This window comes from Enhydra lutris, unplaced genomic scaffold, assembly GCF_002288905.1.
Source record: "Enhydra lutris kenyoni isolate GAN:26980312 unplaced genomic scaffold, ASM228890v2 scaffoldscaffold6, whole genome shotgun sequence".
Lineage (NCBI taxonomy): Eukaryota > Metazoa > Chordata > Mammalia > Carnivora > Mustelidae > Enhydra > Enhydra lutris.
The window spans coordinates 620,399-681,346 of NW_019154090.1; the positions used below are offsets into that span (position 1 = coordinate 620,399).

At 63.3% G+C, this 60,948-nt stretch overlaps 1 protein-coding gene across 11 annotated transcripts; it reads left to right on the top strand.

Annotated features, from left to right (window-relative positions):
- Positions 1 to 9,824: 9,824 nt before the first annotated feature.
- Positions 9,825 to 60,544, top strand: LOC111141924 (potassium voltage-gated channel subfamily Q member 2). 11 transcript variants are annotated; one of them, XM_022494783.1, is made up of 17 exons: positions 9,825 to 10,163; positions 25,229 to 25,319; positions 26,095 to 26,221; positions 26,574 to 26,749; positions 27,455 to 27,580; positions 30,915 to 31,025; positions 31,709 to 31,804; positions 34,987 to 35,081; positions 36,360 to 36,389; positions 39,658 to 39,726; positions 42,627 to 42,656; positions 46,489 to 46,542; positions 49,909 to 50,132; positions 50,726 to 50,834; positions 51,142 to 51,273; positions 56,026 to 56,149; positions 56,568 to 60,544. In XM_022494783.1, the coding sequence occupies exons 1-17, from the start codon at positions 9,868 to 9,870 to the stop codon at positions 57,258 to 57,260; spliced, it is 2,583 nt and encodes an 860-aa protein (XP_022350491.1). In that variant the 5' UTR covers positions 9,825 to 9,867; the 3' UTR covers positions 57,261 to 60,544. The 11 variants fall into 11 exon arrangements, with proteins under 11 accessions (XP_022350491.1, XP_022350489.1, XP_022350494.1 ...); XM_022494781.1 differs by lacking the exon at positions 46,489 to 46,542 and adding an exon at positions 53,356 to 53,463; XM_022494786.1 differs by lacking the exon at positions 46,489 to 46,542.
- Positions 60,545 to 60,948: the final 404 nt, after the last annotated feature.

The following is a 60,948-nucleotide window of genomic DNA, read 5'->3' on the forward strand; positions in this document are numbered from 1 at the left end:
GTCTGCTGTGGTAACTCTGGGTCCGTCTGGGAGTCCCGGTCGCTCAGACACCTCAGGCAGGGCTAGAGCTGAGTGTCCTGCCCAGCAGAGGTCTGTGTTTGCCTCCTGCTCCCCCACCCCGTGCTGGTCCCCCCCAGAGCGGGTGCATTTCTGGGACTGGGTCACGGATGCTTCCAGGTTCGCAGACTCCTGGGAGGGTGTGGAGACAGAGGTGGGAGCCCTTCCTCCTTCCCGCCAGGGTCTGAGGCAGGTGAGGGTGCTGGCTGTGGCCCAGTGTGGGGTTTCTGGGGAGGGTCTCAGCACTTTGGGCCCGTTCTGGGGCCAGGTGATGAAGGCCCGAAAGTTCCACACGCCCGGATCTGGAGCCTGGTACGTTCGGGGCCTCGTGGCACTCCTGGTGTCAGGCTCAGAGAGGGGCCCACGGGAAGGCCAGGGGACCTGGGCCTCAGCCTGGTGGGGGTGCAGCACCTCTGGGCACCCACGCGGGGCAGCACACTTCCCCAGGCATTCGCACCTGCCTCCAGCAGCTGGGGGGCTCCCCGCTGCCTCCAGCACTCTCCAGTGGCAGGGTGGGGAGGCCTGCACTCAGAGGGCGGGGCTTCTGAGGGCCACATCTCCGGCAGGGGAGGTGTGTGGGGGGTTGGGGACCAGCACAGCCTCCTCTATGACACCCCTGGCCTTGGGTTTGTACAATGTCATCACACGTCGCGGGGCCTTTGGAAAACCCTGCAGACCCAAGAGAGCAGTCATGACAGAGACAAGGCCTTCGTGTTATTGTGCAAACAGTTTTGACTTCTAGAGCCTGCTAGAAGGTTCTTAGGACCTGAGGTGCTTGGACTGAACTTTGAGAGCTGCTGATCTCAGCAGCCCTGCAGGCAGCAAAGCACAAGGACGGAGCTGGTGGTTCACTGAGTCGCAGCAAGTACGGGCGCACAGGTGCGGCCGCCGCCTCCCCTCCTCCCCCCGCACTATCCAGTGCTCACTGGGGCTGGGCTTATGGCCTGCAGGGGTGAGACGGAGGTGCAAGCTTGGAGCGCAGGGGAAGGGGGGCATTCCTTTGGTCTGGTGGGCCCTTTCCCACGGCAGGCTGAGCTGAGTAGGGGACACCAGAGTGGCAGCTTGGGGAGCCCCGTGGGCAGCTGGATGGGCCCGTGGAGGGGGACACGGTGGGGGGTACCACAGCTTGACCATACTCGACAACCTTAGGGCTGGGGGCCCAAATTGGGACACAGACTGGCACTCACGAAGGGTTCACATGTCTGGGCTATGGAGGGGGACGTGGAGGCCCAGAGAGGTGCCCTGGCTGCCCCGGGCTGTCTGGGTCCTGGGCTCAGTGTGGCAGTACCTGAGGCTAGGCTGTGGGGCCGTGTGCTACCACTCTGCTGGGCTCTGGATAATTATTATTAGTATTATTTTTTTTAAGATTTTATTTATTGACAGACAGAGATCACAAGGAGGCAGAGAGGCAGGCAGAGAGAGGAGGAAGCAGGCTCCCCGCTGAGCAGAGAGCCCAATGCGGGGCTCGATCCCAGAGCCCTGGGATCATGACCTGAGCTGAAGGCAGAGGCTCTAACCCACTGAGCCACCCAGGCACCCCTGGATAATTATTTTTCAAAATTTTATTTATTGATTTGTCAGAGAGAGAGAGAAAACACAAGCGGGGTCAGGGGCAGAAGGAGAAGGAGAGGGAGACTCCCCCTGAGCAGGGAGCCTGATGCAGGACTCGATTCCAGAACCCCGGGATCTGAGCCAAAGGCAGACACTTCATCTACGGAGCCCCACAGGCGGCCCTGGGCTGTGCACAATTTAAAGCAGGAGCCACCAGGACCCAACTGGCAGCTTCACTCTTTGGGTGCCTCTGAAAAATTCACGAGTTGTTGAGCCTGTGGGGTCCTGCTGAACAGGCCAGATCAGGTCTGTCTCTTGTCCTTGTCTGCCCGGGGCTCCTTGCGCCCTCCCCTCAAAGCAGACATCATCTTCTCTCCCTCCCCCAGGGTCCAGCGTGGCCCTGCCAAGGACAATTCTGTGTCTGAACAGTAGTTTCGGACCCCAGCAATGGGGTTTTGGGATTTTTCACGAGGGAGTGACTGTCCTTGTGGGTAACTGTGGGTATGTCTCCGAGTGGGACCATGGGTATGCCAGATCAGATCTGTACATCTCTGGTGTGCACCCAGTGCACGCCTGTGTGGGGCTCCTGGGGTGTGGGGAGAACTCGGGAGGGGCATCCCTGAGCTCTGAGAACTGAGCTCTGAGCTCTGCCGTGACTGCAGGCATGGGTGTATGTGTACACAAGTGGCTGTAGGTGTGCGTGTATGTGCCCAAGTGTGTGCGTCCATTTGGATGCGTGTTTGTGTGTGCGCGAGAGAGCACACGATTATGTGTGCTCAACTGTGTGCACACATACACCACCCCGCGTCTCAGCCTTGTGTGCCCTGCCGGCTGGCTGTCTAGTGCCAGAGCTGAGCCCCCGAGAAGCAGCTGAGAGAGGCCGGACTCAGGCCACGCCGGGCCCTTGCCCGGTCCCGTGGCCTCGCAGGCAGAAGCTCGCTGGGCAGCTGGGCTGTTGGGGTGCGCTCTCTAGGTCGCTCCCAGCTCCGCGGGCGTGAGTCAGGGCAGGATGGAGCATGGTGTCGGTAGGAGATACGGGGTGCCGGCTCCTTCCCTGGCTTCGCTCCCTGTGTCTCACTGTGGGGGTCATCTGGGGAGGAGGTAGAAGGGGGTGGGGGGCTTGAGTCAAGAACAGCTCCGACGCGGGCTCGGAATGGGGTCGGCTGAGGTGACTGTCAACCTCATCACCCAGGGTCCGGGCCTGGACTGTGGGCTGAGTGGGGGCCCAAGGCAAGGTTGGGGGAGGTGAGAGAGCACCCAGGTTGTGCTTATCCCGTGTCCACCTCGGGCAGAGCGGGTGGGCCTGGAGAAGTCAGTGGGCGGGGGGGCAAATTCGTCCCTGGGCTGCCTCCCTGAATATTCCCGGTGAAGTGGGTGCTGGCAGCGCGGTGGGAAGGGAGCGTTGCTCCTGCATGCTCATGGGAAGGGCCCGGGGGGCTGCGGGCTGGGCTTGTGCCAGCCCCGTGTGCCTGATGGGCCTGCTGGGACGCCTGGCCCAGCACCCGGGGGGCTGGTCACCGCCAGCTGCTGTTTGAAGTTACAGCAGTCAAGCAGGCTGGGGTCACTGGGCTACTGGGATCATCGGTTTGGAAAGCAGAGGGCAACGCTCAACCGAACGCTGAGCCAGAGGGCACACAGAGGGAGGGAAGAGATGGAGAAGAGGGCGGTGCCCCTGAATCCCACGGTGGGGAGTGGTCAAATTTCCCCTTTCACCTCCTGGTCTGTGAGCAAAGCTGGTGCCCTCCCAAGTGAGCGGGGCTTAGACCTCAGCTCTGCGCACCTTCAGGGCTGAGATCTGGTTGAATGGCTCTCGGGGAGGGGTGCTCCTGGGATGCCGGCTGCCTTTGCTCTATGTGTGTCCCAACACCCAGGCCTTCATTTTGGGTGAGGAAGCAGTGCATATTGGAAATGGAACACAACTCAGAGCCGGCCCTGGAACGGATTCATTTATTTTTACTTTAATGCTTATATAATGCTGGGCATTGTCTAACTGCTTTACAAACCTCAACTTGCTGTGCTGTCGTGACGACCCTGTGATGTATGTACTATTATTATCCCCCATTACAGACTAAGAAACCGTGGTACAGAGAGGTTCAGCAACCGCCCAAAGCCACGTGTGTGTGTTAAGCCTGTAAACCGTGAGACGTAGCAAAGACGCCAGTTCTGTGATGGGGTAAACGTAGCGTTTTGTCGGCTAGAACATGACAACGTGGAAGGTGCTGGGCTGCTGTGCTGAGCTCTGATGAGGAGCTGATGGCAGGCCTGACCAGCTGCCCTTTGGCGATCGCGGACCTTCACCCAGATACTTGCCTGCGCAAAGCCCTTCGGCATGGGGGAAAGTCGCCCTCCTTCCCGATATCCCAGGTTCCCGTCTCCTTTCTCACGACAATTCTCATCCTTTGGCTTGGGTGTTATTAGGAGCTTCGGGGAGAAAAATCCACGTATGTGCGCTATTTCACACTAAGGTGTGGATGGCTAACTTGCCAGAAATATTTGCATTTTACAAGAAGACTTTGTCAGCCTAAATCTTGGTGTGCCAACCTCAGCACCACTGCCACATGGGGATAGAGAACCCTCTGCTGGGGGGTGGGAGGGCTTTCCTGTACACTGCAGCGGCTCTCCACCCACTAAATCTAACAGCTGCTCCTGTCATGGCAACCAGACAGCTCCAGGCATTACCTGCTGTCGCCCCTAGGTGGGAGCACCTGGCCCACATGGAGCCCTCTCTGTTGGGGGGACGACAGAAAGGGAGGTGGTCGGCATGTCCGAGCTGGGGGGGTGGACAGAGTCTTCTTTTCTACAGCAACCTGTGCAGGGGCTCTGCAGGACGCGAAGGAGGAGGGCTCAGTGGCAGCCTGGGATTCCCACGGCTCCTTCCTGACCTCCCCTGGACACTGCTCCAAGCTGGATGTTGCTGGGGACGTTTTGCAGGTCCACTCAGGTCAGTATCCCAGAAGCCCCACGAGGTGGGGGCCTCTACCCTCCGCTTGACCCGTGAGAAACCCAGGGCTCTGCTCAAGGTCTCAGAGCTCAGAGGAGATCGTGGGTCACCTCCTCCTGCAGCAGCCACACCCTGCCTTCAGTGATGCAATGGGCAGGAGCCTGGTGTTCGCTGGCGGCGTGGTTCCTCAGGAGCCATCCTGGCAGGGCCGTCGGGCTGGCGAAGCCTCCGGCTCTGTCTGGGCTGACGATAGCTTGGGTCTGCCGACCAGAGCGTCCAGGCTTCCTGTTGTGTCCCCTTAGCTCAGCATGTGGTGACCTTGTCCTGGAAGAGGGGGTGGGTGGGGGCACAGACAGCCCACGAGCCCTGCCCCAGGTTGGGCACCTCTGTCCAAAGCCTACTGGACATCTGGCCGAGCAAGCATGGCCTTCCAATGAGCCATGGGCGGGCAGCCAGGACCCAGATGCTGACAGCCTATATATGGGCAGGCAGCTGGCCGCTGTGCTGGCCACGAGCCAGTCACCATGGCACTGAGCTCCAGCTGCCCATGTCCTCCCATGGACTAGCACTGCAATCCCTGAGCCGCCCAGGCCCCAGGCCAGTCGTTGAGGGCACATCCTGGCTGGAGGCTCCTAGTGATGTCGAGCCCTAGAACCAAGTGACTGTTGGAATGTTGGAATGTTGAAGAGCAACTCTCTGGGCTGGGTGGGGGGTGTGAGTGCACGAGGGTGTGTGTGCACAGGGCTGGGGGTGTGAGGCACAAGGGTGTGAGTGTGTGCGCGGGACTGAGGGTGTGTGCACTGCCTGTCCAGTGGAGGGGTGAGCAAGAGGCAAGCAAATAAGCAACAGTTTCAGACTCGATGAGGACTGAGAAGGACTCAGGTGTCCCCTTCAGGGAAGACCCATAAGCCGGGCCTCCCTGAGAAGATGTACAGAGGCCTCCGTGTGCAGAGGAAACAGAGCTCCTGGCACAGGAAGCAGTACATACGGACAATCCTTTCCTGGCTTGAGGGTCACTGAGGCTGTGGTGTGCCTGGGGTGGGGTGGGAAAGGGAGAGGAGGGGAGCGGTGGGGGGATGGGGGCAGAGCAGTGGTATGTGCAGGTGGGGTGGTCTGAGAGCTGCAGGGGTGGATTACAGAGGTGAAGAGAGCACTGGGTTATGGTCAAAGGGCCACAGGAGCATTGATGGGTCCAGACCCTTGGAGGGACCTGGTTCAGACCCGCCATCACATGCGTGAGTGAGGGCCCATCTGTCCCTCAGATTTTATCTGCCGCAGAACAGGGACCATTGGTCATAGTTTTTTCATTTGCCCAGAGGTGTGGAAAGGGGTGTCGGGGGTGCTTTCTCTGTGGACCAGAACTGACAAAATGCACAACCTCCCAAACACCATCCCTGTGTGTTCCTGGAGGCCGGGCTGGGGCGGGGTGGGGGGGGTGCAGTGGGGGTGGGGCCATGGTGGCAGAGGCCGAGCAGGGGCTTCCTCGAAGGCCCAGAATCTACCCGTTGGTTTCCGCCCTTCTGGATGTGTCCAGGACCGCCGTCGTTCCGCAGCCCACCTCCACCTCATGGACAACCTCGGACTCCTAGTGCCAAAGAATTATCACGGCTGCAAAACACCAACCAGCTCCCTCAAGTGATTAGTCGCTTTGCCAGGGGCTGGGGAAGCTTGCTGCAAACTCCGATCCTTGAAAAAAACCTATAAATTAAATTTTTATTGACTTTAGTATAACACGTTTTTAAAAAAATCAATGCTTTCATATTCAATCTCTTCCTTGCTGCCCTGCCCCCCCCCCCCCCCCCCCCGGGAGCTGGATAAATTCAGCCCTTCCTCCTCCTAATATCAGAAAATTCCCTGGAGGGAGGGCTGGGACTTTCTGTCTGGGTAGGCACTTCCTGTTGTCCAAATTACAAAATCAAGACGACGACAGCCCTGACCCAGGTTAGGGGATTGAGAGCCTGTCTCCTCATTTCCCCAAATGAAGTCTTGTTTCATGGGCTGGTGGAGTGTCCCCTCTGGCCTCTCGGGGTCCTCTGTTTTCCTGAGGCCAGCATGAATGAAGAAGGAGCTCGCTCCTTTTCTGCTGCGAGGAGGTGGGTGCTGGTGAAACAGGAAGCTTTGCTTTTCAGTGTCTGCCCCCGGGGTCCCCATGGTCACTGGCCCAGAGAACTCGAGTGTGGCTGAAAACCTGGATGTAAATATCTTCTATGTGACCACGAGATGGGCTCCACGAGCAGGTGTCAGAGCTGCCCCTACCCTCCCCCGGAATGGCCCGTGCAGCATCACTGCTGGTGTCCCCTGGCCAGGACGAGCAACCTTCGGAAGCCTGTTTCTTCTGGACTCACTTCCCCTGTGCCCTGACGTCTTCTCTGTGGGACACACCGTCCTATGTTGTCTGTGAGACTAGAGTCATGACCTCCCCAGGGCTGCCTCCCAGGAAAGGCCAAGCCCATTCACAGCCTGGTACCTCTGGGGAAGAGGAAATAGTCCAGATGTGTTGCAAATTTGGTTTCCACAGCCAGCAGCTGTGATGTCGTGTGCTGGGTTCTGGGGAACACAACAGCAGGCAGGACACATGCAAAGGCAGGGCGGTGGGGTCCCAGCCCTGTGTGGTGGGTTCCCTGATGGGAAGGGAACACGGAAGAGCACTTTGGGGGCAAGAGGGGTCTGTGAGACCTTGGAGTCGGCCTCGCGTGAGACAACAACAGTGGCCACGCTGTTTTCTCAGCTCAATAGTTCAATCGCGGCTGCTTAGTGCAGCCAATGATGTGGGGGCGGGAGGAGAAACCAGAAGGGGAGGCCAGGAGCGGCCTGCTGCTCCGGAGGCTCTGGGGAGAGTGGCCGGTGCTGGAGGTGCTGAAAGGACAGTGCCCACCCTGGTGGGCCAGCCTCCTGTCCAGGGGAAAGGGTCTCCCCAGACTGGAGCTGGGTGCTGTGTCCATCTGGACTTTTCCACTCCTCTTTTCTGGATTCTGCAGTCTTGGCAAAGATGGCTTGAGCCTGAAAGCTCTCCCATCTATTTTTAAATAAATGAACTTCCTGTCTCTTGCATGGAATTCACACCAACTAAGCATTTACCCCCACAACCCTGGTTCCCTGGGTTGTGGGGTAAAGGGCTTTGTTGACCAGGTTGCTGACAACTGGACAATGGTGTGCATGGCACAAAACTGAAAACATGCATGTTCGGTGAGCCATCTCATTAAAAGGACATCCTAAACCAAGGATTTTCAAGCCTTGATATGGGATTCATCTGCCAGAACCTCTGGGAAATGTGTCAGACCTTCCTGGGGTCTCTGCTTGAGACAAGAGAACAGAGGGCTTGGGGGAGGCAAAGGTGTGCCTGCATCCCTAGCAGGCTCCCCTCCAGCTTGGCCAGCAGTGCTCCCGCTGAAGGGGCCTCCCCCGGAAGGCTCTGAAGGCAACTAGTCTTTCCTTAAGGTCTCAGAATGCCAGAGAGCCTGGATGGTGGTCCCATTTCAACACTCATGTGTTTGCAAAAATGATACCTGGGAATTGCTCCTTCCTCCTCTGTGAACCAACCTCACCCATGGGCCCACTTCACTGTCACATCAAGCCCTGAGAAGGGCTCCCCCAGGAGGGGACATGCCCCGCTTAGGTGGCACCCCATAGTCTGGGGCTTTTAACAGGATGAGAGCACACAAGGGTTGCTCAGAGGCTAGTGGAGAGAGCCAGCATGGGCAGCCTCTCTCTTTTTGTGATGGAAGTGGTCATGCCCCCCGCTGTGAACTGAGGAGGTGGGCTCCCCCTTCATCAGCCTGGGCTCAGCGGGAGTGGGCACACTCGAGGGAACTGCAGCCACCTTAGGGCACACTGGCTGAATGCTGGTGCTTGTAGCTAATGACCAGGCAGAGGCAGGGTGGTGGAAGTCAGGAGTGTGGCCCCTGGGCCGTACCTGTGTGCACAGGTGTATGTGGGGCATAAGCGGCACTCCATCCTCAACATTCTAGATGATGACTTACAAATTAGACCATTCTGTCTGGAAAAGGCCACATGGCCTCTAACTTTGGAACTAAAAAAGGGCAAACAGCACAGCTGATCCAGCACCATGGACAGGGCTGCTTTATGCGCCAAGTTCCTGGGGAGAACAGTGTCGGCTGCAAACTGGGCCGATCTCAGTGGACCCCACAGTCCTAGGCAAACGTGGGAAGAGGCTGGATGTGGTCAGGAGAGGCACCTGCAGCCAGCACCGTCCAAGGGAGGCTGCAGAGGAGGCTTCAGCGAGTGGGGGCAGGGTGAGGAGTGTCCATGTGGAGTGCGCAGGGGCCTCTCTGTGACTGAGGAAAGAGTCCTTTGGCTTCCCAGAAGAAGGTTCCAGAATGACACCCCCCACCACACACACACAACCATGGTTCCCTGGCTAGGGGAGGCGACCTCTGCCTACTCCCCCTCAAGAGGACACCCTGCCATCTGTGTCCAGAACCTGCCCTCCTTTGTTCTAGACTATTGGACCAGTGTCCACTCTGGGCTCAGGTCTCTGTCTTGCCCTGGGGGCCATCCTCCCAGGTCCTTTCTGGGGTCTGCAGAAGGAAGTCCAGGCCCCTTGGGGTGAGTCTCTCAGGTCTCACCTCTCTGACCACCTCTGCCCCTCCCCCTGCTTCAGGGGCCTCTGTTCCTCCCTTCTGGGACTCCTCCAAGGTCCAGTTCAGGCCCTCTCTTAGGAAGTCTCCCCAGATGCCTCCCTCTACACGCAGGGACCTGGGTCTAAGGGGTCCTCATTACTGGCCCACTTAGAGGCCAAGCACATAAGGTCCCAGTGGGCTGGGCCTTAGCAGAGGTTCTACTAAGGGCCGGTGCCCATTCCTACGTCCTGCTCCTAGGTGTCCAGTCCAGAGGTTCAGCTGGTAGGAATCCAGCTGGGGCCAGGCGCTGGCAGAGCTTGGGGATCCAAGGGAGAGCTGGGGGCTGCTCAGGCGCTGCCCTTGTCTTAGCAGGGGATAGCCAGGGGGCCGGATTCCCTGGTCAGGGCACGCGGGGCTGCGGGAAGGGGGGCCCGGAGGGCCCGGGTGGCAAGAGGCCCGGAGCAGCCCGTCCTCTTCATCTGCTCTCTCCTGCGTTCCCTCTCCTCCCCGACGCCGGCGCGGCGTCGCAGGGGTTAATGGAGGCGGGGCGAGGCGGCGGGCGGAGCCAGGTGGCCGCAGCGTCCCCGCGCGCGGCCCGGGCCGGCAGGAGCGCGGAGCCGCCGCCGCTGCCGCCTCGGCCATGCGGCTCCCGGGCCGGGGGCCTGGGCTCGGGCCCGCGCCGCCCCTTGCGCGTCTCCCCCGCTGAGCCAGCGCCCGGCCGGGGCGCCGCCCGGCACCATGGTGCAGAAGTCGCGCAACGGCGGCGTGTACCCCGGCCCGAGCGGGGAGAAGAAGCTCAAGGTGGGCTTCGTGGGCTTGGACCCCGGCGCGCCCGACTCCACCCGGGACGGCGCGCTGCTCATCGCCGGCTCCGAGGCTCCCAAGCGCGGCAGCATCCTGAGCAAGCCGCGCGCCGGAGGCGCGGGCGCCGGGAAGCCCCCGAAGCGCAACGCCTTCTACCGCAAGCTGCAGAATTTCCTGTACAACGTGCTGGAGCGGCCGCGCGGCTGGGCGTTCATCTACCACGCCTACGTGTGAGTGCGGCGGCCGGCGGGGGCGCGGGGCGCGGGGGCGCGGGGCGCGCGGCGGGCCGGGCGGGGGGTGCTGTGCGTCCGAGCGCCCGCGTCGCTCACGCCCGCGCCCGGGTCTGAGTCCGGGGAACCGCGTTCCTTGGCCACAGCGAAGGGCGGAGATGCTAGTGCGGATCGGAAGGAGTTCTGGGGTCCGGGCGTCCCGGCCGGGGTGGGGGCGCCGTCCCCCCACCAGCAGCGGCCTGCTTGGGTTGCATCAGCCCCTCCCCCGCAGCTTGGGGGATGTGCGGCGCCCCAGCCTCTCCTCCTCCTCGGCCCGAGGCCCCTCCCCACGGCCGCTGCGCCGAACAAAGGGCCAGCCGGGAGGGAGGGTGGCGCTGTCAGTCCTGCCACTGTCTCTGGACTCCTCGAGGCCCCCTCTGGTCTGGGCGACCCCCCTACTTCCGCCCCAGGAAGGGAGCAAGGGGTGGGGGCAGGGCCTGGCTTACCAGGCCTCAACCCCCAAGCCGCTCACTCTCCACCAAGGGTGAGCTTCTGGGTTGCAGGAATGGGGGTAGGGGCTGTCCTAATATTACACCCCCACACCCCCAGCCCAGGGCTGGGGGTTGTTGACTGTCTTGACCGCGGTGCCTGCATTCATCTTTGGCCCATAGTGCATCCCTCACTCTCGCCTCCACCCAGCTCAGCCCCGACCCCTCTGTGCTGCTGCGAGATGGAGGAGCAGGGAGATGCCCATTCTGGGCTCTGGTTGGACGCCCAAGGGGGGGTTCTGTCCTGAGCCCTCCAGGCCTGGCCCTATGCAGGGAACTCCTGGCTCCCTGGGCAGGGGCAGAGGCCTCAGGCCCACACTGTGTGCACATGAGCGTTCGTGGGTGGCATGTTTGGGCAGGAGTTGCTGTGTGTGGCCTGTGCCATTGGCGTGCAGTCTCTGAGCGGGCAGGCACTGTCCCTCCCACCCCAGCTAGACTGGGGCCAGAACTCGGCCATTTTGTATGAAAGAGGCATTTTGGGATGGGAGTGAGGAACGGATTCTGGGAAACCATCTCCAACCATGTGCTCCCCTGGGACGACAGGGTGTGTGCCCACGGACCTGTGTGTGTGTGTGCTCTGGACTGACCCTCCACGGGTCCATGGGCTAGGGGAGAAGACCCGGGGGGAAAATGCTTGGCTGCTGGTGGGATGGTATCCTGGGGGAAGACCCCAGCCCTGGCAGGTGCCAGCGCTGAGTCACCGTGGGAGGCAGGGGCTTCCCTGGCGCTGTGAGCATCCTCCCCACCCCCTCCCCAGTAGGGCGACTTGTGCCTTTCCCATGTAGGCATGCTCAGGCGTGCTGTTCATCCTTGGAAGAGCCCTGCATCGCCTCACCAGTGGCCCTCCTGTCACCACCTCCCTTCCTGCCTGCTGGGATGGGGTCTGGGCAGCCAGGTCCCCCCCACCCTCACCTCCGGTATGAGGTCAGAGCCCACCCCACAGCCCAGCAACCAGACACCCCTCTCTGACCTGTGGTGTGGCTGCTGGAAGGTTTGCTTGCCTTGGCCCCACAAGTCCCTGGCCGACAGGACAACCTAGGGTCCCCTGTGTGTGGTCCTGTCTTCAGCCCCGAGTGGCTTCTTCTGCCTGGGCCCGAAGTGGCCATCCCCTCTGTGCCCCCTCGGAGCTGCAGCCTCCAGCCCGGGACGCTGTGGGAGAGAAGCCGGGTCAGGCTGCTGCTCCCGTGCGTGTGTGCATGTGCGTGTGTGTCCGTCCGTGTGTCCGTGAGCCAGGACAGGCAGGCCTGTAGCATGTGGGGGCCCTCCTCCCTGCTCGGCCCTTCCCTGGCTTCCCCACCGAGGTCACAGGATGCCTTGAGCTCCCTTTGCCCCCAGCTCACTGGCAGGGGGACCTTTTCTGGGGAGTGGGGGGGGGCGGAGGGGGGCAGACATGGTGGAAGCGGCCGGGTCAGGCACTGAAGTCTAGTCCGGAATCTGCAGGCCTCAGTCTTCGCTCAGGACAGTGGGCGCCTGCTTCTTGCCCCCAGGGGTTGTGGAGATGGGCTGCGTGGGGCAGCTGCTGTCCCAGGGCTGGCTGTGGACTGTCCCTGAACGGCTGCCACTGTTGTTCATCGCCCATCCCCCCGGGCCCCAGGCGTGGAATTCTCCACTGTCCCCAGGCCCAGCCCCACCCCAAATCAGGACGCCCTCACCGCCCTGTTGTTGGTCTCCTGCCCGAGGCTGCGGCCACCCTGGGATCCCCTTGCCCAGCATGGACTGGCCCGTGTGTGGGCATCATTCGTTGGACTCATTAATTAGATAAAGTTCAAGGCCCCCTTCCCTGCCTGGTGCTGAGCTGGGCCTGAGGAAGCCAATGGAGGGCAGGGACCCAGCCTTCACCATCTGTCCTGGCTGAAGGGGGTCCCCAGGGCTGGGGCAACTCTGAGCCCTCCTGGGCCACCGTTCTACAGCTTTTGCCACCAAAGCCTGGCTTCTGGAAGCTGGAGGTGGGCCAGCCCCTCTGGGTGCCCAAGGCTGCCCTGTGGTTCCGCGTTCCCCGCCGACCCTGTGTGGGAAGCACTTTCTCTGAGGACCTGCCTCTGGGAGCGGAGCCGCAGAGCCACATCGGCCGTCACTCCTTCCTGGTGTGAGCTTCTGGAGAGAGCAGCCTTCCCTGAGGAAGGAGGGATCCCACGCCGGGAAGTGTGGACCTGCCTGGGTGGGAGACAGCTTGGACCTGCCCCTCCCAGCTCTGAGTTCCCTGAAGGGTCCCTTCCTCTGCCTGGGTGGGAAGACCCTGCCCCGTGGGACGGTTCACCCCGATTTGGGTGGGCAGCCCAAGCCGCACATGGGCCCTGGGGGCGATCGCTGGGGCCCCAGGTGGGAGGACTCGCACACGTTGTCAGCACTGGATGGGGCCCTGCCCTGAGGAGCTGGGCCGTGTCGGGTGGGGAAGGGTCCGACTCGGCAGACCCTGCTCCCTCCTGCCTGCCCCCGACACTTCAGGCCAGAGTCTCAGGCTTGAGGATCTGTGTGCCCTGAGAGTGGGGGCATCTGTGTGTAGGGGATTTTCTGGGTCTAAGCTCTGGAGTTTTCATGAGTTTCTCAGAGGAAACGTGAGCCACAGGAAAGGCCTAGGCCTCCCTGTTGGGGATGTGGTCCGGGCAGGTCCATGGGGGATCCCTGGATCGGGTGTGACTCCATGCTTGAGGGGAGCTGGGGGCAGTTCCTGCTTCTAGGGTCTCCCCTCCGCGGGGTTTCTCTGTGGCTAAATGTGGGAGTGGAAACGTGCCCGCTGCTCAGATGCTGGTGGGGAAACTGAGGCCAGGCAGGGTTGAGTGAGCTCCGGCACTGTCCTGCTCCAGCTGAAAGGGGTCTCCGCCTTGGAGAGGAGAGTGCTGATCACATGACCTTTCCGACATCGGAAAGCCACTTGGAGTTGTTGGTATGAAACTGTGTTTAAAACAGGCCGAGGAGGGCTGAGCACGGAGGCCGGGCTGAGCGTGGAGGCTGGGTCACCAGGCAGCTCACTCTTTGTGATTCCTTCCACTCGGGCGGAGCCACCAAGCCCTCCCAGTCCTTACATGGCCCCGGCCTCAGGGCTTTCTGTGCTGGGGCTGCTGGGCCCGGTGTGATCTGCTGTCAGCCAGTTGTGGTCCAGGGTCCCAGGGCCTGCTGCCATCCCCTGCACGGCCTTGGCTAACCCAAGTGGGATCACACTCTTGGCCTGCACAGGCTGCCCGCTGTCCCCTCTCACTTGTCTGTCGCCGGTGGGCCACCTGGGGTCGGGGGGGCAGGTGGAGCCCCTGCCCCCAGCCTTGGCCCCGGGTGTCGGCCTCTCTGCTCCTTGGCCCCGAGTGTCGGCCTCTCTGCTCCTTGGCCCCGAGTGTCGGCCTCTGCTCCTTGGTCTGACCGCATTTGAGGGTCGAGGGCGGCTCGGGGAGGTGGCCGGGGTCCCTCTTCTGCTGACGGAGCATTTTGTTCCCAGAAGGAGACGGAGGTCTGCGTGGTTCTGTTCTCTGCCTTCAAGTCGCAGAGCTCCGTCCTCGGGGAGGGAGTGTCCACCGAGAGCTGGAGAATCTTACAGAAATTTCCCTAAAGGTGGGAACGCCAGGAGGGTCGTGCTTTCCGGAGGGGCCATCCTCAGTGGCCTGGAGACCTCAGGCTCCTTGCAGGACTCCCCACCCTCACCAAGTAGTTTCAGCTGAGATCGGACCGTGACAGCACAGTTGCGTCTAAGCACGGTGTCCTCTGTGTCAGCGAGTCCCCCATGCGCCTGTGTCCACAGCCCGATGGGGTGGACAGGAAGCTCGGTCTTCCCGGGGCAGAGCAGAAAGAATCTCGGATTTATCAGTCATCCGTACAAGCCAAAAATTCCAACTCTGGGGACTCGGGGGAAGTGGACTAGTGATGTGGGCACCGCTGTGCGTCGGGGACCCTCGGACCCCAGGTGCCCAGCCTGTGGTGGGAGGTCCAGCTCCGGTTCTGACAAGACATAAGCCCCAGAGTGTCTTCGAGGAAGCAGATTCCGTCCAGACGTGGTGGAGGGTTTCACGAGGGCGTTTCACAGGTCGTTCAGTTTATATGACTCGCAGGTCTTGGCTGTGCCTCTGTGCGCGGCTGTCACTCAGCGGGCGTCTTCGGTCCCTGCTAGTGAGAGCCACGGGGCAAGCCTCAAGAGTGGGCTCCCTAACTGTCCCATGGAAGGAATGGGGCCTGGGGGACTGAGCTCCTTGGGACATTTTATGGAAGACACCAGCAGGGTCTTGGGTGTGGGGAGGGCAGGTCCCTCAGGGGAGAACTTCTGTACAGGACTGGGGGTCACACAGCATGGTTCTGTGGCCTCTGAGTGTCCACGGGGCCTTGGATAGGGCGGGCGGGGCCGGGGCCAAGGCCTGGGGTTCAGGCCCTGTCCTGTTCAAAGGCTCAGGATGCTGTGTGGGCCCTGGGCTGCAGGCTGCTGCCGTTGAAAAGCCGAGGCTTTGAGGTGCGTTGGTGCCCGACCTCTGGCTATTGGAGATTGCCGGCTGCCCTGCACGTGTCTCCGTTAAATATTCTCGGGTACAAATTTAGGATCACTCCTGGACGGACATGGCTGGGTACATGTGTTAGGCCACCTGGCCTCAATTTCCACTTCCTGTCAGGCGCGTCACTTACGTGGCTTGCTAGTCGTGGCACGACGCTGTCCGGCGGAGATGGTTCAGGGGGTGTGTTGGGTGAGGGACCATGAGTGGTGGAGACCCCTGGCTCTGGGCCAGCCTGACTGGGCTCCTGTCTCCACTGACGGCCCCAGACCCTGGACTCCAAGTTTCCTCGTCTGTAGCGTGGGCTGATAACTGTGTTCACTTTCCGTGAGTCGTCGACCAGAAGCTCGGTGTGTGTGACGCTCCCAGAGCTCCTGGCTGATACTCTTGTCTCTGTAGCCGTGGCTCAGCCAAGTGAAAATCCGTGTCTGGCACGGAGGCTGGACAACCAGGCGGACGGAGGTTGGCCTGTCCCGAACGGCTCCCGTGGCCTCCCGCCCCTCAGCCCAGCCGTGGAAGCCCGCAGTCCCGTCGGCCGGTGCTTGGGCCTGGATCAAGAGGTTTGTGGCTGCTGATAATGAGGCCGCACTTTAAGACGCAAGGTCCCTCTGGCACTTCGGACGCTGGTCTGTGTGTTTGTCCTGGGGGATTGGCCATTCTCCTGAAGGAATTTGCTGCTCTGCGGCTGCCTGGGTCTCCGGACACGCCTTCCTGCCCGCAGCAGACGGCACACGTTCCCCACACCCTGAGCCTCCAAACACGGAGGCAAGAACGTGCCCAGCTTGCGGGCTGGTTGTACTAATGGGGTTCCCAAGGCCGCTGGCCTCTGCCTGGGTGTCCTGACCAGCCCCTGCTGTCCTCGGCCAAGTCATGTGGGGACCACAGTCAACGCAGATCCCTCGACGGAGCCCACCCCTGGCTGCACTGTCCGCAGAGTGTGGGAGCCACTGCCGGGCTCAGCTGCTCTCCCTGCAAGCCTGGAGCTCCCACAGCTCCAGCTGCCTCTTAGAACGGCGCCTCCTTGGTGGCCGTGCCCCAGCCATCACGGGAGGAGGAAGTGCGTCGTTTGCTATGGCTGCGTGGCACCTGTCCGCCCACCCAGAGAGGCTGGAGCAGCCCAGCGGAATCTGGGGTGGGATGAAGAGAGTCGTGCAGACCTGAGGTCGTCCCTAGAGATTGGCATCTTCTGGGCTGGGGGGAGGGTTTGGAACCAAGCCCTTGCTCTGGAAATGACTCAGTTTTGCGCCTTGCCCCCTGGGCCCCACACTCTGGAGGGGTGATGCATCTCTCAGTGCCCGCTGAGCCAGTGCTCAGACCATTCCTCAGTGCCCTTCCCCCACTGCGGGTGGTATAGCAGTGGCCCCGACACGAACATGCTGTCCTCGATGACTTCCTGTGGAGGAGTGAGCATGTAGGAGAGGGCCAGGGGCAGACTCGACCTTCCCTAAAGCCTGCCTCTTCCTCATGCGAATTTAAAACGCTGTGGCGAGGGGCGCCTGGGTAGCTCTGTCGGCTCTTGGTCTCAACTCGGGTCTTGATCTCGGCCATGAGTTCAGGCTGCACGTTGGACTCCACGCATGTGAAGAAAGAAGTCACGACCGGAGTCGGAGGGGAGGCGATGCAGGGCTGGTCAGCAAACGGACTGGTCTGGAGTTGGGAGGAGGGGGGCTAGGGCTTCTGTTGTTTGAAGCTGGTCTAGATGATGCTTTTAATTCATCCGGGCCGGGGCTGATGCGCCTGGGACGGCAGGGCCCCTGGATGGGGAGCACTCTGGCTGAGCTGGGACCTGCCTTCCAAAGGTTCTGTCAGACCCAAAGCCTCCCAGGGGCAACTGGACGGTCAATGTTTCCAGAAGAATAAGGTGCTTCCTTTTTTTTTTTTTTTTTTTTTTTTTTTAAGATTTCATTTATTTATTAGAGAGAGACAGAGCAAGAGAGGGAACACAAACTGGGGGAGTGGGAGAGGGAGAAGCAGGCTTCCCAGGACCCTGGGATCATGACCTGAGCTGAAGGCAGATGCTTAATGACTGAGCCACCCAGGCGCCCTGAATAAGGTGCTTCTAGCATGATTAGCTCTGAGTATGTTTGCATGGCAGTGTGCTGGGCTGGGTCCTTGTGGGGAGCCCGTGGGGACGAGGCTGGGAGCACATGGTGGGACCAAGGGCCCGGCTCGGTCACCAGCAGGCGCTGTCTGTGGGTCTGAGTGCTGACTGAGGAACCACTTGTCAGTCCTGCTGTGCACCTGGCCTCACCCTGTCCTGGTGGAGGGAGGGGAAGGTGGCACTTGGGGTGGGGAGGCAGGACCCCATGTGGAGTTGAAGCCAATGTTTTCTCCTTCCTCCTGGGCCCTGGTTAGGGTGGGTCATGGGGGTGGTCATGTCTTGGGAAGGAGGTCTTCTAACCCTTCCTTGAGTCTCAGACAATGAGCATGGATGGGGATAGGATTGTTCTCAGGTTTTTCCCACACCTGCTGTCCGTTGGCCCCCTGATGCTGAGGTCAGGATTCCTGGGGAGCAGTCCTGGGCACGAGGCCACTCGGTGACAAGTGGGGCAGCTGGGATTCAGGCCGAGCTGGTACTGGGCTATGGGGCCTGTGGCTTCTCTAGCAACCCCCACATGTGGTCAGGGGACTCCTGCTCTTGCGGGGGAACCTGCCCTTGGAGGGCTCCGGCTCCTCCCCACATCCCACTGCTTAGCCTCTGGGCTTGGCCGAGGGGAGGAAATGCTGGGGGGGACAGGGCCCTGCCTTTTCCGGCCACTCTGTGCAGAGGCCATGAGGGTTGGGGCCACGGCAGCTGCTTTGGGGGACGTGGGGGTGGGGGAGGGTGTGTTCCAGGCCAGGCCAGAGTCTGACCATGCCTGCGTGACGTGCTCCAGGGAGGGCTGTGTCATCAGGCTCTGCCCATCACCCGGCTTGAATAAAATTAGGTTTCTAATCCTTTGGATTTCTTGGAGTAATTTTGTCACTGTGCAGGAAGTCCCAATGGGAGCCATTGGGCACAGTGTCCCCGGATATCCGTCAGTCACCCGTGATGGTGGCGGGCTGGCGGCTCGTGGCGAAGCTGGCCACGAGGCATCCTCCTCGATGGCTCCCGGGCGTGTGCAGAGCGCCGCTTCCCACCCCCCCCCCCCCCCCCCCCCCCCCCCCCCCCCCCCCCGTTCCTGGCTGGTTTTCTTTTTTTTCCTTTCATGGAACTCGAGAGCTTAGAACGCCCGAGTTTGCTTTTCCATTCAGGCTTGGAAAAAATATTTGAAGGGTTCACAGGAGGAAAAGACCAGTTTCTCCTGGGACCCAAGGCTGGGGGAGGTGGTGAAGGGCTTCAGGAAGCACAGAGAGAGAAGCTGGGTCAGCAGAAGCAGGTGCGGGAGTGGAAGGAGCAGCCTCTGAGCTACGGGCCTGGGTTTTCCAAGTATGTTCACCACAGAAGCAGAGCTTCAGTGAGCCTCCTACGGGGGTGGGGGGAGGGCAGGGCCTGACCTGGCCGTTTCTTGTGCGCAGAAGGGCAGAGCAGGGAAGTGGGAGCCTTTGGGAGCTCGGGCTCTGGGAGGTCCCAGGAAGGGGAGGTGGGAGAGGGCGTTGGCCATGGTTCTGAACGTGAGCCCGCAGGCTGGGCTCCTCAAGGACCCCAAGGCCGAGCAGCTGGCTGGCGCTGGGGAAGGGGCTGGGCGACCCCTCCCCTGGACCGCTGGCCTCCGTCTCCAGCTGCTGGTGGTCCGCGGTGCTTTCCCCCTTTAGTGTTCTCGCTGGCACATCCAAGACGGTCCTCTCTGACATGTGTGGTTTAATGAGCTGAAAGCCAGTTAGCATGGCATGGCCCGGAATCAGGGTCTTCCTTGTGGGCGGCCCAGGGTGAGCTTCAGAAAGCAGCTCTTGGGTGTGGTGTGTTATCTTCTCTGCTGACAGAAATGAGACGCACCCATTGTAGGACGTTGGGAAGATGCTGACAAACGCAGGAAGGACGTTTGTCTCCCTGATTTATTTTCAAGCGTCTGTGCCCATCTAGGCATTTTTTAAACAAGGTAGGGTGCAGACTTCTATCATCCTTTCCTGTGTTAACGATGTACTGTGGCATTTTCCTGTGTTTGGCGAGTGTGGGGCTTTGTCTCTGAGAAGAGTTAGTGGGGTGGGGGTGTGTGACAAGGCACCTGTCCCTGACTCCTCTCACTTTGTGCCCTTGGTGGCTTGAGACCTGGGAGGAGACAGTGGCTGTGGGCTCTGACCTGGAGAGTGGACCCCAAGCACATGCCTTGTGGCCACCCGGGTGGAGGGAGACCAGGACTGGCCAAGGAGGGGTTGTGATAAAAATAGGTCCTGCCTGTGGGTGAGCCCTCTGTCCCTGGAGGCGTGGGAGTGGAGTCCAAGAAAACGCTCCCTAGGCATGTTTTTAGGGGACCATATGGCAGAGCTATGAGCCCGGGAGCATGGGGGGTGGGCCAGCCCAGCAGCCAGGGGGACGGTCTTCAGGGAGGGTCTGGGGGAGACTGATGGGGCTGCAGCCTAGCTGTCCCATCAACTTCTGGGTGGGCAGCCGGGTAGGGGGGGCCTGAGCCCCTGAGTGTTCCTGGGCTCGTTTCCTGGGATGTGGTCCCCCGACCCCTTTGTTGAGCACCTTTCCCCCAAAGCTGATGTCTCCTCAGCAGATGACAGGTCCTGCTAATTGTGTCCGGTCCCCAGAGCTCACAGCACAGTCGTGTTGCTTCCAGGGAAACCCCCCCCCCTCCGCTCCTGTACCAGGCTTCCCTGGGATTGTGTGGACGGACTGTCCTTCCCAGTCCTCTGCTGTTCCTTGTGGGCCAGGGCCTCCTGTTCCATGAGGTCCGTTGGCCCCGTCGTGGGTTCACATGCGGCCGGGCTCCTCAGAGAGTGCCATGCCGCTCCTGGTCTCAGGACCCCCACGCTCTGCCTTTGGAAGCCGCTGAGTCACTCTGGGACACAGGCCTGCTGTCGATGGGCCCCTGCTCGAGCCCTGGCTCCTGTCCTTTCCAGCGGTGTTCGGACACTGCACGCTTTGCACCGTGAGCCTTGTCTGGGTGGGGTTGTGAGCCACTCTCCAGCCGGTCCGACCTCAGGAAGGCTGTGTTGGCCATCATGGGTCAGGAAGCCTGCCCCACCCCCGTGTGTGGGTTCTGGCTGTGTAGTCAGGGGCCAGCTGAGCTGAGCAGGGGAGGTGCTCTTGGAGGGTACTAGCATAGCAGGGCTGGGCAGCCTGTCAGAAACCCACGGATGAGGAGGAGGCGGCCCCATGATGGATGTGCAAGCAGAAAAGAGATTCAGGCCATAAGAACGGTGTATGCAAAGGCCCTGGGGTCAGGAAGCTGGCTTGGGAAGGCTGAGAAATCTGCAGGAGGGTGAGGCGTACTTCCTATGGTCTCGGTGGCGGGTTGGGTGTCCCTGTGAACATGGGGCTTCTGATAGATGAATGGCTAGGGAGAGATGCAGGGATCCTGACCAGCATAGCTCTCAGTCCTGAGAGAGTCCATGGCCAAGGCCTTGTAGGGACTGGCCATCCTGGGGGGGGTCACTGGCCAGTGGGGGGCATCAGGGGGTCTCCTGAGAGACCTTCCTGCCCTGGGTGTTATGAGAGGAAGGGGCATTGGTGTTACAGGCCTGGCTGTGGGATGGCCCTGGGGGCCGGGCGTGGGAGGGGCTGGAATGGGGTGGGGCAGGTCAAGGCTGCTCACGGGGCCTCGAGTGCCGAGCCAGAGGCTGGACCTTCCATGGGGCTGGGGCTTTCTGGGTTGTGGCTCGTCAGGCACGGGCCTCGTATCGATCACTCGTTGAGTGCGAGGCACCGTCCGAGAGCTCACCTGTCACCTCCCCATGGGCTTCGGCTCAGGTCGGGGGCTGGACTGACTGGCCTGGGGGCTCTGGGGGGAGGCCGCACCCACGGGGGAGCCTTGGCTCCAGAAGAGTGTCTCGGGACCGTGGCCTTCTCCTCCCTCCAGCCCCAGCGGGATCCCAGTGATTGTTCACGTCTGGTTCATGCCTGGAGCGGCCATCAGCAGTCCGGGCTCTCCATCACTCCTGGAGATTGGAAGTGGCAGTGGGTCCGGGAGGCAGAGCAGTTTATTAGGGGCGAAATTAGATTCTAGGTCCTAATGGACAAGGCGGGCAAGAGTCTCCCGGGGGCCGGGTGGCAAGTCTGGACAGGAGGTCCCGCTGTGGCCTTGTGCGGGCTGATGCTCGCTCCGCCTGGTCCTGCGGGGCTTCTGGGCCACCAGCCCCCAGGGAGGCACAGATGCACCGTGGCGAGGGGGAGAGGGTCCTCAGGCCCTGAGTGACCACCGTGAGCGGCTCCAGAGCCTCCGTTTTCACGCCTGTAACATGGGCGAGAGCACGTCCTGCCTTCAGTCGTGGCCGGCACATGGTCGCCTCGCTGTGCATGCTAGCCTGAGGGGGGAGGCTTGACGTCAGAGACCCTTCCCCACCTTCGGAGAGCAGCCACCCAGGGCTGGGGGGTGGTGCTGCGCTCAAGCCTTCTCCCGTCCTTGCCGGGTACCGTCAACGTCTGTTTCGTTACGTACGGAAACCAGACTGGAAGCCTCGGCGGTCTCCTGCCTCAGTCTTGGGGGGCAGCGACGGCGTCCAGTGAGGGCCTGGCCTCTGCGCTGGCCCCTCCCTGTTGACCCCAGGAATGATGTCGCAGGGGCTCTGTCCTGTTTTTCCAGAAAGTATGTATTCCGTGCTATCAGATGGAGTGAGGTGTGGGCGGGGGAGATGAAGCAGAGGAGTGTCTCCCTGGGGGTGGGGGCTGCCCCCCCCCGCGTGCGGGGGCAGGCAGAACTTACCGGTGCTCATACGTGCGCACGCCTGCCCGGTGCCCCCCACAACCGGCAGGCGTGGCTACAGGCTGACCACCACGGGGGGCTCGTTGGTGGACCTGAGCCCCTCCACCGCTTTCTGTCCCCGTCCCTTCTGTCAGCACCGGCCTGCTCTGGGCCCGCCCCGCACCAGCGCCCCGTATGTCAGAATCCCAGCAGTCAGGCCCCTGCCGGCCTCTCCGCTCCCCGCTCAGGCTGTGGCTCAAGTCCCTTCTGACTCCGGCTGAGGTCTCTCCTGCCGCAGGGTGAGCACCGCCCGCTCGCTGCGGGCCTGGGCGGGGTGGCTGGCCCCAGGTGGCAGACGACGAGGGGTTGTCCCCAGCTGCTGCTTCTCCGGGTGGCCCCTTTCCTCATGTTGGGGTGAGCTCTGTCTGAGGTCCTTCTCACCCCCCCTCCCCACCCCCGTGCCTCCCATCCTGCCCCCTCCCCCCCAGTCTGGGGCTGGAGACCGGCTGCTTGAGATACTTGTCTCCTTGGCAACCGGGGGATTTCACCATGAGACGCGATCTCAGGCTGTGGCTGCAGGAGGAGAACCACCGGGTCCTGGCACCGGGGATGCCTCCCGCCTCCCTCCTGTCTTCCGCGGCAGCCTGGACAGTTCCCAGGCTGGAGGGCTGAGAAGGGCTGCACAGAGCGCCTACGGGAGGGGCTCCAGCCGCGGGGCCGCAGAGCTGTACCCCGTCCTCACCAGGAGGAAGCGGACCAGCCATCCTGGGCCGGCAGAGCAAAGATGTCTGTCTGAACTTCTCCTCATGAGCCGTGTGGGTCCTCCGGGGCCTGGAGGAGCGGGCACTCTGAGCACACGGTGTGCTCTGAAGGGACCCACGGGGGTGCTGGTGGTGGTCCCTGGGCTCCTTTCCCCACATGTCTCTCGAGGACCGGGAGTGGGCAGAAGGGTCCCTTCTTGCCACAGCCATCAGGAGAAGAGACTGAGGGAAAGGCCATGGGAGGGAAGGCAAGAACAGGCCCCCTTCAGATCCCTGAGCGTCGGCCGGCAGCTCCAGATCTGCCCAGGTCTGCGAGGGGACCCCACCTGCCCTGCAGGAGGATGGCACCTGTGTCCACGCTAGCCCCTCCCCCAGGATCCCAGGGCTGGACCCACTCAGGTGTCTGCATCGCCAAGGACACTGTGCTCGGGTCCTCGAGCAGCTTCCTGAGCTCAGTTCCCCCATGCAAGGGTGGGTGCGAGTGTGGACGACGGCAGGGGGCTGGCGGGGTCCCTGGTCCCCAAGGCGCCTGCAGACAGGAAGGTGCCTGGAAATAAATGTATCCTCTGTTGTTCAGCTTACGTGCATTGGGGGTGGGGGAGGTGATCGCCGTTGGAGGCCTCCTCTCTGGAACGGGGGACCCCGTCCTTGGCCTGGAGAGGTGGCTCGGCCAGCGGGTGGTCGCTCTCCCTGGGGCTCTGCTTGTCCTTGCTGCGGCCTTACGCACTGCCTGCCTCCCCCAGCCCCCTCACGGGTGGGCCGGGCCCACCTCTTCCCAAGCGCGCACCCCGGTGCCTGCGGGGGCCGTCCGTTCTAGAACCTCCGGTGCAGGGCAGCCGCTGCTCAGAGTTGGCTCCGCTCCCCTGGCTGAGAGGGACCTTCCCAGAGTCCACGCTTCCCTGAGGGTGACTCTGCAGCTCCCCATCACGGCCTGCTGGGAAGGCGGCCTGTCCACGGAACATGGCCAGGCCGTTCTGGAACGTTCCAGGGTGCCAGTCAGAGCTGCCCACAGGAAGCTGGGCGCACAAGCCCTGGTCGCCTTGGGACCGGGGCTTTCTCTCCTTCACTTCAGGGGAACGTTTTCTAACAGCGTGGGTCTGTGCGTAGAGGCCGCCCGCTCACACATGGGTGATGGTGGCGTCAGGCTCCCCCTGCCCCATTTTCCCATCTGGTCAGACGTGCCCTCTGCTGGGTCCCAGAACCCGCCGTCTTCTCCATCTCTGGGCCACCCCACGTGCTCTTCCCTTCTCCCCTCTTGGCCCCGCCCATTCCTCTTCACCTTTGTGGACACCTCCTCAGGGAGGCCTGCCAGATTGCATATCTCCCTGGGCTCCCTGCACCTCTGCACCGAGCCAAACCGAGTTGGGTGCCCTTCCTGCCGTGGGTGATATGTTCAGCCCCTGCCATCAACCAGGCCTCCAGGGTCCTGACCCAGAACCTGGCAACCTCCACGTCCCCTGTCCCGGGCAGGTCCTCCCTGCACGGTTGCGACCCCCCCCACTGACTGACTTGGGAGAAGACACCAGCAGGCAGAGGGTTACAAATACATACCTACAGCACATGAGCTATCTGGACGTTTTCTCCAGGGCCCAGTTAATTGAATAAATTGTCTAATGAAAGGAAATTAATTGTGGTTTTGAAATGTGACTGTTTATTCGCTTGTGTCTTATCTGGCTGGCGGGCGCTGGCCTTGCCTTCTCTATCTGCGGGGCGTGCGCCGGGAGCCCCTCCCCAGCCACACTCCCAGGGAGGGTCTTTGGGGTGCATGAGGCAGGGCTGCCCAAGGTGCCCCAGGACAGGGCTGAGGCTCAGAGCTGCTGGGGCAGCCCAGTTAGTGCGCCAGCAGGACACGGGCGGACCCAGCGGGGGCGGGCTGGGTTAGCGTCCAAGCGGCTGGGCTCAGGTCGGACTGCGTAGGGCCCTCCTCCTGCCACCTGGGAGCCTGGTGGTCTTGATTCCTGGGGCGTCCAGGGTGGCGATGACACCCGGGAGGGGCGTGGTGTGTGGACCCCTGTCTGGCTCCCCACACCATGTGCTTTGTGCCCCGGCCCCTGGCCTCAGGCACTCTGCTCCCTCAGACCCCAGGCTCACACTGTCCCCTTCAGCTGGACACCCTGGCTGCTGTGTTGGACGGGGCCTTGGCCTCTGCGTTAGCCGCACGGTGTCTCCCGGCACCACTTACTGGGAACTGCGGGTCCTCTCTGCCCCTGCCATGCACAGCCAGGACCCAGATCTGGCGGCCAAGGCCCTGAGCGGGTGTTCATGAAGGACCGTGCTAACTGGAAGACGGGCGTGTTCTGTTTGTGAGCCTAGAAAGGGACAAGCATATGCAAGGCAGGGGACCCAGACTGACTGAGGGACGTCCACGGGGCAGCCAGTGTCCCTCTCAGCATTCTGGGGACCTTCCCACAGCCCAGGGCTGTTGACGCGGGAGTGTGGCAGGCGTGGTGGTACGCAGTCCCTGGGGGGCGTTGCAGGCGTGGGTGCGGGGCTCTGACCCCCGTGCCCTGTCTGTGCCACCGCTGACCGCCCTTGCCTCGGCCCCAGGTTCCTGCTGGTCTTCTCCTGCCTCGTGCTGTCGGTCTTCTCCACCATCAAGGAGTACGAGAAGAGCTCGGAGGGAGCACTCTACATCTTGGTGAGCCTTTGGCGGGACGTCCAGCTGCGGAGGGGTGGTCGGCGCTCTGTCCCCCAGCCCCTTGTCTCTGATCCCTCCAGACCTGCTCTGTATGAGCCTGGCCCCTTCCCAGAGCCCCCCCCCCCCCGCAATGTTCCCTGATCTCTGGTCTCCAGCCTGGTGGACGTAGGCCCGTCCAGCCTCCCCTCTGCATTAGTGAGCGACCTTGCAGTGCCCACCGCCCCCGGGGTCATAGTGCCCCCACCTGCTTCTCCCCTAACAGACGGTCCACCCTGCTGCCCCTCCCTGTGTCCCCACGGCCTCTGACAGCCCACCCCACCCCGTTCCCACGTGCTCGCTAGAGCCTGAGGGCCCAGGTGCCCCCTTCCCGGGATGGTGGGGAGTTCCCCACGATGGGGGCGCAGGGCGGGGGCACTGGGGGCTGAGGAGCTGACAGCCCCTGACAGGCAGGGGCGGGCACCATGGCAACCGTAGTGTAATGTCTTTGTTGCTGCTGGTGATGGAAGGAGGCTGATCAAGGTCCAGAGTGAACCTCAGAGGAGCCTGCCCTCCCCCACCCACCCTTGGCTCTGGCCTGGGGGCCACCGGCCTCAGGGAGGCCACGCCCCCTTGCAGTTACCTGGGACCCTTCCTCAGCTTTGCTTTCCCTGCTCCCCCCCGTCACCCCCACTAACACCGACTCACACTGGACGGGAGCTTCCCACACTAACACCGGCCGGCTCGGTCCCAGCCCTGACCCCGGCCTGGGCGTGGCTCAGCCTGGCCTCTCCTGCAGGAAATCGTGACCATCGTGGTTTTCGGTGTGGAGTACTTTGTGCGGATCTGGGCGGCGGGCTGCTGCTGCCGGTACCGCGGCTGGAGGGGGCGGCTCAAGTTCGCCCGGAAGCCCTTCTGTGTGATAGGTGAGACCGGCGGGGTGCAGGTGGGCTGCCAGCCCCAAGACAGACGGGGGTGTGTGCTGGCCCCGAGGCAGGCCGAGACTGCTGACTGGCCGCTTCCAGGAGTGGCTCCCACCTGCCTCTTGGTGCCCGCGCCATGGCGAACGCGGTGGAGAGGCAGGAGGAAGGCAGAGCCGTGGGGACAGCTGCTGCCCAGGGCAGGGCCAGGCAGGGTGGACCGTCATGCGGCCCCCTTCCTGGCCCTTTGCATGTGGCTCCTGTCCATCTGTCCATCATCCTGGGGGCCCCCTCGCCTGCTGCCGGAACTGGCGGTGCAGGGGGCCAGCCCTGCCTCGAGCCCCGCCGTCTCCCGCAGACATCATGGTGCTCATCGCCTCCATCGCTGTGCTGGCCGCTGGGTCCCAGGGCAACGTGTTCGCCACGTCGGCGCTCCGCAGCCTGCGCTTCCTGCAGATCCTGCGCATGATCCGCATGGACCGGCGTGGCGGCACCTGGAAGCTGCTGGGCTCCGTGGTCTACGCCCACAGCAAGGTGAGCCACGCCCCCACACCCTGCTGCAGAGGCCCTGGGGTCCCAGCACACAGGACCCATCCCATCCCCTTCCCGGGCATCTTCCCATGGGTTGTGCTGTCCCGGGAGGTTCTGTCCGGGGCGGCTGGTCCGTGGCGCGCTGTGTGGGGGGGGCATGGGGCCGGTACTACCCAGGCACGGGACCCCGGAGGCAGGGGGTCAACGTGGCTGTGTCAGGAGCCTGCAGCCCCACCCCCCAGGAGGAGCCCGGCAGCCCTTCCTGTCTGAGCCCGGAGCTGGGGGGTTGGTGGGCAGGCCAGGGCCGGGGTCGGTCCCTGGACATGCTGAGGTGCTGAGGACCCCCCGGCTGGTCCAGGAGCCTCCTCCATGCTCAGGGTGGTCATCCCAGGGCTGCAGCCTGAATGAATGCCTCAGACTGCTGGGGGAGTGCCCCAAGCCTGGGGGACGGGGCATGCTGGCCTGTGCATGGGAGGCACCCAGGTCCAGGGACCACCCAGCCCTGGGACTGTGAAACTGGACGCCCTGCTCCCCAGCCCCGTGCCCAGGGCCAGGGCCACACGGCCCAGCAAATGCTGGGGGCTCTGTGGGTCACGGAGCCCATAGCATGCCTGCCCAGGGTGGGGGACCCTCAATGCTGCTAGGGTTGGGCCAGGCCAGACACTGCCTGCTGGGGCTGGGCAGCCGTGATGTGGACCCTTCTTCCAGGAGCTGGTGACGGCTTGGTACATCGGTTTTCTGTGCCTCATCCTGGCCTCCTTCCTGGTTTACTTGGCGGAGAAGGGGGAGAACGATCACTTTGACACTTACGCTGATGCCCTGTGGTGGGGCCTGGTGAGTCCTGGCTGCTGGGTTCCTCATCCTTCCCTGGAGGTGCCCCCGCCCCCTGCCCCCACTCCAGGAGACAGGAGGACTCTCGGCAGGAGGTGCTCCTCTGGGGCCACCTGCTGGCCAGTCAAAAGAAGGGTGCCCAGACTGGGCGGCAGGGCGTGTGCGTGGCTGGCGTGCAGGTGGACGGAGGCCACCGCCGTCTCCCGAAGACATCATGGTGTTCATCGCCTCCATCGCTGTGCTGGCCGCCGGGGAGCCTGTGCCCAGCTCTGGCCAGTCACTGACCTTCCTGTTTTCTCGGCCCTCGGTGTGTGAGAACTCTCAGCTGGAGGAGAGGAGGGGGCAGTAGGGACAGGAGACTTTGAAAAGGGGACACTGGGGCCTGTGGCTCTCCTGGGCTCCACCTTCCAGGCTGCCCCATCCAGGGGAGGTCCGGAGCCCTTGGCGCGGCCACCCGACTCCCAGATCCCTGGAGGGTCCTCTCCTGTCATCTGCTTCTTCCTGGGCCACCCTGGGTGGGGACGGCCCCGTGTCTGTGCCTTGTGGGGATAAGGCCGTGCCCTGTGGGCTTCATCCCCATTAGCTGGATGGAACTCGGCCTGGCCCTCACCCCGGCCCATGTCCACAGAGGTCCCTGGCAGGGCGCAGGAGGGCCCCTCCTTCGCGGGGCTCTTCCCGAGGGAGCGGAGTGCTTGGCCTGGGGGCGCGTGGAGGGTCGCATGGGTCCGCTGTCTCCCAGGACTCCAGACCCCCTTCCACAGATGCTGGTTGTGTGGCCTCTAGCGGATAATTCAGATCTAATGGGGAGAAGGAATGTGCAGCTTTTCCTCACATTTAAGTGAGAATGCAATTCATCTGTAATTCTTTTATTGATCGCCGGGAGGCCTGGAGTCTGTGTCCTCTGATCCAGCCATGTGGGAAGCACGGGCCCTGGGCCAGTGGCTGGTGACGCAGCACATCTTGCCCCCAGGCCCCATTCTTGGACCCGTCTTCCCATCTCTGAGAACCGGAACTCTTATTTAAGGGTTTTACCGAAGCCGTGTCTGCATACGTGCCCTCGTGACGCTCGGATAGCGTGCAGGTGCGGCGGTGAGTGTGCCCGCCCTCCCGACCCGGGGGCAGAGGCGGCAACTCCTGCGGCCTTTCTCGGGGGTTTACCTCCAGATTCCAAGTAACATGCTTACACTGCTCTTGCCCGATGGAAGCTTCATACCTTAGTGACCCACTTGGAGGACCTTAGCTGTCCTCATCATTCTAGGGAGAGGTCCTATCTCTATCTGAGAGCCACCTTCCTTCTGCTCTTCAGGCCTGCAGGGCTGGGGGTCCCTGGCTAGCGTCCCCGCACCTGCGTGCCTCCCAAGCCCACCCCGCCGCTCCCCTCGAGTCTCCCCTCACTCTGGAGGAGCAGGCCGGTGGCTCTGAGACCTCGTGTCTATGGGTGTCCCACTGCCACACACCCAGCTGCTGGGAGCCACTGAGGGCGGTGCCTCTCCCTCTGGGCACTTTGGGGCCCGTCTCCCGCGTGCTTCCGATGGGCCGCGGCGGGGGGTCCTCCTGCGCACCCATTTTCATCACCTGGACCCCGAGCCGGCCTGCCCACCTGTCTGGGCCGACGCTACCTGCACGGACCTCAGGACCTTGGGGTGTGTCTGTCTGGTTCTTCTCAGTCTCCTCGTGTGTTTGTCCGGCTCCTAGGAGACGAGCCCTGCCGTTCGTCTCAGCCGGCTTCCTGTGAACTTCATTTTCAAAACGACTTTGTTTTATGGATAAGATTTCTTGTCTCTGTGAGAGGATCTTGATGTCTTTGAGGTCTTCTGTCCCCTGGAGGGCTTTCTGCAACGCTTGGGTTCACCCGTACTATTGCCCTTTTCATGGAGCCTGTCCCCCTGCCTGCCCCTGCCCCTCCGGCCTGGCCCCCTCTGGTCTGTCCCTCTGCTGGCCTGTCCCCCTGCTGGCCGTCCCCCTTCAGTCTATCCCCCGGCTTGCCCGTCCCCCTGTCTGCCCATCCCCTGCCGGCCATCCCCCTCCGGCTCATCCACGGGCTGGTCTGTCCCTCACTCCTGCCCTGGAGTGGAGGAGGGGCTCACCGTGGCTGGGGTCCAGAGGCATCTCCTTTCTGCTGGGGTCTCTCACCCAGACTCCCGTCCTGTCTCCTGGCCCCGAGCCCCATCCTCTGGGTCCTGCTCCCGCCCTTGTGTCTCCTCTCCACAACCTCAGCGGTTGCCCAGTAGAATTTTGGGGGGAAATGGTGGTTTGAAGTGCCTTTTGTCTTTAAAATATGCATATTTATACTGAAAACCTTGGTAATCCCGCACTTAGTGAAGTTTTGACCAGGGAGGTTTTAAAGGTGAGGAGTGGGTCCCCTTATGGCCCTTGCCCACTCCTGGCTGCCCTTTCTCACTACCGGTCCACTACTTTCCAGAACTTTCTACACAGGCCTGAATGGGGATGATGTCCCTCTTCTCACTGTATGTACGCAGGCCCAGAAGTCCCTGCCCGGGGGACCATGATTCATCCAGTGCTGTTTTCCAGACTCCACGGTGGGCTTTAGGTGGGCTCCGTGCCCCGGAGTCCGGGGGACAGCCCCAGGGGCTGCTGGTGGGTGCTGAGGGATGCCCCATCAGCAGAACTGGTGGGGGCCACCTGGATCTCACCCTGTGGGCAGCGGGCCTCCTGTGTGCCTGAGGGCCTTGTGCGTGGGTATAGCCCTCCCCGCTGCACACCAGGGAGCCGGTCCTGCCTCCCATCCTGCTGGGGCAGCTCACGTGCCCCACACCTCTGGGGGGCCCTTCCCAAACTTCCGGCCTCTGCTTCTAAGTCACCTTCCAAAGGCCCCGTTGCACAAAGGTCCCATCCTGTCTCTGTCCTCTGCCCCCCGGGGCTCCTGCTCGGCACCACCCCTGTCCAGCTGCTGGTTCTTCCTGGGCTTTCTGACCGCCGCCCCTGCCATGAGCCCAGAGCTGCCACCTGCCACCCCCCACCCCCGTGGGAAGCCGCTCGGCCTCCTTGCTTGGTGGCTCCTCCGGCTCTGACAGGTGTGGAGTGGGAAGAGAGGCTCCTGGGGACCCCACAGCCCACCCTGGAATGTGGAGAAAGAGGAGGGATCTGGAGAGTTTGCGGCTATCGCAGGGATGAAGGGCGGCAGTGTGGGCCCCGGCCTCACTGGGTCTCGTGTGGTTGATGTGGGCGGGGTGGCCTGTGTGTCTGTCCAGCGTGTCCTGAGGGCGGGCCTTTGTGTAAGACTCCTGGGGGCTAGGAAGAGCGTCCAGGTCAGGATTATGGCCTCCACAGTGGTCACGGCCAGGCCTGGCCGACTGACTGTCCTTCCTTTCCACAGATCACCCTGACGACCATTGGTTATGGAGACAAGTACCCCCAGACCTGGAACGGGAGGCTCCTGGCCGCGACCTTCACCCTCATTGGCGTCTCCTTCTTCGCTCTTCCCGCGGTAAGTCCTGCTGCCCCTTCCTGCCTTTGGTGGGGGCCACGTGCAGGCCCAGGCTCCTGTCCACTTGGGGTCCATGGGACGGGGCACAGCTCCCAGCAAGGTCCCCAGCACTGCGGGAGCTCAAGGCGGCAGGTCTGGTGCAAAGAGGTGCCCTTCGCCCTTTCAGGGCTGCCCTGGCCGGGGGCTGGTGGGAGCGCTCTGTCCTCGAGCTGTGGCCTCTGTCACTCTGTGGCCTCTCAGCCTTACAGGACTGGCCAGTAGGCCCCTGTGACCAAGAGCAGTGCTTTGCGGTGCACAGATCCCTTGTCAAGTCTCTAGGCAACCTCACAGAGGGGACGAGGGCTCTGTTAACCGTCAGCCATGGCTGGGCAGGACAGAGGGCAGCTGGCGGGGGACCCTGCTCTCCCCCAGGAGCCTGGGCCTGCTCTCCCGTCAGGGCCCACCGTCAGGAAGGAGGACGATCTCTGGGCCCAGGTGGGTTCCAGGGGCACATCGTCATGCACATGCAAGCCAGAGGTTTCCTTGACCCTAAATTCGAGTGTTCTCCCCCAGCTTGGTCCCCAGGTGGTTAGGGATGGAGGTGGTGGTGGGGCCGAGACTGTGCGCGCCCCCAGCGTGTATGGGCTGGGGCGGGAGTGGGTGCTTCGGCCCCAGCCACATGGTCTGACACTGAGGGTTCACAGGGCATTCTGGGGTCTGGCTTTGCTCTGAAAGTTCAAGAGCAACATCGGCAGAAGCACTTTGAGAAGAGGCGGAACCCTGCAGCGGGCCTGATCCAGGTGAGTCCCCGCGCCCCCGGCCTCCCCCGCACGGACAGGCCGCAGCCCTTTGCAGGAGCACACCGAGCGTGGAAGTCAGGGCCACGTGTTGGGGACCAGCGCAGACACCGCAGTCCTGTAGTCGTGACAACATGGGCGGTGGCTGTTGTCTTGCGTGGGCCGCGGGCCTCTGGGGGGCAGGTGTGCTGGCTCGTCCACGCTGCACGGAGACCCCGCTCGGCGAGTCGTGCTGCCTTTCCCACTCCTGGGGGCTCAGATCCCCTTGGGTCCAGCCATGCTTCCTGAGTGGGACCCCCAAGCAGCAGGTTGCCCAAGGGGTCCCTCTCCAAAGCCGGGGAGCCGGTGGACGTGGCCTTGCCCTCCCGGGTCTTTCCTTTTTAAAGATGGGGACTGCCCTGGGGGTATCTTACCTCTCAGTTCTCAGGAACTGGATTAGACCCTTACGTCAGCCAGGGCAGTGTGCCTGAAGGCGGCTGCTGGGAGCATGTGCTCTAAACGCCCTTGTCTAGCACCCCTGCCCCTGGCCCCAGGACGTTCCTGGTATGGCTGCTGGCGTCGGGGAGGGGCAGGGGTGCCTCGTTCTGGAAGTGTGGTGGTTTGCTTTGGGCTCTGATGGCCCCCGGAAAGGTCAGCTCAGGACTTCACCTGGACATTGTCTCAGGGCTGGAATGGCCCCTGGACACATGGACATCGGTAGGTCACCAGTGGACAAATTTCAAAGGAGTAGTGGCATACGTTTGACGTAGAACTCATCTTCTGTTTCTTTACGTGGTTTAAAAGATGAATGTGTGAGACAGCAGTCACAGAGCCGCATTCTGGCTCACAGGGCATCAGATGTGATCTCTAACGGTGACAGCACGGGGCGGGGGTGGCCAGGGGCTTGGGGAGCAGGGTTTGTGCATTGTTGCGGAAAAGCGGGCCTGCATTTAGACTAGACGACTGTGGGCATGAGACACCAGCCTCATCCACAGGGTGACCATTCAGAAAATAGCTTTTATTAAAACTTCAGGAGAGGGCAAGAGAAGGGAGTCCAAGTAAAACACCAGATGATGTAAAAATGTAAAAAAAACCAAAAAACAAAAAACACCAGATGATGTAAAAATGTAAAAAAAAACAACACCAGATGATGTAAAACAGCCTAGCCCAAAGGACGGCAGGGTGGGGGGCCCAGAAGCTCATGCAGCAGGAGGCCCGTCTGTAACCACGTTACATGGACATGGATTGAGCTCTCCCGGTTGAAGAGCGGTGGGGGGTGGTGGGCAGAAAAGGTTTAAAATCTGCCCAGCTGTATGCTGTCTGTTGGAGACTTACCCCAGGCCCGGGGACAGTGACGGGCTGAACATACAAGAAAGGAGAGAGATATTCCCTGGGAACCCTGACCTCCAGAGGGCCAGGGTGTACACTGAGTCCAATCCTGTGACAGGAGCCAAAGAAGGTCGGGACACGTTGACAGAAATCAGTCCACAAGGAACAGAGACTATCACGTGCACACTAACGCAGAACCCCAAGTACATGCAGCAGAAACGGACAGAATTGTAGAGCAAAATAGACGTTTGTGTGGTAAGAGCTGGAGACGTGGACGCCCCAGCTTATCCTGGATGGAAGAGCCTGGGACACAGAAGACCTGGGCCCAGGAGCTGGCCGGACCTGCAGATGCCCTGGGACAGCCCAGTGCGCTCCTGCCTGGAGCACAGGGAACATTCCCCAGGACGACCGTATCTGGGGCCACAAAACAAGTCTCAAACGATGGTATTGTAAACATCCAACAGGAAAGAACGGTCTCTTCCACAAATGACGTTGGGACGACCAAACATCCAATTTTAAAAGAATAATGTTTGACTCTTATACCGAATTAACTGAAAATGGGTCAAGAACCAAATTATAAGAGCTAAAACTATGAAGTTCTTAGAAGAAAACAGGAGTGAATTTCCATGGCTTTGGTTTCTTAGGATACCTAAAGCACAAGCAAAAGAGAAAAAAAAAACACATGGGATTTTATCAAAATTGAAAAGTTTTGTGCTTCAAGGGACACTATAAAGAAAACGAAGAGTTAACCCACAGAATAGGAGAAAATGTTTGCGTGTATTTCGGAGAAGAGTCTACTATCTAGAACATAAGGAACTTCCACAACTCAGGAACAAAAAGACAAATAAAGTAATTTGGAAATGAATTTGAGCAGACATTTCTCCCGAGGAGACACAGGGAAGGCTAATAAGCACGTGAGAAATGCTCCCCATCATTCGTCATCAGGGAAACGCAAACCAGAACCCACGAGAGCTGTCCTCACACCCACGGCGCTGAGGTGGGAAAGCCGGGGAGAGGTGGATGTGGAGAAACTGGAGCCGGGGTACCTGGGTCCTCAGGGGTCCGCACTGCCTGAGGACCCGGCAGTGCCCCCATGTACATACATATCCCAAAGACCTGAAAACTGGGGTTCAACCGAAATCTTCCCCAGGACATTTGCCGCGGCGCTCCTTGCAGTAGGACAACCCGCGCCTCCTGCGGAAGAACCAGTTGCAGCGTTTGCGAACGAGGGGTCGTTATTCGAACCTGGAAAGAACGGACGGGCCTTGCCAACGTCGTGATAAAAGCTGGTCACCAAAGGCCGGGTGTGGTGTGGTCGTGCTGAGGGGACATCGGGAGCAGAGGGCGGACGCAGGTGGACGCCCCGGGCCGGCGGGCGTGGGACTCCCCGGGACCAGCTGTGACGGTGGTTGGGCGGCGGCCGTGTAAGCGCACCTGTTGCCCCGAGTCGCAGACTTTGAAATGGCGCATCTCTGTGTGTTTCACCACGATGAGAACTGAAAACCGGCGGGAGCGGAAGCTCTGGCCAGATGAGGACACCCTGGGGCCCAGCCAGGGCTGCACTCAGGCCCCTCTCCCTCACTGAGCGCCCAGGTCGTGGCTCCCGGGAGGAGCGAGGTGTCGGGGGAGGAGCAAGGTGAGAGGATTGAGGCACGTGTCCCTGCTCTGCCCCTGGCCCGGGCTTCTGGGGTCACCCATGTGTACACCCAGCGTGAGGTCCACCTGTGGGCTGGGAGCGCAGGAGTGGCCGCCAGCGGCAGGTGAAGCGGGTCCCGGAAGGCTCCGCGCAGGCGTGTGCGCCGTACAGAGCGTCCCCTGAGGCTGGCAGGGGCTGGGCACCCAGGGAGGTGTCTGACCCTCACCCCTTTCCTCTGCAGTCGGCCTGGAGGTTCTACGCCACCAACCTGTCCCGCACGGACCTCCACTCCACGTGGCAGTATTACGAGCGCACGGTGACTGTGCCCATGTACAGGTACCCGCCGCCGCCGCCACCCCATGCACTGCTTCGCCTAGGGTTCATTTTGTTTGTTCTGAAACCCCATCTTTTGGTTGTTCATGATTTTCATTGATTTTTCTTTTTTTTTTTTTAAACAATGTGTGTACTTTTCAAGGAGTTCTGTGTGTGATTTATTTCGCAGCATTAATTTTGTTCTTTGTTTTGTAGCTCGTCGTTCTCACCTCCATCCACCCCTTTCCTTAGCTTCCTTGCTGTCGGTCGCACTGTGTTGTGGGCGTTGTGGAGACCGGCCCTCCCGAGAGCTTCTTGGGGTCCGCAGCCTGGCACCGAGCCCCGGCAGGGCCGGCCCCAGAGCCTGGGAAGTGGAAGGGTAACTTTGACCCTCTGCCCGTCAACGAGGACCAGGGTTGCTGTGTTGAGGAAGGGCCCCATCGAGGCTCCAGGGCCAAGAGGGCCCTGCCCAGGGCAGCAGGGACGACCCCGTCACCCCCCGACCCCCCCCGCCCCACAGAACAGAGCACGCAGACCACTGGCAAGTGCCCTCTGGTGGGAGTGGAGGGCCGGGAAGCCCTCACTGGGAGCCGTTGGTGGAGGCAGAGCCAGTGGCACCCGAGGCCCCGGGGTCGCCAGCATGCAGCTTTCCACCTTTTCTCAAGGGCGGGTGGCAGCCCAGAGTGAGAGCGTGACCCCCCCAGGATGTATCTGTGCCAGGCTCTGGCGGAGAACAAGGTCTGAGGTGAAATGACCTGGGACCCATGGGATATACCCCATCCTGCTGGCCTGCCCTCGCCTGGGGGGGTAAGCTGAGCCCTGGGGCTCCCCAGCCTGAGGGGAGGCAGGCCCCTTGCCTGCTCTAGAGGTTCCTCCCCAGGGCCCTCACCAGAGGGTGGGCTGATGGCCAGCTGGGGTAGGGCTCTAGGCTGGGCAGCCACCCCTTGAGGACCCCAGGTTAGCGACGGCCAGGCAGGGTGGGACTGTCCCCTCCTGCCACTGCCTCTCCCCTACAGAGACGCGTCACCAGGCCAGGGCATGTGACTCCACCATTCCCCCTGGGAACTTTCTGGAATATTCCACCCCCAGGCACACACCTTCCTGGGAGTGCCGGAGGCTCTTGCTTTCCCAGCACTGCGTTCCAGCCCTCGGGCCTCAGCAGGGTGGACCCTTGTGCTAATTTTCTTTGTTCTGTTGTTTCCCCCACTTTCCTTGACCATTTGGTTCATTTTCTTTTTCTTATCCCGTTCTTTTAAAATTTCCGTTCTTTTCCCTTTGTGTGTGTGTGAAAACACTTGAAAGCTCGCAAACTCAAACCTACGGGGCCTCCAGGTAGGAGATGCATGGGCCGGACAGCGTGTGTGGTGTGGTGGTTCTGTGTCTGGGGCTGGTACAGGGCTGCCCCGGTGCCCCCCTCCCCGGGTCTCCCGGTCTGCAGAGCAGGGCTGCCGGCCAGCACCCCCGCACCTGTGCCCCAGCCTGTGTTCCCCATGCCGGGCACAGGCGCTGCCCTGCTCCTCCGTGGCCCCTGCCTGGAGCCCGGCGCCCTTTCTGACCTCCCCTGCCCCCGTCAGCTGCTTTCTCGGCCTGGATCCGTCTGTCCTACCTTGTCTTCTGTTCCTTGTCCTGCTTCCTGCCTTGTCTCAGTAGCCGTGTCCCTCCCCACACCTCCAGCTTCACCCGCAGGCCTCTCATGCAGGGCACTGAGCTGGTGGAGACGGGGGCTTCCTCCATTCCGGCCGGGGAAGGGCACCGCGTTCCCAGCAGGCAGCTCACCTCTGACGCTGCTTGGACTCCCTCTCTAGACCTGGGAGGACCGAGAGCCTGGGGTCCTTGTGTGCTGTCCCCGGTCACTCTGTCCACACCGGCGGTGGGGGGACACAGAGGTCTCACTCCTACCGTAGGGAGGAAAGGGGCTCACTTGCCCAGAGTGGGGGTGCTGAGCTCCTACAGGAAATCGTTCCCCACGCACAGCACAGCCCCTCTCTAGGTCCTTCCCTGAGGGACGGGGACGGACAATGTGGGATGAGTGCATCCGCACACAGGCCAGCAGAGCAAGGGTCCACAATCTCCCCCCGTAGACCAAGCCTGGGGTCCCCAGGCAGAAGCTCTTGGCCTATGGCGCCCCGCGTGGGAATTGTGTTAGACCGCTCACCCTATTTCCAAATGGGAGTGGGGTGCGCAGCCCCATGGGCATTTCCTCCCTAGCACCTGCCGTTTACTGGCCGCTTGTCCCAGAGGCTTTGTGCAGAGGAGGAGGGGGGCGGGGGGCAGTGTCCTCCCTGGGGTGCTGGCCCTGGGCTCCTCGGGCTCCAGGCTGCCCCAGCAGTTGGGGGGACCCTGCTTGAGGCTCTTCCTAGCCTCCCTTGGCCCATCTTCTGCAGCCAGTCCCAGCCCCTCCCCACCTCTGCCTGGGTGACGAGGGTTGTCCCCTAGCAGCCCCTCCTCACTCCTGTGGGATGCCCCCGACACGTCCCCTACTCCCGTTGGCACGCTGCACCCTCGTCCTCCATGACTGCCCTCCAGGTGATGGGGGCTGTGTGTGTGGCCCTCACGTGTGTGGTGCGTGCACGCCCCTGCAGTGGCCCTGCCCGTCCATGTTCCGTCCCCTGCTGCTGTGTGTCCAAGGCATGACATCCTATCTGCTCCACTCGTGTGTGTGTGTGTGTGTGTGTGTGTGTGTGTGTGTGTGGGCTGAACAGGGGGTGCTGTCCGCGGTCTCTGCTGCAGGCCCATGGGTGGGTGGTTGAGGGGGAGTGGAGAGGCTGGTTTTGTCCCCGTGTCCAGCCCTGGGGCCTCTGCTGTGCTGGTGACGTGAGCCAACCTGATTGCCCTCACCTCCTGCTCATTCTTGACCTGCTAGGACCGGGCTGGGCCTGGAGGAGGAGGGGCAGGGAAGGGGAAGGGCAAGCAGGAGGGAGAGGAGAGGGAGAGCTCACGGGGTGCCCCTAGGAGGAACCTGGCTTTCCTCCAGAGGGGGCTGAGCTAGACCAGACAGCAGTGACTGAGGGCAGGACCCACAGGGCAGGGTGGGGGGGCACTGGCGTCAGGAAGCCGGGCAAGGAGGGGTGTGGAGGGGCTGGAGCGAAGCCAGACACTAGGAAGCTGGCATCCGTGCCATGGATTCAGGGGGCCAGCAATCCTTTGACTCTGGGGGCACTGGGGAGCCACTGAATGATGTCCCATGAGGTCAGGGTGGGGTCCGGCCAGACCTGTGGGAGGAGAGAGGAGAAGGTAGACACCGCGGGCAGGTGAGGCTGAGCCCCCAGGGTAGAGATGCTGTCCCCTCCCACACCAGGGAGAGGCTTAAGACACTGATGCTGGATGGAGGCCCCATGGGCTGGGGTGGGTCAGCTGTCCCCAGGGTCAAGGAGAGATAGGACAGTGTTAGGGGCTGCGGCTGGGTGGGGGTCTTTGAGCGTGGTTTTAAAGGAGTGCTTGGAATTCCAAAGCTGAGGGCAGAGTGGGGGGGATCATGGCAGGGTGGGGGGTCACAGTGGGTTGGGGGGGTCACAGCCGAGTGGGGGGTCACAGCGGGGTGGGGGAATCACAGCAGGGTGGGGGTCACAGCCGAGTGGGGTTGTCAGAGCAGAGTGGGGGTGTCACAGAGGGTGGGGGTCACAGTGGGGTGGGGAGCTCACAGAGTGTGATGGGACATCAGCTGGGTGGGGGCTGCATCAGGAAGGAGAGACCAGGGCCAGGGTCTTGTAGGACAAGGGGTGTTTGTTCAAAATGAGATGAGAAGTGTCTGGAGGGCAGAAAGTAGTGAGACCTGAGTCAGACAGAGGCTGGGTGAGGGAAAGAACTAGCCCCGGATGTTGGGAGCAGGCTGGAGTCCCCCTGAGGGACCCTAGTCCTGTGGCTGGAGGTGGGGACAGCTGGGGGTCCCCCGGAACCTCCCAGGGTTTGCATGTCCCCGGCCTTGGTGTCAAGGTGAGGAATTAATTACCTTCTCGGCTTCCATGGGACTTCTGGCTGGAGCTGCCCCGGGGCCACTGTGGGGCTGCAGGCCGGGGTGGCTGGACGAGAGGTGCGTCCTGGGTGGGTGTGGCCTGGTCGGGAAGGGGCGTGGAGCTGGGCGGGGCTTGCCGAGGATGCAGGGGCTTTTCCTCCAGCCACCCAGGCAACTCACCCACACCCCCGGAGCGGGCTTCTCGCTACCCGTCAAAGCCCGGACCCTGGCCCCGGCCCTGACTTCCGCAGAGGGCGTTCCTTTGCAGAGAGGGGTGCTGTACTGCCCCTTGGAGGTGTTCAGGGATTGGAGAGGGAGAGGGGAGGATAGAAGGGCCCCCCAGCCTGTCTTCTGGGAACTCTGGCCCCCTTCCGCGTTCCCCGTGGGCAGTCTGGGGGCTGTGCACGCTGGTGCGCCCACCTCAGGGCCTTGGCTCCCCTGAGGGGCGCAGCTCAGAGGGTGCAGATGGCCCACAGTGGCTTGGTGGCCAGGGAGCTCTCCCCTCTCCCTGCCTGGGACAGGCCGCACCCATGGCCCCAGCATCACCACCGCAGGTGCCTGTGTGTGACGTGGACGCTGGCGAGAGCCGGGCTGTGGGTCCCCCAGGCTCTGGCAGGCAGGAGCTCACTGTGTCTCTTATCGCCGCAGACTCATCCCGCCTCTGAACCAGCTGGAGCTTCTGCGGAACCTTAAGAGCAAATCCGGGCTCACCTTCAGGTCAGCAGAGGGGCTCTGGGCTGGGCGCCGTCCTGCGAGGGGACCCCGGTCAGGGGCCGGCAGCTACCAGACGCCCTGGGGTCTGGAGATCCTGGTGTCTTTCTGGTTCTGCCAAATGGTGGAGGCTTCCAGCCCCAGAGGGTCGCTGGTTTGGGGGTGCGCACGGGCAGTGGAGAGCCAGCCCTGCATCTCCCCGGAGCAGTGGCCAGTCGCACCCACTCTGGCGCCTGCTGGTTCCTTGTGATCGTGAACTCTGGGACTTGAGCGTGGGGGGCACAGAGCCGGCTGTGTGGGGGAGGGGGCCAGCAGGAGAGTGGACAGAGAGATGGCCGCCGGGGCCCCATGCCAAGGGCTTGCCGCCTCTGAAGAGGTGCCGTGGAGGGTGAGCAGGGACCCACTTGCCCCCCCGAGGTACGTCCACCCAGCAAGCTGGACACAAAACCTTCCTTGGAAAGTCTTTGCGGACGTTACTAAGGAAAGGGTGTCAACACGAGATCCTTCTGGGTTAGCACCGGCCCTAAGTCCAGTTATGAGTGTTCATAGAGTAGGCAGCAAAGACGGCCACACGAAGGGAGGCAGAGATGCGGGTGCTGTGGCCACAAGCCCAGGATGCCTGGGGCCACCAGCAGCTGGGGGAGGCAGGAACCAGAGCGTGGCATCCTGCGGTGTAAGCTCCTTTGCTCTGGTGTCTCTGGCCAGTGGGTGCAGCTCTTGCTCCTGGGACCGAGGGGGCTGCTGCGACAGTCCTGTGGTGCGGAAGTGAGTGCTCCTGGGGACATGGCCACTCCTGTCAGACAGGGGCAGACAGCGAGGGGGACCTTGGGCCAGCGTGGGCCAGAAAGCAGACCTAGGATGTGCCCGGCTTCTAAGCTGGTGTGGAAAATGCCGTCTGGTTTCCCTTCTGGTTATGGAAAACGCGCGGAGGAGGGGAATTCAAAGAACTGAGCAGAGAAGCCAGCACGGGAAGACTTGATGCCTTGGCCAGTCCAGGCCACAGGGACTCTAAGTTAGGGACACAGCGGGTGGGGTGGGGGAATGCTTGCTCTGGAAAGGGGGCCATGGGCATGGCTGGATGGCCGTGGTGGGAGAGCTCCCATGGGTGGTCGGGGGGGTCCCCTTCTCGGCACAGGGGAGTAGAATGGGTCACCCAGAGGAGATGTGGGAGGCCCTCCTGCACAGGGGCGTCGGTCTGGGGGTGTATGTGGGGGCATGTACATGGCCCACGGAGTCTTAGAAATGTTATTCCAGCAGAATTTCCGGGCCGGCAGGGACAGAGACCGACCATGGGCAGGAAGGCAGGGTAGTCTGGGGGCCTGCAGGCTGGAAAAAGGCTGACGGGGCCACAAATATGTGGGGCCCTTTGGGCGAGGGGAGGACAGCTCTGAGCACATGCATGCTGAGGCTGGGGCCTGGGTCCCGGGGCCCCTGGGGGTGACTAAGGCATTTGTCCCCAAGTGGAGTTTCTTGCTGGGTCTCAGACTTCGGGTAGTGGTGACCTTTATTCCTCCCAACTCCTCCCCGTTTGGACCATATGTCTGCCCTGTTGTGTTTGGGGAGCAGATCACTGGCCTTCTAGAGAGGACAGGTCCCCAGCTGGGGAGGACTTTTACCCCAGAAGGGTCCCACCCAGAGTCTCACTCACACTGGGGTCAGATGACTGGGACGCTGGGATTCCGGACTCTGAGCCGCTGAGTTCTCGCTGACATTTGGACATAGGGCTGATGCTGTCCTGGGTTAAGACTTTGGGGGATTGGGATGTAAGGGGGCACATGCTGTAGTGAGATGAATGGTGGCCCAGAAGATATGTCCATGCACTGGAACCGTGAATGGGACCTAACCTGGGGAAAGGGAAGGTTTGCAGGTGGAGTTCAGGACCCTGAGACGAGGTCCTCCTGGATTAGGGTGGCCCTAGGTCCAGTGGCCCCTGTCCTGAAAAGACAGACACAAGAGAGAAGCCATGTGACAAGGAGGCAGAGACCAAAGCGAGGAGCGGGCTCACCGCTCAGGAGCGCCTAGGCCCCAGGGGCTGGGAGAGGCAGAGGGACCGAACCCTTCAGCCCTGGGGGCAGGGAGGGTGTTGCTGCCGACCAACACCCGATTTCTGACTTCCGGCCTCCGGACTGAGAGGGGAATTGCCTTGCTTGAAGCCACCGGATGTGTGGTCCCAGAAGATGTGCAGGGATGCCCTGGGCTGGGCTGAGGGCGGCTGCGGGATGGGGCAGTGCAGGGCTGGGGTTCCCATGGAGGCCTTTGCATACCATGTCCCTGGACGTCATGGGAAGGGGAGCCCAGGAGGTTGGGGCCAGTCCTCAGGGACCCCAGCCCCAAGCAGGAAATCTGGGTGCGCCCTCCTGCCTCCTCGGTCACACGGGGCTCTGCCAGCAGCATCAGTACACCACGTGCTCTGCGAAGGTTTCCAACATGCCCCAAAGAGCCTGGTGTCGTCCCAGGGATCTGCCGAGCACGGTCCCAGCCGCCACCCTCCCGCTGCTGTCCTTGATGAATGTCAGGCACCATCAGGCCACGGGCAGGGTGGGCAGAGCATGGGCCCAGGGCCGTGGCCCTCCGACCGGAAGGAGGACCAGAGCAGCTGCCTGTCCTGAATGGGGACCATGGAAGCTGGATGTCACTCGTGTTTCCATCTCTACTCGCTTCCTCCGAAACCTAACGGGGGCGCTTCTCATTAAAACCCGGGGCTGTCACCACTTCCAGAACTCCCTCTCTCCTGCAGGACTGCCTCCTCGGGCCCTCCGGGGGCTCTTGGGGTGGGTGGGCCTCAGGTGGGGGCCGGGTGGGGCTGTGGACCGTGGTGGGTGCCACGGGAGGTCCACTGGGCCCTCTGTGCGGTGGGGTCTGCGCGGCGGGCCAACTTTTCACCGTCTTGTCGCTTCTGTTTAAAGGAAGGAGCCTCAGCCGGAGCCGTCTCCCAGGTCAGTGCCTGCTTGTCCCCTGCTGCCTCGGGCTCGCTGCTGTGCCCGGTGCCGGTCCCTCCGTGTCTGTTCACTGCGTGTCAGCAGGGGCCCTGTGCGTGCCCACGTGTGGAACTGTGTGTCTGGACACTGCCGGCCGCCTTGGGCCCTTTAATCACTTCGCCTGTGCTCAGCACCCTTGTCCTGCAGCTCCAGGGTGGACAGCGAGGGACCGCTCCCCCCACCCCGCCCACCCCGGGGCCCTAAGGCAGGAGGGTGTCGGCAAACACCCCCACTCTGGCCCCGTGTCCCACCTCTCCGGTGGAGACAGATGCCCCTGTTCTGTGAGTGCTGCTTGTCTAGCCTCTGCAGGTGTGTTAGCTGTCGAGCTGATTAGGGACCGGGCCGCGCAGGGACTGCCCGGGGCTATCTCTGAGGGTGGAGAAGGGTGGACAGCTACCTGCCATTGCCCCGTGTTCAAGGGAAACTCCCGGCTAGTTCATGACTTTCAAGCCTGATGGAGCCCAGCCTGCGTGTGTGTCACTGTGCTGAGTCCTCTGAGCCTGGGGTCCCCCTGGCACCCTGTCCCCAGGCCGCAGCCTGAGTCTAGTACCCCGACCCCGGGCCAGAGTCCCTCTGCCTTCCATCAGTGCCCTTCTGGACCGTCAGTGACTCAGCTGTCCCTTCAGTTTGTGGAGCTGGAGTTAGTCTGAGCCCTGCCCTCCCCCATCCCCCGAGTGCCCCTGGGGGGACTGACAGCCTGTGTCTGGAATCGCAAGGAGTGGCCCCAAACCGGCCAGAGGAACAACGGGGACCGACCCCTCACAGCGGCTCAGAAAGCTGCCAGGGGCCAGGCTGCTCTACCCGGCATGGAGAGTGCCGTGCTCGCCGTCAGGGTGGAGGGGGAAACGCATGCCGAGCTCGGCCTGGCGTGTGGGGGACCATGGGGCTGCCCCTTCCCCCTTCCTTGGGCCCCCCGGTGCTTCCGCGCCACACCCTGAGCCCGGGGGAGGCGGGCCCGTGGCTCTGCCCCGTCCACCCGAGGCCCCCCGGCCTGATGCGGCTTCTCGTGGCCCTCCCCACGACCCTCGTCTCAGCCTCTCTCTCTCTCTCTCTCTCCTGCCCTCCCCCCAATTTGGACACTCTTGCCTGCCCCCCAAGTGCCTTTAATCTTGTCACTGCCCTTCTTGGGCCCCTTTCACGTCCGTCTGTCTTTGGGGAGGAGGTGGCTGACCCTGACAGCAGGACTCAAGGTGAGGACACGCGGGAGCCCCCGGCTCTCCGGCACGTTCCGTGGCCCCCCCGCTTTCCGCACACGCCCCTCTGTCTCCTCCCCGTGTGTCCGTGTGTCCCTGCCTGCCCGTGACCCAGCGGCTTCCCCAGGGGCCAGCTTGGCCCGGCCCTCCTCCTGGCGGACGCTGGGCTAAGACCCTGTGAGGCACACTTGTCGCCGGGTGAGGGAGGGTGGCGTTTCTGTCCCTCCCCTGGGCAGCCGCAGACCCCCTTGCCAGCAGCTAGTGCGTAGCAGGGAGGCAGGAAATTGTTCTGCCGCCGGGGCCGTGAGAGGCTGGGCCTGTCCCAGGGCTGCGGGGCAGGGAGACCCTGCTCTGGGAAGTGCTGATGGGGGTGTGGGCCCTGCGTCCGGTGTGTGGCGCTGGGCGGTCGTGGCCGGGCCGCTGCCTGCCGCCTGCATGCCAGGATCCCGCTGGCGCTGACCCGTCTGGGCAGGTGGATGGGGCGGGCACGGAGACCCTTGCCCAGCTGCCGCGAGGCGCCCTCCCAGTCCGGGGTCGTGGCGGGTATGCGCCCCGGCCGTGCGGGGTCCTCGGCTCGGCAGGACCCGCTGTGGCTGTGCTGGTGTCAGGCCGAGGCCGCCTGGATCAGGTCAAGGTGGGGGGTGGGGGGCAGGCTGCAGGGTCTCGGGCTGCGCTGCTCTGGGCGTGTCTGTGACCTGCCCTCTGCCCTCTGCCCTCTGCCCCACCCTGTTTCTCACCGCGCACTCCCACCCCGTGCCTGGAGGAGACCCTGTCCTCCAGCTGCTTTGCCCCCTTGTCCGTGTGGGTCCCCTCGTCGGCGGCAGCCGCGTGCCGTGTCTGAGTGCCCGTCTGTTCAGTCTGGTCTTGGTGAGTGTCTGTGGGCGCCTCTTCCTCCCACGTGGTCCCCAGGCCCCCGGCCTCGCCCGCCCGCCACTCCCGGGACTCTGCTGTCGGCTTCTGTGGGCAGGAAAATCCCAGTGCCAGGCTGGGGCCATGCTCAGGGAGGCCGTGGGCTCCGGCAGCCCAGGAGCCGCTGGCCACATGGGGCTGTTTCAGTTTTCACTAAGTACCGTGAGCCAGGCCCCAGGCTATTGGGCCTCGGGACGCCCTCGGGACACCCGGGTCATGCATCTAGGCCCCGTGTCTGTGCAGGGAGTTTTGAAGGCAGCAAAGCTGGCTGGGGGTTTGGTCAAAGCTGGGGCCCTTCTAAGGTGTTGGAGGCAGAGACCATCCCCCTGTTGTCCTCTTCCCCTGGACAGAGCCTCCAGGTGCTGGGGGGTGGGGGTTGTGTGCTGGCCTGTGGAGCCCTGGGAGGGGAGAGCACGAGGGTCCCGTCTTCGGCTGTGGTGAGACTGTGGCTGACGTGAGGTGTGCCTTGGGAGAGAGCATTTGCCCCAAATTTGAGGGGTTTCTGTGAGCAGCCAGAGCTGCTGGGCAGTGGAGAGCATGGGCCTGGGTACTGAGTCACATGGACTCTTGTCCCCAGGTGAGCCCATTTGCTGATAAGGCTGGACCCTTGGTCCCTCACCGGGAGGACCCCGCAGAGAGGCAATCCCCCTGGAGGGGAGGGTGGCTTGTGGGGGAACCGTGGCCCTCACAGCCCCTGGGCCACACACAGTTTTCTGAGGAGCCTGACCTGCTCACCCTGCGGGACTAGCAGAGTGTGTCCTTTCCCTGAGGTCCTATTGAACACAGGCAGGCGCCACCAGCATTTACTTGTGTGGACTCTGGGCACAGAGGCCCGGGGCTGGTTTCTGAGAGTGGTGGTCGGTGCGTCTGGTTCCTTGGCCCCACAGTATGAGGGCGGCCGTCTGAGCAGCAGCTGTGGGGGGGGGGGGGGAACGGAGGGACAGACAGGTGGAAGGATGGGGGGAGGGAGACCCCAGGAAAGCAGAAGGTCCTGGTGTGTGGTTTTCATTTTTGCTTAGAAATGTGCCTGAGCTCGTGCAGAGACGGCTCTAGGGCCTTCTGGGCCGGCTTCTGGGGAGCAGGGAGTGTGGACCCGGGTGGGGCTTTGCCCAAAGAGCGGCCAGCAGGTCCGGCCTGGCTCAGGGCTTCAGCACCGAGCCCCAGGGGACCGATGTCGGCAGTCCATTTAGATCCAGGGTCCCCAAGGCTGCTCTCCTGAGCTTCCCTCCAGGGTAAACTGGGGCCACTTCCGGCTGGCAGGGCCTGGCGAAGCCTCGGTGACTGGTTTGTGGCGCCAGACTGCACGTTCTTCTCTCTAAAGTGTGTGCTTTCCGGAATCCTGTCCATCCGGAACCAGCCTTTTGCAAAGTCTTGCCCATGTATTATTTTTTTGTTGGCATGAATATAGCAAAAAATAATACATCTTTAAAAAGACACGGCCCAAAACTCTAACTCTGGAAGGAAAAGGTATTTTTGGAGGAAAAAAACGGGATTTTTTTTTTTTCTCCAAAAATAGGGCACTGTTTTCTTTTCCAGGCCGGCGGGAGACTTTCTGTGCGGCCCCCTCACGGCCGCTGCTTGGACGCGGGCGCGGTGGGCGGACCCCAAGCCCAGAGCCGCGGCCGCAGGGTGGCCGTGCGTCCTGTCCGCCTGAGCGCCAGGACTAACTGCGCTCTCCTCATTTGCAGTAAAGGCAGACCGTGCAGAGAGTCCCTGTGTGGATGCTGCCCCGGACACTCTAGGTACCGCGGGGCGAGCCGCGCGCACTGACCGCCTGCTGCACGGCTCCCCACCCCCCCCCCCCCCCACGCACCCCCCTCACCCGAGGGTCTGGAGGGGGGGGGGGGCGGCCGGCCCCCCCCCCCCCCCGCCCCCCCCCCCCCCCCCCGGCCACGATTCTGATTGGCAGCGCGGCCTCCGCGGCCCCTCGCTGCCGCGGAGCGCCAGGCCCCCTCCCCCGCCCCTGTGATTCCGAACTGCCTCCCGCTGACGGTGGTGGCCGCACCAACATACTTCTCTCCCCGAGCCAAACCATGCCCTGCTCTGAGCAGGCCGGGGGGCCGGCAGGGGCTCGGAAGCCCAGATCGGGCGCCAGTGGCCTCTGGGGCCCTCATTGCTCTCTGGTGAGCCCCTTCCCTGGGGATCGCCGATCTAGCACCTCTACTACGCACCCGAGGACGGCCACTCCGAACTGGCCGCCCCGCCTGCGGGAGGCAGCTCCGTCCCGTGTGTGCCGGGCTCCCCGGACACGCCACAGAGCCGGAGACCCTCGGCTCCCCCTTCCCTCCACAGGCCTGGTTTAGGGTGGACTGGACACGGGACGGTGGAAAATCGGCCCCCACCCCAGCCCTCTGCACCGTGGGCCCCTTGTCCGCACCTCCACTCTCTGTCCACTGTCTGCTGTCGGGTGTGTGGAAGCGTCTGTCCTCTTGCTTGCTCTGGGTCCCCCCAGCCCGTCTCCCTCCTGCCTGCCTCCCTCCCTGAGCAGTGCAGCGTGTGGGCAGCTGTGCCCCCCCCCCCCCCCCGTGCATGCCCCGGAAGCAGTGGTGGAGCGGCGGGCGGGGGTGGGGCTGTCGGCAGGCCCGGGGGCCCAGGCGGCGGCATGCTTGTCCACCCGCATCTGCATGCTCCTGAGTCTCCCCCGGACAGGGGCTCGGAGGCCTGCCTTCCCCCGCCTGTCCACCTTGCTTGTGTGCTCCCGGAGGTAGGCGCTTGGGGAAGACTTGCAGCCCCGGGAGTGGAGATCTGGGGCCCCGGCCGAAGCTGTCCTGCTTGTACAGAGCTTGTGGGGCCACCGGCTGGTCCCTCGGGTCGGGGGCTGTGGTCACGCTGCTTGGGGACCAGAAGGGCCGGCGGGGCCCACAGCCAGTCCAGGAGCCCAGGCCAAGCTCAGCCTTGCTGTGTGCCCGTCCCACGAATGTCACTGCATCCGTCGCACTTTCCCTGGGCATCCGTGGTCCAGTGGTCCGGTGAGGCAGGGCCGCTCCTGTGGATGCTCCTCTTCCCGGCTGAGCCAGGCTCTGGCTGTGCAGACTCAGGTGTGGCAGATCGCAGGCGGGGCCTCCCCTTGCCCCACCTCTGCTCAACTGGCCCCGGGCCTTAGAATCTCGCTACGGGGTGGCAGGCAGGGGGGGAAAGGCTGGGGCTTGGCTTTCCCCCCAGACCCTCCCGAGCTTTCTCCTTGGTCCCGTGTGAACGCCAAAGGGCAGATGCCAGGAAAGTGCCCTTTCACACACACGGTGGTCTCGCCGAGTGCTCTTTCCCCCGAGCAGGCGGCCAGAACCCCATCCTTCGTGTTCGTTTGCTTCTGTCCTTGGCCTGTGAGGTTAGGGCAACCCTCCCTTGAGGCCTCCGGGAGCAGGCGCCGTGTGCGCCGCTGGGTGTGGGGCAGGTCTAGTGGGCAGGGCGCCTGCCGGCTGAGCCGGGCAAGGCCATCCGCACGGTGGCCTCCTCCGGCCAAGTGCCCCTCCCCAGCCCGGGCATTCCAGGGCTGCGACAGCAAGGCCTTCCTGTGGCTCCGTCCTCGGGGCAGCTGTGTGGGTCCGGCTACTGGGGGCTAGGTGAGGCCATTGCTTCTTATGGTCTCCCCGGACCAAATGTTGGTCTCCATTGGGAAGGGGAAGGTCATCTGTGCCGAGGGCCCTGGGGCACCTGGATTTGGGCTTCCCTCGGCTCCGGTCTGCCCATTCTTGGCCTCATGCTGGGCACACCTGTTCCAGGCTTGGGGCCGGTGACCCGGGCAAGTAGAAGCCTGCCCCACTCCTGAGTGCGACGCACACCTGAGGCGACTGCCAGCCCTTAGGGGCTCCTTTCTTCCTTTTCTCGTCATCCCACGAGGCCTTCAGTCTAGCCAACGGATGATCTCAGCTGCCCGGGGGGGACTGGCTGGGACTGCAGCGTCAGACTGGACAGACCAGGCCGCTGGCCACTTCTCCGTGGCCCAGTCACGTCTGCGCCGTCCGAGGGACCTGTCTTGGCTGTGGGTCCTGGTTGGGGTTGCTGGAGGCGGCTGACCCGGGGGAGCCACAGCGGGGTCTGGCGAGGTCTGAGGGGTGAGCACGTGGTGGCAGCTTCCCAGTGAGAGGAGAGACCCCAGGCAGCTTGTCACATACCTCGGGGCAGCGCAGGGCCTGCCTCAGAGACTGTTTCAGGAGTTCTGCGGCTCCTGCCGGTGGCTGGGTGGGAGCAGGTCCTCAGGTCACAAGAGCCTTGGTTGTGGACAGTGGAAAGTGGCCGGTGGCCGCCGGGTCCCTGGGCCTGACCGGCACCTGGACCATCGTGACCCCCTCCTGCCTCCTGGCTGTGGCCCAGACTTAATAGTTTCCAAGAGATACAGGCCCGGGGGTGGGAGCCTGGGGACCCCGGCAGGGCTGTGGCTGGCCGGCCAGCGTTGCTCCCTGCCCCCACTGTGGCCTCAGACCAGAGGTCTGTTCCTGCGAGGCGGCTGGCAGAGGGAGCCTGTCTACTCTGTCTCTCTGGCGGTGTGGGACTGCGGTCCCCAGACATCTCCTGTGTGTGGGCGTGGGGCCTGTGTTGGCCCTGGGGGCAAGAGGGCTGGACAGGTCTGCCCTGCAGAGTCAACAGGGGACAGTTGCCCTCTCCGTAATTCCCAGGCTCCCACTCCTGGCCCAGACCCTTCCTCCAGGTGATTCCTGGGGCTTGGCCTCCGGACCCTGGGGCAGGCGGCAGGGGGAAGAGGCTGCCTCGGGGCAGGGATGGGGCGCGGAGGGGCGGGCCATCCAGGGGCGAACCACTGGAGGGACCCACAGAAGGTGTGCAGGGAAAAGCCGTACCTGCACGGCGTTTGAGGCCTTCACATCACCTTGGAGGGGGAGACCTGACAGGACTGTGTGGAGAGGACCCTGGCACCTTCCTGTAGCACCGAAAGTGATTTAAGTGTCCGCTGACCCCTCCCCAGCCAGGCCGAGCCCCTGAGTGGCCCTCGGAGTGCCCACCCCCCTGCGCTCCTTGTCTCCCTGCCACCACCCCCCTCCACGTGTAGGCGTCAGCGGTGAACGGACAGTGGGGTGTGCGCGTTCCTTCCGGAGTGACTTCTCTTGCTGTCTTTCTGTGTGTGTCCGCCCGCCTGTCGGCCCTCGTGGGAGCAGTCAGAAGGTCAGTTTGAAAGACCGTGTCTTCTCCAGCCCCCGAGGTGTGGCTGCCAAGGGCAAGGGGTCCCCTCAGGCCCAGACCGTCCGGCGGTCTCCCAGCGCCGACCAGAGTCTGGAGGACAGCCCAAGCAAGGTGCCGAAGAGCTGGAGCTTTGGGGACCGCAGCCGGGCGAGGCAGGCCTTCCGGATTAAGGGCGCTGCGTCCCGACAGAACTCGGAAGGTGGGTCAGGCCGCGGGCTTCCCGCGGTCCAGCGGCGCCCTGCCGGGCACCTCCGGGGCCCTGTAGCCTCTTTGAGCAGCAGCTTCCCTTTTCCCTTTCTTCTTTTCGAGGTGAAGTCACGTAACATGAAACCAGCCGCTTTCAAGCGAACAGCTCAGCAGCCGTGAGCACATTCATGGCGCAGCCCAGATCACCTCTCTCGTTCTAGGGGTTTCCATGCTCCAAAGGAGACCCGTGCCCGCTAGCAGTCCCTCCCAGCCCCTGGCCACCGCCAGTCTGTTCTGGACATTTCCCACATGTGGAATCACATGCTGTGTGCACCTGTTTCCAGGTGTTTCCACGCCGGGCCACCATCAGGCTTCACGCCGGTTTCTGGCGGGCTGATGCTCCGTTGTTTCCTGCGGCCATAGCCATGGGTCTGCCCGTCCGTCCACTTTTCAGCCATCACGTGGGCCTCTCTTGGGGCCTCGGTGGGACAGAGGGTGGGTTTCCAGAGCGCAGGGTGCTGCTCTCGGGGCTCCCCTGACGCCGTCCCCAATGTCGGTCCCCTGGCGCAGCTCAGCCCCTCATGGGCTGTGTCTCCTTCCACCCAGAAGCAAGCCTCCCCGGGGAAGACATTGCAGAAGACATTAAGAGCTGCAACTGCGAGTTTGTGACAGAAGATCTGACCCCGGGCCTCAAAGTCAGCATCCGGGCTGTGTGGTGAGGCACCCAGCGTCCAGGGCAAGGGGCCTCCCTGCGGAGTCCAGGAGGGGTGCGGTCTCTGTCCCTGGGCTTTGGGTCCTTTGGGAGCTGGTGTTGGCTCCCGCGCACCCGCCCCTGTCAGAGCTGTCCCCTGCCCACCCCAGGGACGAGGGTCTGTCTGCCCCCCGGGCCTGGGCGTGGCCTGGGGATGTGGCAGGTGCGTGGGGCCGGATCACTGTGGCAATGCGACCGGTGGATGTTCTGGGAGATGCTGGGAGGGCCCAGGGCAGGGGTTGGCCCAGGGCTCACGGCCGTGCTCCCCCAGTGTGATGCGGTTCCTGGTGTCCAAGCGCAAGTTCAAAGAGAGCCTGCGGCCGTACGACGTGATGGACGTGATTGAGCAGTACTCGGCCGGCCACCTGGACATGCTGTCCCGTATCAAAAACCTGCAGTCCAGGCAAGACAGCACCCGCCTGCCCGGCCCTGGGGGTCCGTCTGGGCCACAGCCAGCGTGGCCCCAGTGGGGTGGCGGCTCTCGGGGGCCAGTATGGGGGTGAGGTGTAGTGTGGGGGTGCAGAGGGGCACACGGTGGTCAGCCTTGCCCGCTGCCGCCTCCAGCCCTGCGCCGGCCCTGTGCGGGCGTCCTGCTGTGTCCTCGTGTGGTCTGTTTGACTGTTTCTGTCGTCTCTCCCTCCTCTCCCTCCTGCCCCTGCTGTGGGGGGTGAGCGTGTGTGTGTGTGTGCACTCACACGCCCGCCCGTGCGCACAGGTGTCGTGTGACCGCACACACGTGAGCGCACGTCTCCAGGCATCTGTGGTCACCCGCACGGGTGCATGTGTGCACACGTGTGTGCGTATGTGTGCCGGGCGCACGCGCGTGCGTACACATGTCCTGCATGTGTGTGCGCGCATGTGCCTCTGTGTGTGTCATGTCACGTGCGCGCGTGTGTGTGCACACGTGTGTGCGTGTGTTCGGGATGAGGCAGGTTCACAAGCCCTGTTGGGAAGCAAGGACGCTCATGGGAGCAGAAAGACCCGTCCACGCCCTGGCCTCACAGGGGGCTCCCCCTCCCCTGGCAGGAAGCAGGGCTGGGGCATGACAATGGCGGGGCGCCCGGTGCTCTGCTCACAGGCAGCTGTGCGCGTGTGAGGCCGCTGGCTCACTCTGGGCTTGCCTGCGCACCGGCCACAGGCGTGGACACACATGCATAGGACGCATGTCCACTCCTGTGTGCAAGCGCACGTCAGCACACAGATAGCATATGCATATGCACGTGGACACACACGGACACACGCAGGGCGCATGCATGTGTGCACGGGGCACAGACACACATGGGTGCAGCCCATGGGCACACAGGTATGGATACCCTTGCACGTGGACCGACATACATGTATATGCACGGATACACAGACACACGTGCACACACAGTCACTCTCAGCCTTGTGCCCACATACATGCACTCGCTACCTCCGTGACACACGAGCGTACAGGTGTGCACCCCCCGCCACGTCTAAGCAAGCCTGTGTGAGCACATGTGTTTGCAGGTTCTGGGAGGAGCCCACGGGACTGTTGTTGGGGTCCCTCCCGAAGTGGGTCCCATGGTTCTGCCAACGTTCCCTCCCCTGCCCAGGTCCCCTAAACTGGGCTGCTGTGGGTTGTCTGCCCCAGGACCCTGGGCCCTGGCTGGGAGAAGGTCTGGCCAGCCAAGGGACAGTCCTAAGTCCGCCCAGCTGCCCAGCCCCCGGCAGGATGGAAGTCCTCCTTCGGGGGAGGTCAGTGAGCGCCTGCCGTGGGGGCGTCTCCAGTCCTGCAGCGGGATGCCCCGCAGGGGTCCCTCTGGACCCACAGCTGCTCCTGTGGGGCGGGAAGCCGGGGGGTGGTGACCCCTTCTTCCACACGGGCTAAGGCCAGGAAGCCCATCACTTACCATCCCCCCCCCCGGAGCACCAGCTAGACCTGTGCTGTGTGTGTGGACAGACATGTGCGCGGTTGCATGTGTGTGATCTGTGGGAATGTGTGTGAGCGAGTATGTGTGCGAGTGTGCGAGGACGGTGCGGACCTGTGTGTGCGTGTGTGCTCACGCGTGAGCGTGCACACGCAGATGTGTGAGAGCAGGGCAGTGTCTCGGCCGCTGGGCTGTTCCCACGTCTCAGGGAGGCTGATTTGGTCCACGAGGCTCTTCTGTCCTCAACTTCCCTTCCCCTCCCTTTCTGTCTGGAAAAACAACACAAATGGGCCCAGGGAGCCGGGATGTCCTGCCCGTCGCCGGCAGAGCTGCACGGCTGTCCACGGCCGGTGTCCTCGGGCCCGTGCACTGGCGGCAGTGGCTCCTGTGCACACCCCGGGCGGGCTGGGCTCAGCCGTGAGGCCGCGGCTTCCCAGTCCTACGCGCAGCCGGGCACGGGAGAGATCAGGCGCCGCCCCCGCCAGGCGAGCGTGGTGGTCCCTGCACTGCGTGTGGGGTGTCCCCCCGCCGACTCCCCTTCCGTGCGCCTCACGATGCGTTTGCTGGTGTCTCTTTTCTTGTTCGCTCGCCAGGATAGATATGATTGTGGGCCCCCCACCCCCTTCAACTCCCCGGCACAAGAAGTACCCCACCAAAGGACCCACGGCCCCTCCGAGAGAGTCACCCCAGTACTCACCTAGGTCAGGACGCCAACCCTTCCCCGCCTTGTCTCTGTGGAATGGCCAGCCCCCTTCGCCCCAGGCCACATGACGGCAGCGCCTGTCCTGCACCTCCCCCGCGAAGCAGCACGAGGGGAAGGTGGCGCCCCCGGGGCCCCGGATGGGGGGCAGGGCAGGGTGCCCTGGAGCTGTTCCTCTTGGTAGGCTCTGGAGAAGCTTGCCACGGGAGCTCCTTTCCATGGACATCCCGCATGGCGGCTGCCTGGGGGACGCTTCCGGGCCAGAAGCAAAGGGGTGCCCCCGTGAGGATCCGATGTGTTCAGAGCTGCAGGGCTCCGTGGCTGGTGGCGTCCTTCCCAGCCCCTCTGGGGCTCTCCCTTGATGCCCTCCCCTCAGTGGGGCTGACCTGGGCTGCTCCATAGATCTGAGTAGGTCCTGTTGCTTCTCTTGCCTTGAAACTCCGTGAAGAATAAATGGGAACGTCCCTGCCAGGCGCCCAGCACCGGGTGAGGCTCCCAGGGAAAGCCCGAGACCTTGGAGCTTTATTTCCAACCATCAGAATTAGCATCATCGAAGCTGGCCCTGGCCCATGGGCGGAGAGGAAGGCAAGGGCATGGTTAGGTGGTGAGTTAGCAGAAGTCGTTTCTGTAGTGAGGAGTTCAAGCTCCAGGGCCTTCTGCCTCCCTGGGATGGTTCAGATGACGGCTGTGACCTATGCCCCCGGAGCAGGTCTGGTCACCTGGGGGAGAGCAGAGCCCCTGGGGCAGGGAGGAGGGCAGAGGGGCCCAAGGGCATCCCGGAGACCAGCAGGGATGCTGGCCAAGCTGGCTGATGGAGGGACTGTGTGTTTGCCCCGCGCTCCCCGTGCGCCAGGACTTCTACCCGTGAGGCTGAGGGTTGGCACACCGGTCCTCTCCACCAGGTGGCTCTCCCATGAGAAGGGAGTCCCTGGGGGAGGGGGAGCAGGCCTGACCCAGGGCAGCGGCAGACAGTGTTCTGCAGCCTTGATGCCCAGCCTTGATGCCCTCGTGTGCTGCTCTGGGGGCGGCGGCTGAATCCTTAGGCCAGGAGCTAGAAAGGTCCTGCGGCTCTCAGGGCCCCCCAGGCCTCTGGACCACTGCGGCCAGAGGACACACAGGGTCACCCAGAGAAGGCACCAGAAGGATGGCGTGGGCACATGGGGGTTAAACTTCACTCCTCTACCTGAGGCCGGGGGAGGGATGGCCCGGGCCCCTTGAAGGTCCCTCTCCAGCCCCCACCCGTGGCAGCTCCAGGCTCCCCGTGGGACCGGCCAGGCAGGCGGCCCGTCATGTGGCAGGGGTGAAGGCGCTGAGCACCGGTGCCTGTGTGGACGCCCAGAAACCCCAGAGAACGCTTCTCCCTCCTGCTCCCCACCGGCGTCTGCTTGGAGCCCGAGGGCCCCCGCTGTCCCCCATGGCTCCTTGTCCTTGGTGCATGAGGCGAGCATGCGCGGCTCTCCAGGGCATGACGCTGCACCACGGCTGACGCGGCTCCCCACCCCCTTCCGCTTCGTGCAACGGCAGGAAAAGCCCCCCCCCAAGCCCCCCCCCCCCCCAGAGGCAGACAGGGCAGCCTGTTGGTGTGGAAGGTCGCCGAGACGAGGCCCCCTGCCCGGGTGTGGGAGCCGTGCCCTCCCGCACCCCAAAGCTCGAGGAATGTGTTTGGGGCTCCCGGCCAGGGATGAGGCGGGGCTACCTGGCCTTAGCCCGGGGGAGAGCTGTGCGCTCGGCAGGCCTGGGGGTTCGGCACTGCGGCTCGCAGACAGCCGGGGTCTCTGTTTCCAAGCTCCCACGTGCCTGTGGTCTCGGCACAAGTGTTAGAGCCCACGCCACAGCAGTGGCCCCTTCTGAGCCCTCCGGTGGCCCTTTCTGCTCCGCAGGGACTGTGCTGGGTCCCCTTTCCCTCTAGAAAACCTGTGTGTCTTGTCGCCATTCGTGCCCTGTGGCCTCCTTGGAGCCGAGCGCAGCTGCGTTCTGCACATGCATTCGCACGGGCTCGCGCGTGCACACACACGCTCACACGCACACGTCGCCCCCACGCAAGCACTCACGGACTCCCCGTTTGGCAGTGGCTCTGTCTGCCCCTCCGTTGTGCGTTGGCGGTTTCCTGTCAGTCTGTGCCCCAACCCCCGTCCCGTGTGCATGGAGCCATGGCTCTTGTCATTTCTGCTTATGTTCTTGCCGCACACGTGGAACTCTGCCCACCCCAGACCCCCGTTGGGCTGAGGACCCCGTGGCACATTGTGGAGGAGTAAAGCTCAGGGATGGGGCGGGCACAGGAGAGGGGACCTGGGGGGCTCGAGGCGCCAATCCCCACCACTTTACTCCTTGCTAATGTGCCAGCCCACTGGATCGGCAGGGGAGCCCCTCAGGTTCAGTGAGCGGGGCGAGACCAGGTGCCCAGCGTCCACCTGTCCTGGCACCCTGGTGCCCCCCCAGTCGGCGCTGGGCTCAGCCCGGAGCCTAGATCTGGGGGGCTGTGGCCTGGCCCAGGAGGAGAGGGCCATGGGCCCCGCCACACCCACCCGAGCTCATGCTGGGGGCTGGGGTCTCTTCCCGGCAGAGTGGACCAGATCGTGGGGCGGGGCCCGGCGATCACCGACAAGGACCGCACCAAGGGCCCGGCCGAGGCGGAGCTGCCCGAAGACCCCAGCATGATGGGACGGCTGGGAAAAGTGGAGAAGCAGGTAGGAGGCGCAGAGACGGGCCCTGCGGGCAGGGCCTTGGGCTCCAGGGGTGGGTCAAAGCTCTCTCTGGGGAGTGGGTTCTTGGGGCCCATGTGTAAGAAGCACTTGGGGCGTGCTTCTGGGAACCAAGGAAAGGAACTGTGGGGTTTGCTCAAAGGGACCACACACTGAAGGGAGGGTTCAGAGGCTAAGCTGCTGTGTCTGCTTCCTGCTGCTTCTGGACCTCTGGGGGGTGGGGGCAGCCCAGGGCTTTCTCACCTCCCAGGAGCAGCCCGGGGTCCCCCTACCTCCTGGAGCAGCCTGGGCCCCCCACTTCCAGGAGAGCCCAGCACCCCGCCCCCACTTCCCGGGAGCGGCCCGGGCCCCCCGCCACCCTGCCCGGAGAGCTCCAGGCCTGGTCCAGCAGCTCCCCTTGTAGGTCCTGTCCATGGAGAAGAAGCTGGATTTCCTCGTGAACATCTACATGCAGCGCATGGGCATCCCCCCAGCGGAGACGGAGGCCTACTTTGGGGCCAAGGAGCCGGAGCCGGCGCCGCCGTACCACAGCCCCGAGGACAGCCGGGAGCACGGGGACAGGGGCGCCTGCATCGTCAAGCTTATCCGCTCAGCCAGTTCCACGGGCCAGAAGAACTTCTCGGCGCCCCCGGCCCAGTGCCCGCCCTCCACCTCGTGGCAGCAGCAGTGCCCCCCGCGCCAGGGCCACGGCACCTCCCCCGTGGGTGATCCTGGCTCGCTGGTGCGGATCCCGCCCCCACCCGCCCACGAGCGGTCGCTCTCGGCCTACAGCGGGGGTCCCCGGGCCAGCACGGAGTTCCTGAGGCACGAGGGGGCCCTGCGGGACAGCGACACGTCCATCTCCATCCCGTCGGTGGACCACGAGGAGCTGGAGCGCTCGTTCAGCGGCTTCAGCATCTCCCAGTCCAAGGAGAACCTGGACGTCCTCAACACCTGTGGTGCGGCCGCCGCGCCCTGCGCCAAAGTCAGGCCCTACATCGCGGAGGGCGAGTCAGACACGGACTCGGACCTCTGCACCCCGTGCGGTCCCCCGCCACGCTCCGCCACTGGGGAGGGCCCTTTCGGCGACGTGGGCTGGGCCGGGCCCCGGAAATGAGGCCACCCGCTGGCCTCTCCCTGACTCTCGGCCTTCCAGGTGTGCGGACGGGACTCTCCCGGGCCCTTTCCTCAGAGCGACACGGGTGGGGCAGGCTGGGGGCACCAGGTCTCACGTGGCGAAGGCTGACAAGAGTTTCTTTTCTAACGAGGGGCAGCCAGGCCGGCCGTGCCCACTGTGAGCCCGTTGGCGCGGGTGCGAGTGGGGGTGACAGCTGAGGACAGACCCCCGGCAGTGGGGAGGAGGCATAGGGCGCGGGTGAGGGTGGCTGCTGCGGAAGGGTCGGTGGCCTTGAGGCTTAGAGGGGAGGGAGCCACGGCCTGTGCCTGCGGCTGCAGGAGGTACGGCTGCCCCTTGAGTGTGGCTTATCCTTGTCCCTCGGTCCCTGCCCCCGCTGTCCCCACACGGCAGGCATGGTGATGGGCTGTCTTCCAGAGAGCCGCTGGTCAGCACCACCTCCCCCCACCCCCGGGTCCGCACCAGTCCCGAGTCCAGAATGCTGGCCTGGACAGGAAGGGGTGAGGTGAGGCCCCAGCACCTCCCAGCGTGGGCTCCTGGGGGGCGGGGCTGCTCCCTAGGCCTCTGGAAGAGGGTCCTCAGAGGCTCCCACAGCCAGGAGATCTGGGGATGGGCAGCCCGTGTTCTGTCTGTTCTGCTCAGGCTGGGCACCAACCACCAGGCCACGACCAGCTCTGAAAGGAGACCTGTGCGCAGGGAGTGCGCTGGGTGGCTTGGGGCACGGCCAGGCTGGGCTCCTGTTTCCAGATCCCAGGGCCAGGGGTTTGGTGACCAGATTCACATGGTGTCTTTCACTGGGGGTCTTGCCTCCCTGGTCCATCCCTGGGACCTTGACAGGACCGGGGCAGGACAATGATGTTCTAAGGCCTGGGAAAACCCTTCAAAGCCTCTTGAGGGCTGTGGGGTCCCCTCCCTCTGCAGGGTTCAAGCAGCTCTCTCCTGTAGGAAGCCTCTTTTGTCCCCACTGGAGCTGACCGTCCACTCACCTGCTCTCCACTGACGTGTCCCTTGGCTGGGACTTCTTGAGATTCAAGGATGCCCATCTCCACCCTGGGCCTCAAGGAGCAGGCACCCCCATCTCTCCTGTCCCCTTGGCCCCAGGGACAGCAGCTGTGGGGTTTCCCTTCTGGGCACTCAGCGCTCAGTGTGTGCAGGTGTCTGGCAGTTGGGACCACGGGTCTGGTCACCTGGCGCTCTCTGAGGTGGTGACCGCGTGTGCACTAGAGCTGGACGCAGCCAAGCCCGCTGTGGAGCGACTTGCCCTGAAACCTACCTCTCGGGAGAGCCCCGCTGCGACTGGGGCTGGAAGTGGCCAGTAACAGAGTCGCTCCTGTCCTCTGGGAAGTGCGCAGGAAGCTGTGCTGAGGGTCCCGGGCTCTGGGCCTGGGGTCCTGCGGCTCTCCTTGGGGACTCGTGTCTGTTGAGCAGGCGGGGCCATGGCTGCGGGCGCTGCCCCTTCCCCTGATCCTGCTCTGGGCACCTCCTTGCCTGATGGGCAGCCAGAGGTTGGGCCAGCCTGTGTTTGCCCAAGGGTGACGTCCAGAGCGGGAGGACGAAGGCTCAGAGTTGGGAACCTCTGCTCGTGTCGGGGACCCGGCACGAGGACACCCCCTCCCCAGCCTTGGGGAGGGGCAGGCGTGGAGGTGAGTGGCCCCACGGCCTGGAGGGGAGGCGTTCTGCAGCTCTGCTGGTTTTCCCTCACGCTGATGAACTGTGTTCCTGAGGGCAGTGTTTCTCTGGCCTTGGGCCTCGCAGTGGTGAGAAGTCCTTGCCAGTGCAGATGCCGTGAGCCCCTGATGTGGCCTGTGTGTCGTGGCCCTGCAGGCTGGCCCTCCCATCGCTGCCTGCCTCTGGGCTCGGTGCCCTTTACCCTCCTGCCACGGGGGACTCGGGCTGCAGGCCCCTGGGCAGGGCAGGAACCACGGGGTGGCACGGCCACATCCGTCCCCAGCTCTGGCCCCGTGCCAGCAACGGGGACCCCTCCGCTGCCGGGTCTTGGTCGTCAGGGGCTCCAGGACCTGGGAGGAGGGGGCTCCAGGGCCTGTCCCCCAAACTCCCTGTGCCATGCGCCCTTGGGAGCCAAGGAAGCCGGCCTCGGAGGGGCAGGGGGTCCCCTAGGCTGCAGCGGGAGGGACGGGTCGGCCTGCCGGCAGGTCCCACATCCAGGGAGGGTGTGAGGCCTCCTGCATGGAGTCTCTGCCCCCTTGGAAGGGAAGCTGGTTTCGGGTACAGGCGGGAGAGATGGTATTGTAAAGGTGTCTCCTTGAGACCCGCAGAGCCAGGCCCAAGCAGCGTGCGCACCCCGGGTCCCGCCTCCAGAGGGGTAAGAGCAGGAAGAGGCCGGTGCTGTCACGGGGCGTCTGCGGGGCGCATGTGACCGGAGTGGGGCTCAGGGCAGCTGTCACCCCTTGGCAGGTGCGGCAGGGTTTCCTGAGGTCTGGGGGAGGCTGGAGTCTGCTCACACTCAGCTCGCATCTGGGCACACACACACGTGCACGCACATTCACTGAGCTCCTGACTCCCGTGGCCTTTCGTTTGCTTTCTGTCTGGGTCTGCCCACTTCAAGCCCCAAGGAATGGACACATGGAGTGACAGGTGCTCCTGTGCCCAGGCTCCTGGGCAGCACGGGCAGAGGGGCCCCCTGGCCCCATCCGGGGTCCCACACGCCTCACATCCGCTGCCCAGCAGCTGTCCAGAGCCTCTGGTCGGCTGGATGCCACCTCACGGTGTGGACTGAGCTGGGAAGCTCTGGGCATCCAGTTGTGACCCTGGGGCCCTGGCCACCTCCCTCTGCCCTCCTTGGCCATGTGGGTGTTGTCCCCTCTCTCCCTGGCATATTGAGGCCCCGCATCTCCCCCTTGTCCACATGCTCTGAGCCGTGACCTTGCTAGTCCTCCCTGGAGGATGGAGGGGCCCTGGCTACGTGGCAGAGGCTCCCCCTGGCCTGTCCACCTGTCCCCTCCCCGTGGAAGGCCACCGTCATCCCCACCTGTGGGGTCTGCTCTCAAGCCCCGTTTGGACGCTCCGGGAGCCCGCCCTGCCGGGACTGCTGTGTGGAAGCCTACGGGCTTAGGGCAGGTCTGGACCTGCCCCGCAGCCAGCCCTACTCCCTGAGCCCAGAGCACACGAGCCAGCCAGGCACGGTCGACGTCTTTAATTTGGTGATTTGGCTTAACTGACCTTCTCCCCTCGTACTAGGCTGGAGTCCCCCGGTGGTCACCGATTCGACACAGTAACACAGAAGCCAAGGGGGCGGCATCCTCTCCTCCACTGGCCCCACGTTCAGGGGCCCTCCGTAGAGCAGGTGCCCCTTGCCTGTGCCGGGTGTGGATGGAATCGGCCCTGAGACGTTTCTAGACGCTTCTTGAAGCCCAGAGGTGTGGATGGCCCCTGGGAGGCCTTTGTAGAAATGCTGATGTTTGTATCTATTTCGTATTCTCCCCAAATTGTAAATAATGTACACAGCGGTGGGCTCAGGGGTTCGTCCCTGACGTGACACTGCAAGACCAGAGTGAAGACACATCGTCCCACCCTCCGATGTCACAAGCCCTTGAAATAAACGTGGTGTGCAGAGGGACAGCCTGACAGCCCATGGAGGGTTTGGGGGCACCTCATCAGTGTGGCCGGGTCCCGAGCAGCCGGTGGGGCTCCGTGCCCCTGGTGCCCCCCA

Coding starts and splice junctions, on each gene's coding strand:
- LOC111141924 (XM_022494781.1), top strand. CDS start 9,868: ATGGTGCAGAAGTCGCGCAACGGCGGCGTGTACCCCGGCCCGAGCGGG. Junction 26,750..27,454: donor TGGTCTACGCCCACAGCAAG/GTGAGCCACGCC, acceptor CCCTTCTTCCAG/GAGCTGGTGACGGCTTGGTA. Junction 50,133..50,725: donor GTCCCGACAGAACTCGGAAG/GTGGGTCAGGCC, acceptor CCTTCCACCCAG/AAGCAAGCCTCCCCGGGGAA.